At 49.0% G+C, this 65,742-nt stretch overlaps 4 protein-coding genes across 4 annotated transcripts; all 4 read right to left on the bottom strand.

Moving 5' to 3' along the window:
* Nucleotides 1-11,007: 11,007 nt before the first annotated feature.
* On the bottom strand, nt 11,008-24,826 carry phf2 (PHD finger protein 2). Its single transcript, XM_068742283.1, has 22 exons — nt 24,729-24,826; nt 20,087-20,172; nt 19,811-19,925; nt 19,223-19,383; nt 18,792-18,933; nt 18,513-18,699; nt 18,276-18,438; nt 18,097-18,184; nt 17,742-17,848; nt 16,688-16,779; nt 16,502-16,591; nt 15,797-16,141; nt 15,577-15,690; nt 15,307-15,422; nt 14,950-15,128; nt 14,681-14,748; nt 13,875-14,041; nt 12,993-13,285; nt 12,159-12,254; nt 11,973-12,082; nt 11,630-11,891; nt 11,008-11,309 (listed from the first exon to the last, which is right to left on the bottom strand). Exons 1-22 carry the CDS (start codon nt 24,824-24,826, stop codon nt 11,221-11,223), a joined length of 3,168 nt encoding a protein of 1,055 aa, XP_068598384.1. The 3' UTR covers nt 11,008-11,220.
* A 1,357-nt stretch (nt 24,827-26,183) lies between these two features.
* Nucleotides 26,184-36,675, bottom strand: LOC137898533 (constitutive coactivator of PPAR-gamma-like protein 1). The gene is made up of 17 exons (XM_068742577.1): nt 36,202-36,675; nt 35,194-35,440; nt 35,041-35,123; nt 34,689-34,817; nt 34,516-34,594; nt 34,137-34,225; nt 33,859-34,055; nt 32,486-32,582; nt 32,184-32,405; nt 31,806-31,977; nt 30,368-30,617; nt 30,118-30,232; nt 29,387-29,596; nt 29,013-29,205; nt 28,733-28,874; nt 28,548-28,644; nt 26,184-27,397 (listed from the first exon to the last, which is right to left on the bottom strand). Exons 1-17 carry the CDS (start codon nt 36,673-36,675, stop codon nt 27,095-27,097), a joined length of 3,099 nt encoding a protein of 1,032 aa, XP_068598678.1. The 3' UTR covers nt 26,184-27,094.
* A 1,769-nt stretch (nt 36,676-38,444) lies between these two features.
* On the bottom strand, nt 38,445-42,158 carry cass4 (Cas scaffold protein family member 4). The gene is made up of 7 exons (XM_068742119.1): nt 42,138-42,158; nt 41,690-42,091; nt 41,020-41,103; nt 40,803-40,919; nt 39,244-40,554; nt 39,038-39,113; nt 38,445-38,863 (listed from the first exon to the last, which is right to left on the bottom strand). Exons 1-7 carry the CDS (start codon nt 42,156-42,158, stop codon nt 38,445-38,447), a joined length of 2,430 nt encoding a protein of 809 aa, XP_068598220.1.
* A 6,200-nt stretch (nt 42,159-48,358) lies between these two features.
* Nucleotides 48,359-52,590, bottom strand: cstf1 (cleavage stimulation factor, 3' pre-RNA, subunit 1). The gene is made up of 6 exons (XM_068742764.1): nt 52,542-52,590; nt 51,996-52,216; nt 50,122-50,399; nt 49,837-50,034; nt 49,356-49,746; nt 48,359-48,925 (listed from the first exon to the last, which is right to left on the bottom strand). The coding sequence occupies exons 2-6, from the start codon at nt 52,162-52,164 to the stop codon at nt 48,666-48,668; spliced, it is 1,296 nt and encodes a 431-aa protein (XP_068598865.1). The 5' UTR covers nt 52,165-52,216; nt 52,542-52,590; the 3' UTR covers nt 48,359-48,665.
* Between the last annotated feature and the right edge of the window lie 13,152 nt (nt 52,591-65,742).

The following is a 65,742-nucleotide window of genomic DNA, read 5'->3' as shown; positions in this document are numbered from 1 at the left end:
GAGAGAGAGCATAGTGAGAGCCACAAGCACTAACCCAGCAACCTCCACTAACTCAGAGATCTGTGTGCGGGGTTGACTCTCTAAACGAGTTTTAATAGGTGCTGGAGTGGTGGATCTGGCATGCGTGAAACCTCCACCTAAGAACGGGGCAGCCATCCCGGACCCAACAATGGCGACATAAGCCCCCAGATCACCCCAAGCAGCCACAGCAACCCAAGAACGACCACCATGGCCCCACCAGAGCCACACGCAGAAGAACCAGTCCAGGGCCCGGGGGCGACTTACACCAACACAGCCGACGAAACCTAGGCCAGCGCAGCGGCACGGGGCACAGCGGGCCGGCCCGGCGCCCCACCAGCACCCAACACCACGCCCCCCCCAACCACCCGCCCCCCTCCCAGCACCCTCCACCCATCCCACACACCCCCCAGTCCCCCAGCCCCCCCCACGGCCCAGCCCCCGCATTCAAGCGTAGAAGTTGAATAGAAGTTGAAGCCTGGTGCCAAATGAAGCCGTTTTGCAGCAATTTCACTTCCTTGGGCGAATCTCTCGGGCGCTTTGTGAGAAAGGACAGACTCTTTACCGACTGATTGCTGCGCTGAGGCCGCGCACGCGCATTAGAAGTGACGCGGGGGGGGGTATTTTCTGTCCGATTTGCCTCCAGGTGCTTTCTTTTGATGATTAACGCCCGCATAAGTAATTAATCCCAGTTGCACAGCAGAATATTTGTGAAGTCGGTCAACAAGGCCTCTTTTTCCAATTTGGCTAAAGTATTTATGTTGGGATTAAAGCGGCTGCTGGAATACTGGCCCAGTGTGCTCCAGAACCGGGTCCCAGCAGAGGGTCTCCTTACACCACCCGCCCGTTGCTTGATCAGGCCCAGGCCTCAGTGCGTTCATTCATCCCCGTGGCCCCCCCGAGCATGTGTGTGTGTGCGTGTGCGTGCGTGTCTGTGGGTCAGCGTGTGAGAGCTCACCTCGGCGGTAATGACAGCCCACTGAAAGCGGACCTGCGGTGAGCCAGAGCCAGCCAGATCTTTTCAATATGGCTGCAATCAGGCGCTCAGGAGCGTGTCATTGCGCTGCCACTCGCGCACGCGCACTCGCTCAGGTTCCGATGAGCCTCCGTGGCGTGTGTGGCCTGGATGACGCGGATTCAAAGTGAACGCGTTCTTATCCCCCCCTCCTGTTTGATTTCTGACAGCAGAACGTTTTGCGTAATGTTCGCGTTCATCTTCAGCAGGAGGAACTTGTTGTTGTTGTTGTTGTTGTTGTTGTTGTTGTAAACATTAAATCTACTTTAGACGTCATCGCCCGTGCACGTTTATTCAGCGCACATCGTTTACGGTTGAGTTTTCCCCCAACAAGTCATTAAAATCTCTATAAAAAGGACAAAACTGCAAATGTTTGTGCCACAAGCTGTAAGAACAGCGTTCAGTCAACGCGCGTTCATTTGAATCGCGCGCGTGTTTCTCCCGCAGTTTGGTGCCCGCGCTTTGAAACCAAAGAAACAGAAAATAAACACGGCGCTCCTGTAAAGAAAACACGGAGGGTTCGACCCGCTTTGTCTTTCTGTCCGGGTTCCTCTCGCGTTAAATTAAAACATTTCCTCCGCTTCCACGCGACGCACGCGCCCGTGGACGCACGCGCGTCAGGAATCAAGATTTTCCAGAAATGAAAATACATTTGTCCAAAAAAACAGAAATTCTTATTTTCACTTGTAAATCTATTCTGGTCAAATTCATGTTAATAATATGCGCTGCGAGGTGTCGCTGCGCGCTCCGGCGGTGCGTGGACACTGCGCGGGGCGGTCTGCGGCCCCTCGCTCTATTATTACAGCTGTAAATGTGCCACCGTGGGGGGGCGAGCGGGTGGATCTGCGCGCAATTCACCTGAATTGGAAGCACTATAGTCCGGCTCTCCCTTTCCAAGGTTTGTTTATTTTTGAGGTTTTGCTTTTTAGAAAATTATTCCCTATCAGCCATTTGTTTATTGCCCCGTTGAGCAGCTCCACAAAGGGAGGAGGAGGAGGAGGAAGAGGAAAGTTCAACGCTGCGCAGGTGACGCGTCCGAAAGCGCAGGAACGACCTTCCCTTTGCGTCACCGCGCACTTTTGTTTATCTGCCTTCACGGTTACCGACAGAGAGACTAAACGCCGCGGTCGTTCCAAATGACAGGAAGAGTCCGCAGCTAAAAGCGGCGCTTGATTACAAAGCGTTCCGTGCGCTCATCCCGCCGCGCGCATTGTTTCAGATGCGCGACTCTGTAATCAGAGAATCGGCCTCCGCAAAATCCTCCTCACGCGCCCACATGAACGAGCCCATCGAGATGTAAATCGTCACGTGATTGCCAGTAAATCATGTCATATGGGAGGCGCGCACGCGGTCGTGGGAGTCCCACGGACGCGCCACATCTTCGCGTTTCGGGTTGAACGCGTCCTTCGGGGTTTGTTTTATTCTTACGCGCGGGGCCTAAAAGCAGGGACGACCCCCGGTGTGCGTTTCTTTTTGCGGGTTGAGGGTTTACCGTCCCTAAATCAGCCCCTTTACGCACCGCTGCCCCCCCCCCGGACGCATATCTGCTACCACTTACCCAAAAATGCAACGAATTTACTTGCAATTACTTAGAATTTCGGTCGCGCTTGTAAACAGTTGCGCTCTGACAGTTAATTATTTGTGTTTGATTGCTGCCGACTATTTATAGCAGGAATCCGGTGCGTCATCCGGATCCTGCGCAGAGAAGGAGGTGGATGTTCGGGTCGTTTATTTCCTCACTGAGGGTGAGGAGAATGTTTCTGTCACTGAAGCGCGTTCAGGCTGATCACAGCTCCACGTGTTCAACATCCGCCCTCTCAGAACGGTTCCTTCCCTCCGTTTCCGGTTCCAGTTCTGATGCATCCATCCATCCACTTCCGGTCTGCGGGTCACAGGTGTTGCTGGAGCCTATCCCAGCTTGCTATAGGCGAGAGGCGGGGCACAACTTGGACTCGCCAGCGCATCCTGGGGCCACACTCACACACTCCGGACAATTTGTAGTAATTGCTTCACTTAATTTGCGTATTTTCGGAGGCGGGAGGAAAGCGGAGAACCCGGAGAGAACCCACCCGGACACGGGGAGCGCATGCAAACTCCCAACGGAAAGGATTCGAACCCAGCACCTTGTTGCTGTGAGGCGGCAGCGCCGACCACAACGCCACCGCGGCGCCCTGTTCTGTATCATGAAGAGAGAATAAAGCAAATCCAGTCTCAAGTCAGCGGGTTCGAGGAAACCCTGAACATCATTTTCTTGTTCCATCGCCGTTGATCTGGATTCAAACGGGAGGCCGCGCTGGGAAACGCCTCTCTCGCCACGGTGGCCTTTCAACGCCGCCGTCTTGTATTAACGATCAACGCCAGCGAGATAACTGCACGCCGTTCATCGGTGTAATGGAGCCCGGCTCCCAGAAGGAGCACAACTTAGCAAAGTTAAAGGAGAGCATTACAGCCAGCAGGCATGTGACCGCATAATTCCAGCCCGGGAGGCCTCCGCTTCCTCTGCTCGCCGTCATTAGGCCCTCAGTAAGCCACATGAAGGCTCAGCCATCCTGCGGCCATCGCTGCGCTCCTCGCCGCTCCGCCTGATTGGCTATTATCCAAATGAACCGATGTTCAATATCAGGGCTTTTGACTGCGTAACTACCCTGTTAATATTCAGAGGAAGTGCTGGAGGTCAGGGAGCGCTCAGCCGCTTGACCTCCGGGTCGCAGGAACCCGAGCTGCAGAGCGGCACATGGCAGCGAATCAGCTCGAACGATTTAGGCGGTGTCCGTTACACAGCCGGGAGAAAGCCGATCTCTCTCCGGGCAATCCGGCCGTGGAGAAAAAGCAGAGGTCCCTAAATAAGCCCCGCTTGTTTCAGAGAGGGGCGCCGCCGCCCCGGTGCAGAGCGCTGAATAATGACACACAGATGGCCACACGGCCGCCGCCGCAGCCGCCGTGCGTGGAGGCGAGAGCAAGGAAACGCAGTCGGCGATTTGCGTTGTTTGTTTGTTTGTACAGCACCTTGTTGAAGTTGCCTGCGGAGGCGGAGGGGGGGGGCTCCGAGGGGGGGGCCCTCCGAGGGATCAGGCTTCACGTCGGGCCCCTTTTGTGCACGCGGCCGTTAGAAAGACTTGCTGATGCGTGGCGCTGCGTCGACGTTCCCGAGGAGACTCCGGTAAACACTGGGCTTATCCACAGCAACAAATCCACGGACTTAAAGAAAGCTTTCAAAAGCAATTTCCCGTCCCGACTACTGCATGTAAACAGAGTATAATTGTACTCGGGAGACTCCCAGCGCCGGCTGACTGTCATTTATTTCCACGTCACGGACAATGAAGTCAGAGGCGCGGTGACGGCGGCTCTGATAGGCCGCCACGCTCCTCATTACAGACACGGACACGGATATTAGCTCCACCCGGATCCTCTCTCTGGCCGGCACCGATTTGTTTTGTGCTCATTGTACAAAAGTTCTTTCCCGTGTTTGTCAGGATGCAGATAAACTACAAACAGACTCTCCCTGAATCTGGACAGGCTCATGAGTCGTGCTCCGGAATGGACCCTTTCATAGTTTCAGGCGGACCCCCCGCCCCCCCCCCTTGATCGTGTGATTCTTGCCTCTCCTGTTACCGCCGTTTCTCCTAGCGATGTCAGGACTCGGATTCAACGTCCGGGTCTCGTTGGACTCCTGCAGGACGAGCCGATTCTCATCAGCAAAAAAAAAAGTCCTCTCAAAAGAGCCGCTCCGCTGCGCTAACAGATGTTTGCATTCGTGCATCGGGGAGTCAAATCTGTTGCGTCTTTTGTTTGGCTTCCATGTTTACAGAAATCCGTCACAAAGTGCAGATCACAGCGGTTTATGTCTGGAGGCCTCGGTCGCCACACCCTCTCCCCAAAGCCGCGTTCAACCCGGAAATCATTGCCCTTATTTACCAGCGTGCAGCTGCATGTGCGCCGAGGCCGAGCCAGCGGGTTGGAGTTTGATACGGGAATGCAAATAATGTGACATGAGAACGTTGCCGGAGGCCGGCGCGCTAGGAACGGAGGCTTTGTGGAGAGACGCTAATGTGCGGCAGCCGTGAAAATACTTGTTAGAAAACAGAGGAGGGATGGAAACACTTCACGGGGCCGACGGTTTCAGGGACACGGCAACAAGCAGTTGAAGGCGTTGACTTCCGATCCACGCAGTCCAGACCTCAACCTCCTCCAGTTCCCACCAGAGGTTTTCCGTGGATTCCAGTCAGGCGACTGTGACGCCCTCTAGAAGGACCCAGGAACCAAGTCTTGGTGGACTGTGAGTCTTGATAGGGATCTTCTTCCTTTTGGTTCGTCCGTGCTTCATCTTCCTCACAGGTGGAGACCAGAAGGTCCAGTTTGGTTTCATGGCTCCTCAGAACAGCATCCCAAACCTTCTGGGTCTGACCCAGATGGTTCTGAGCTGCTGGAGACGCAGCGGTGGACGTCTTGTTGGGTCACAGAACACAACATTCAAATTGGCTGTCTTTGATGGCGGTGATTACGTGCTTGTATTTACGGGTCCGTTTGTGCCGGTTGGATAATAATCTGGGGCGTTGGATGAGGAACACATTTTAAAGCTCCACTGACTGCAATGTTGCAGAACATTTCAAACTGATCCAGAATCCAGGATCTCTTCTGGATCATCACCAAAATGTAATCACCGGTTCCTGGTAACATTCCCAACATGTCCTGGAAGTGCCATCCAGATCCGCCCAGAAGGTTTTGAGTTAGCTTGCTAACAGACGGCAGCAACAACAGAACCTCCTATTAACGGCGGTAATAACATTTAACGGCGTTAATAGTGGGTGTAACTAACGCTTTCAACATCAGGTTCAAACTGCAGAACAACGCTGTCATTCAGCGGGCGTAACTGTAATTAGGTGTGCTTTTTATTTCCATTTTATAGCCTTGCTGCGTTTGTTTTTAACGTGCATCATAAACATCTGTGTGGTTTAAAATCCGATTTGAATCAAAGGTGACCACAACCACGTATCTGAAGCTTCCAGACGTGCCAGATGTGAACATGCAGACGGTACTTTGTGGCATCGCAGGGCAGAGTCGTCTTTACAGATGTCCAAACATCTCGGGCCGGCCCTCTGAGCGGTGGAGCAAGCGACGCGACCGCAGAGGCCTCGATCACGCTCACATTAAGGATGCTCTCAGGTGGGTGGGCTCTCCTTCACTCCTGACAGTCGTTTCCCTGATGGCCGTCGATGGAGTGTTGTTTTCCAGCTCCAACGGTTCGGGCCTGCCAAAGGTTCGGGAAAGACGCCGCCATGAAACCGAGCGTCTGTGTTTGTCTTGAGACCGGCCAGCGTTTCGCTTCTCAAGCTGTCGGACGTTTGGTTGTTTCACGACGAGGCTTTTTGACACTAGCTGTTGAGTTTTGGGTTCGTCTCCCTGGATACAATGAATCAACCGCGTTATTTCCGCGGCAGGGCGTCGGGGAAGCTTAACCGGTCAAAACAAGTCTCAGGTTTGACCCAGGTGGAGCCACCTGTCCGCCTGCACTGCGATCCTTCAAAGAGTCGTTTCCCTGTTACATTTGGGAACGTTGAAACAACACAAACAGGAAACGGGCGTCTCCAGAAGCCAAATATCTTTCCCCACCAGTGAAACTCCAGCAGAGGAGTTCCTGTCGGCTGACGGAGGAGATAATCCACGTAGCGGCGACACACACAAGCTTCAAGTCTGCCAGTTTTCATCACCGCCACAAAGACAGGCCACTTCGGGCTCTTTGTGAGGCGATGGGGGCCTCGAGCAGCTTTACCGATCTGTTGGCGGAGGAATCACGGAGCATAATCACTAATGATAGACCTGAACTTGGGAGAATGGGACGAATAAAAGGTGGAGGTGCAACTTGCATCGGTGCACGGCCACACAGAGACGCAGCCTAGCCTGGCATTCCTGCGTAATTAAGACATCTCTCACACGGCACGTTTCTCCCGACCACTGGGGAATGCCTTTCAGGAGCGGAGCGAGGGCGGCCGGCTCACATCTGTAATCGCTGAGCGAGAGCAGCGTGGCCATGAAAGCAAGTTCAGAGCTAACACTCTGCAGGCACCGTCTCCGGCACACTGACGTTTAGATTGTGATCCCACTTGCCCTTTCCAGGCGACCAAGTGCACCGCTGGAGCGAGCTGCGGAATAAGGGAGGGCACGGTGTGTTCAAAGACCCGTTGTTCAAGGAGTAAATCGCAGTTGTAGTGGTTTTTTTTGTTTTTATTTTTGCCGTTTCTATGCGGCGTCACTCACGCTGTAAAATAGAAATGAAACTTTTTTAAAACAATCTCACAAGGGGGGGAAAGCTATTTTGACCTGTTAAAAATAAATAAGATTAATACTCTGAGCTTATTTTAGGTTCTGTCAAAAATGTCTTTATTCTAGAGCAGAGGACTTCACGTTTTAGAATTTCTTTTGGTGGGGGGGTAAATTATTTATTTATTATTAATTAAATAAATACAAATAAATAAAATAAATATTATTTATTTTTTACCTCAAAGACAGAAATTATTAGCTGATTTTTCATACTGATATTTTATCCAGGTAAGTTGGATATAATTGGGCCCTGAATAAAAGCATTGTTTGAAATGTACCCGAGAGCCTTTAGCTAATACAACAATATAAAAAAAATGCTAAAGGCACTCCTCCTGAGAATATAATTCATGCCGACGGTTTGATTTAATCAGGATAATGTGCTTGTCCCCCGTGACTTTATTCTATCTTTATATTATTATTACTCAGCCATTAACGACTTGGAGCTAAGAAACGTTTTACATCCAACTTTCCGTCCCGATTATTTTCTTGAGTATTTGATTTGAAGGTTTAGTCAGAAAAAAAAAGACACTTACACAATGTTTGTTATAGATTATATAAATATACCGGTAGATAAAACATGATAGTTCCACGAAAACCCTTCAAAGAATAGAACTGCATGAAGATTTGATTTCATAAACTTTTTTTTTTTACCCACCTTTGCTTCCTGAACTTTTAATTCGGCTGAATTTTTCACCCAGTAAATCCACGTCTGCCTGGTTTTGGCCCACTTTCATCCCAGTGTGAACTTTGTTTCACGTCAGCGTGAAAACGATCCTGAGAGGGCAAATTATGTGATTGTTTCATTTGCTGATGTCGAAGCCCTTCAGGTTCTTGTGTTAACAATTAGCTAACAATAACAACTCACTTTGATGCTAACCAGGGTGGAAACGGGGTCACGACCTTTAACGGCCGCCCGGCCTCAACACGCACACACACACACGCTAACAAAATCTGATTGAGGAATTAAATTAAACATCAACGTAGGGAAATGCAGATTCCCATGAAGATCAGGGCAGGTGTTTTATTTCTGTGAAACGCCCAGATGTGTCGTGAAACGAAACGTTGGGAAAGGAGCCACATGTTGTACGAAGGCTTCACGTGACTTCCCTGTTTATGTAATCAGTCTTTAATTACACAAAGTATGACTTAATTGACGTATTTTTGTTGGAGACAAAAATGTTCCTGCAGAATCTGGATGTAATTTGGAATGAAAAAAAAATACTTGGGAGGGAAAAAGATGCAGATCAAATATAAAAAAAACGATTCCTGCATTTCCTTTTGTCCTGAGTGAAAGTTGCATGGATTATATTTTAAAATCATGCAACAGTTGCCACTTTGGTGCATTTATTGACTCCATCTAGTGGTGTGGACTCACCTGTCTCCGATGGGTTCGATGCCGCCCGGGGTCCGACCACAGATCCCAGACGACTCCCATCGTGCGAAGCGGGAAGAGCAGAAGGAAGCATTTCTTCACTCAGACACGGCAGCACCTGCCCAAGGGCCTCCTCGAGGAAAAAGACCTCGACCACTCGAGCGCACTTTCACGTTAATACATTTTAAATGGTGTTGGCTTTGGCTTGGTTTTAATGAAAGACTCCAGGAGGCTGCGAGCTGAACGCTCCGGCTTCTTGAAGCTCTGAGACGCCGGATTCCAACTACAAATCATGACAATGACGAAGCAGGGGGGAAGAAAAACTTAAGATGTTTAGTCGTCGCCACAGAAGTGGGAGAGGAATACATTACAAGGGAGGCTTTCCACAGTAACTGTATTGCAAAAGTAAACAAGGCCGACAACCATATCATTCGACAACAATATGTTTGCTCCTCGGAATTTCTCTGTGCCGTTAAAGAAAAGTGAGAATCGTCTAAATACAGAAAAATATAGAGTCAGGTCAGAAAGTGTGGTGGATACTGACTAGGACTGTCCAGAGCAGTGAGGGAAGACAGCGACAACAGGCACCGTTCACTGGCCCGGCACAGCGGATGCATTTAATAGACACCCAAAAAAATAAACCACAAACAAAGCAACACAAACGTTGTACGAAGAAAAACCTGAATATACGAGAGTTTCTCTTCCTGTGCGAGAGCCGTGGCTAAAACGCTGCCGCTAAGGAGAATAGCACAATAAGGTGTGTTCAGAATGTTCCCGCCAAAAGAAAACGGTGCGATGGAGGCGCTTAAAACTTCAGCATCAACAACAAGAATAATGATAATAATAATAATAGCATGTCACGTCGGAAATGTTGAGGATGAAAGCATCGAGTGGAGACGAGATGGAGATCAAAACGGTCGCTAATGGAGATCCGAGTGTAAAAACATCTGCGATGGCCATCACCAAACACACACACACACACACACAGTCCCCCCCCCTAAATAAAATAGGAAAAGGAAAATAAATTGTCTGCTATTTTCACAAGTCGATGAAATATTCAAAAGCAAAGAGGAATTTTACAAGTATAAAAAGGCTACAAACATTAATAAATTACGTCACCGACACACAAACACGTCACAAGGTGCTAGTAAAACCCTTCAGGGTCCGAGGACTCCACGAGGCGGGTCGCAGGATCCTAGAACTCCACCACGAGGCGGGTCGCAGGAACCTGGAGTGGATTCTAGAACTCCACCACGAGGCGGGTCGCAGGAACCTGGAGTGGATCCTAGAACTCCACCACGAGGCGGGTCGCAGGAACCTGGAGTGGATCCTAGAACTCCACCACGAGGCGGGTCGCAGGAACCTGGAGTGGATCCTAGAACTCCACCACGAGGTGAGTCGCAGGAACCTGGAGTGTTGGGTTTTCTGTCTTTTTACATAATTATTCCTCAAAGCTTCGTCTCTTGTTCAAACAGAACACGATTAGCTTCGTGTACGTAAGGCCATATGACAATAAGACGTTTTACTTCTTCTGTTGTTTTCCAGGCAACACCTTTTGAATCGAATAATAATAAAAAAATTCTAATTATAGTCCGCTATCAAAAAAACAGGATTATACTGTATATCCATATATATATATATATATATTTATATTTCATTTATTCATAATTAGCAAAACCGGTAAAAATGTAGAATTAAGCCTCGAGGGGAAAGGATACAAAAAGTAGTATTTTCAAAGGCTATGTACAAGCTACATTCTAGATACTGGAGCGTGTGAGGATGTAAAAAATGCAGAGGTGTTTGTCGGTGCTGCCTGTGAAAGCAAAAGAAGACAGAAAGTATCCCCGTGTGAATGCAGACCGGACATGGATGAGGCTCATCATCAGTGTCAGAACTCCGGACCCACTGCAGCGGCCCGCCGGGATCCTTCAAGTCCTATTGGAACGCTTTGTGCTTTACATCCAACTTCCGACCGACTCCCACAAATAAATAAATACCACTGCCAATAGTGCTCTGCAAAAAGTAACATAAAGTACTGCCGAAGTACGGAGAACCGGGGCTGGGATGGAAGAGAGGAGGGGGTTGCTGTTCTTTTGAGCCCGCCAGCCGTCGCTGGCAAAGATAAGCTGCATCCACGGAAGGGAAATAGTGTGTAGAAGCCCCGGAGGCGGAGCCAAGTGCACACGCAACGGAATACCTTCAAAGGAAATCTGGGAATGACTGCAATGTACTTCTACTTCATGTTTTACACAGCTGTAGTAAAATGAGACATGTCCTCTTAAAAAATATTTATAGTAGGTTCTGTACACTTTAATATCTGAAAGTTATAAAGTATAAGTAGGAGGCAAAAACCTATTTGAGCGACGCCCTTCTTAGGAATTGAAAAATGCATGATTTTTCTTCTTCTTCCGTTGTTGGCCGTACTCGGTGAACAGAGGGTGAGGTTGGGATGGGACCCAGCTCAAGAATTCCCAGTCCTGCAGCGTTCCGCTGCGTGCTACAGAAGGAGCTTTCCATTTCGATGGATCTTTAAAATCTTTCCGAGTCTCTGTTTGGCCGTCGCCATGCCTTTCTTTAACCGCTTCGCTGCGAAGACGAGAAGAGACGGGAGGTAAGCGTTCAGCTGGAATGAATGGGTCACATTAACTCCGCCTTCTAAAGGGGGGGGGGCTCTCCCCCTCCCCGCCTACATGACCCGTTACTGCCCCCAGTGGCTGATCGGTGGCGTTAAACCACTGGCACCACCTGAGAGACCGCAGTTCCAAACACGCCACAGATTAAATGTGAAACGACCTTCATTAAAACAGCGCCCCCCCCCCCCAGTTTTACCAGTTCCTTCATCTCCTCACCTTTGGCGTCCGCCGACGCCCCCCGATCGCCCTTGGCCGTGGAGCTGCTGTTGGTGCTCGTGGAGTTGCTGCTGTTGTTGGTGCTGGGAGACGACACGGACGGTCGCTTGCGGCTGAGAAAAACGCCCGGCGCCATGGGCTGCGGCCCCCCCGCCAACTTCGCCGTGCCAGTGTTGAACTCGTGGTCTGTCAGGCTGCCGTCGTGGGAGTCCACGTTGTGCTCTGGCGAGCTACTGTCCTGAGAGATTTTCGGCGGCGCCTGGATGACCGTCGCCTTCTTTTTGGTGCTTTTCTTCTTCTTCTTGGTTTTCTGCTGCTCCTCCTGCGAACGCAGATGATGTCATCGAGCGATGTTTCCAGGAATGGCCGCCATGCGCGTGAAATGGCTGCCGGGACTCACCTGATGCGACAGCTTCGCTGCGGCGGCAGCCAGCCCCGTTTCTACGGAGGCCACCCGGGCCCCGTCTCTCGCCGGCCTCTCCTGCCGAGGAACCGAGGGTCCGACGCGGGCTGCGATGACATCACAGTTACCACTTCGTAACACTGTCAAGACGAGGGATCCTCGTCAGCACGGTGAGCGTTTTACCTGTCGGGCTGTACGGGGTGTCGTCGCTGCTTTTCCGTTTTTTCGACCTGGATTTGAAAACGGGATTATCCTCTTCGGATTCCAACGAAGGGTAAACTGAAAGTACAAAGAGGCGCCAGATTACCGACACGCCACGCACGCGAGAGGATGTCGAATATTAAGCCTCACTGGACAAGTGTTCGCCATAGAATGTAAAGTTTCCAGCTGTGGGACAGCTGCTGACCGCCGCCCGCCCCCCTCCCTTCCTGCTCGCTCCACAATCATTCCAATCGAACCAGTTTAATATCCGATAATTGGACGAGCAACACAAAAATGAGCCCGTTTACAAAAAGAGTGGAGGAATGCCAGCGTGCGAGGCCTGAAGCGCCCGGATGCAGAATGTTCACGCTAACAACTAATTAGACGCTAATTAGAAGTTCAACAAGCATCTAAAGTCATTTTTCAGACTCGTGCTAATGGCTTATTAACAAGCTGGGGCGGGTCCAAACTGCCGCGCTTGGACGGGCTTCACAAGGAAAGCGTTTTCCAAGAAAAGAAATTACAAATTGGATCAACACCAAAGGGCGGACTTGGAAAGGATGCGCGAAACAAAATAGACAAAAACTCCATCATCTGGTCCTGATGAAGCGTCCCCCGGCCGCATCTGGCAGCGAGGCCCCCGCGTGTTATTCCGCCGGACGCCGTTTGAACAGCACCTGTTAGCGGCGGCGAGGATCAGGCACGGCAGATAATGACTCTCTCATTCTTTCGTTGCTCTGGAACGCCGGCCTGACCTCGGCGAGCGCCGCCCATCTGGTTCGTAAGAGCTGAATGAAAGGCAAAGCGAGCGCTCACCGTAATCCGAGTCCTTGAAACAGGCTTCGATGTGATCCTGGTCGTCATCGTAGTCCAGACTCTCAATGCTGCTGCTTTTCCTGGGCTTCTTCGGGAGCCGTTTGGTGGGCCGCTTACCGCCGCCGCCGCCGCCGCCGCCGCCGCCGGCCTTCTTGCCGGCCTGCGTTCCGTGGGAGTTGCTCTTTAGCTGGCTATCGCTACACGGCTGCTGCAAGCTGTCTGAAGACGACAGGTTGGCCATGGACAGCATGCCCTGAATGGCCTCCTGTGTGCTGGGAGATGCAGGTGGCTGACTGTAAGTACGTCGATAAAGAATACACAACAACACAGCCATTACACAACAGTCCACACAGCGGCAGAGGAGAAGAGAGATTGAGCGGAGCAACGGCGCTCCGTGCTAACGGGAAGCTACTAAAGAGCGCCGGCATTTCACAGCCTGGAGACGCAAAGCAAAACCGCCAAAATCTAAACGTTCTCCCCCGGACCTGCGATTACCGTAAGAAGCAGCTAGCTCCCGAGCTAAGAGGCTAACAGACGCCGCCCGGCGGTCATCAAAGCGCCTGAACAACGCGAGACCTGAACCGACATGTGTTCAGGTCTCGTGTTTTCCTTCTTTCTTTCAGTACTCATTTGTCGCTTTCACTGCGGTGGAAACAGACCATCAAGAGCCGAGCGCAGCGGCAGGAGGCAGAGGAAGAGCCTGGAGCCACGCGGCGTCTGATAGATCAAGGCGGGATGGAGCAAACGTTGGTTTAACGCGAGCTGCTGACAGGATGTGTGTAAACTGTTGCTCCAGTCACTTTGAAACGCGGCTTTTTCATCCCATTACATCGTCGTTTAACAGGCCATTCGTTAAGCGAGGGGGGGGGGGGGGGGGGCTACCTGTTGGCGCTGTAGTCGATCCCGCCCACTTGCTTGCTCGCCTGCAGCAGGTCGAGGATCCCCGCAGCGCTGCCGCTCTTTTTCTTGACCTTAGAGTTGCGACATTTGACCTCAGGCTTGACCTCTGTGTCGATGTGCAGCGTCTCCTCGTCCGAGGAGTCGACTCTCTGAGTCAAAGGGGGCAGAGAGAAGGAGAGCGTGAGTCCAAGTCCGTCGGGTCAAATCCAGGTTCTGGTTTTTAAAAGGGATTTGTCAAATTTTAAGAATCTCCATTTCAGGAAACTGGAAGTCATCGCGTTGAGGCCATTAGCATTTATTTACTTATTTATTCATGAACCAAGGATTTTATTTCCCTGCTTCGATTTGTATATGTATACCAAAGATAAATATTGTTAAAAAGTTACATATATGAAAAATATTGCAAATAAAAACACCCCAATAATAATAGAATAAAAAGATCATACAGCAAATAAATTATGACAATCTTAATACTAACAGCAATAATAACAATATAATAACAACAACAACAACAATAATAAAATTTTCAATAAGTTTCAATAAAATGTTTAAATATTCATGGGGTATTTTTCATTTAGATTTTTTGTTGTTGTTCATCATGCATTTTAGGATAATAAATAAATTATTTATTCCGGAAATTAATTATTTTATAAATATATCTAGCTTGTTTGTTTGTTGATTATATTTTTGCATAATTAATTTTAAAATGTAGCTGGGTCCAGGACTCGGGCGTCAGCGTTAGCTACTTAGCATCACAACCTTTGAAAGACGTGTCATGTGACTCGTACCTTGGACACCAGCGGCTGGAACTTTGGTTTCTTGGCTGGCTGGATCGGCTCTCTGATGTCTGACGAGACTGGAATAATAAATTAATTCATCACTGAGCAGCAGCTAAAAAGCAACAAGGACTCCTGCTGAAGTCTGACCTAACTTTAACTTTGGTTATTTTACATTTTAAAAATAAAAATGCCTGAATAAGTGTTGGGGTTCGATTCGCAGCCCTCAATGATGCTTAAATAAACCGGAACGCTGCAGGAAAGTCATCCCAAACACTCACGGGCCTGATCTCGCTTCGCCGTGTTCTTTTTCCGCCTGATGGGGAACTCGTCAATCTTCAGCTCCCCCTCGTCCGAGACGTACTCGTACTCGTCTCTCACTGGCTTGGTTTTGTCCTCTTTTAGGTTTTGCAACGATCCAAAAACACTCGAGTTAGTTTGACCTTTCAACATCTTGGACCTGAAAAGGAAACCGCAGGACAATGAGGGTCACACGAGGCGCTCGCAGCGAGGAGTCCTTGAATCAGAGCTAATGGGCGCGGCCTAATACCCCACAAGAGGAGGTTAAGACGCCCCCCCTCTCCCAAAAGGCCTTCCGTGAAGCGCCTGTGTGGCGAGCGAGGCCGCTCCAGACGTACCCCAGCATTTTCTTGTGAGACATCGTGAAGCTGAATTTGTCTTTATTTCCCGACAGCGGCGTTCTGTCAAATCTGCACTCCTCCTCCATCTTCAGCAGGGAGTCTGGTTTGCTGTTCTGTCGAGTCACAAAGGAAGTCGAGTCAAATGTACGCAAGTCAAAGCAGCACATTTCACATCACATTACTCCTTTGAAGTGAAGAATGCCAACCCGTGTTTCGCCGCTCAGCTGCCGGACGGAGGCCGACTTTAAAGCCGTGGGATTTTCTCACCTTGTACTTCCACTTTGCTTCGGTCTTGTTTTTATTCTGCTCCCGGATTTCAAACTTGTCCACGTTGTTCTGCTTTATGTCCTTCTCGGACACGCTCAGGACACTCTTGACAACCTGCGTAACAGATCGTTGCTCCGGTAACTTTGACAAGCCGGGGTGAAACGGTTCAACTAGAGGATTCCACAGAATTTTAAGGACATTTTAAAACGGTGCTGCTCACCTTCATCTTTTTGGGCTGTTCCATTTTGCTCATGATGTCTTTTCTGTGGGACTCGAGAGCTGCAAAGGTGGAGGATTTCGTAGGCGGTGACGAGTCTTTTACTTTCTTCGCTTTCTTCTTCCCTCCTTCCTTGACTTTGGGCACCTTTGGCGGCTTGGGGGCCTTGGGCATCTTCGGGGGTTTGGGAGGTTTGGGGGGTTTGACGGCTTTCTTCCTGGATTTCTCCCCTCTGGGCGAGGGGACGTGGGCCGGGGAAACGGGCTCTTCGGGCTCGGAGTGGGTGGACGGGGGCTCCTCCACCGGTACCTTCATGCTGGGCTCACTCTTGACGGTTTTGGTTGCGTTCTGGAATTACAAGAGTGGAATTTTGGGGCAGCTCAACGTGATTTGATGCATAATTACACGGCAATAAAACAGCTTGTAGCTACGGATCTCGCCACTCTGGTACCGCGTGACCAACATTTCACGAGTTCATGGACACAAACCGATTAATTTTATTCTATTTTTAATCGTATAGCATCAAATCCGAACAAAAGTTAACCTGAGAAACTTCCAAAGAGGAGTAGGCGTAGAACTGTTCTTCCACAGCAATGAGGAAACAGCAGCTGCCTTTAACAGGCAGAACCCTCGAGCAGATCCCAACTCTCAACACGTTGATTTTTAGGACAAAGGATTCCTGGATATTCCCAAATCTAATCCAATCACCTCTGAAAGTCTGATCTCTTTAGCGAGATCCTTGATGAGCTGCGACGGTTTCATGTTCTCTGGGAGTTCGTCTTCGTGCTCCAGGAGGGCCTGTTTAAAAAAAGAAAACACACACATGGAGGAAGTCATTCCATACGACGATGCGTCGGATGTACGACGGACACACGAACACCGACGCCTCCATACCTGTTTTTTCGTCCAAGCTCTGAAGGCTCCGTTGATGATTTTGGCGCCGTGTACCAGGTACGGCGCCGGCTGCTTGTTTGCTTTATGTAAACCTGCAGAAAAATAGACAAATTCTGACTTTGATACAGCTGTTTAATCTACGCGTTTCTCCCTCTTCATCCATCCAACCGGTGGGATGAGTGTTCTCCACCGGCTGCGGATCCTGATGTTAGGCAGCACATCCATTTATTCATAGAATGGAATAAGAATCTCCGGGTATGTCGCTCAAGGCTTTATTAGAGCAGTTAATGCTCCTACCTGTAAGTATTTCAAATTACAAACAGGAATAATGCTTCATCACGAGATGATGATGTCACAATTTGAACTGGTTTGGCATCCTGCCATCTTTTTTTTATTCCTGATATTTGGACATTAGGAGCTACAATAGTGAACTGCGTCCCCAAATGGACTCGAATTAAAAAGTTTATGAATAAATACACATTTACCGGTGATTAATCAGAATGAATGAGTCTGTTATTGTGAATAACTTCACTAAATGAAATCACCCAAGCAGACATGGATGGAAACATGACCTCCGAATCTAACAAGCCTGTTACTCGTCTTTTGACGCGATTCCTCTTCATCGCTAGTTTAGCAGAATGTCTGACTGTAAATATTGAATTTATATCACAGGAAGCAGATTCAAAACCAAAACAGGCTATTATTAATAAAAATCAGCTCCAAACGCAGCAGCAAAGTCGCTCCTCTTGCTGCACTGGAAGGCCACACACACACACACACACACACACACACACAAGCTGGTGGAAACATAAACATGCCAGCTGAGCAGAGTTTAAACACAAGCTTGTAATGGAGCAAGTGATCATCCGTGAACTTGCAGATTCACCGATTTAATGACTGAAATAATGTCGGAGAATCCGGCGCCTCATCTGCGCAGCAGCCACGAGGCGAACGCCGGGCTCGGGACGCGGCCGCCTCTCGCCGCGCTTGCCTCCTGTCCCCGGCGACGGCGAGGATGCGACGGTGAAGTCTGTAAAGGCAAACTGACGTTTACCTTTGAATCGCTCCAGGAGGTGCCGCCCCACGTACCAGCACGCCGTCTCGAAGTTGGGGAAGGGGGTGAGCGTCTTGACCTTTAGCCGCTTCTCGATTTCATAAGCTCTGAGGGGGATCGAGACGTTTTAGAGAAAACGCCGCCGAGCATTTTCTAGAGGTTTGCAGCAGCAATTGTCCACCAGGTGGCGCTAATGAGGACGGCTTAGGAACCGATTGGTGGAATTTGGAGCTGAAAGCCCAAATGAAGACCCAGAGGAACCTGCATGTGGATTCTAACCCCCCACCCCCCCATTTAAAAATCACAGCGAGCAGACGGCACGAAAACTGAACCAGAAATGAAACGGCGTCCGAACCTCATCTGCATCTCCACACTCAGGTTGTGGACAAAGTGTCCAGAGAACGCCAGGCAGTCGACCGGAGTCAGTATCGCATTGATCCAACCTGGGGAGACGATCGGGTACCGGCGTATGGATTAGTGTGACAGCGCCTTGTCATTCTGCTCTGGCGCTAATGTTCCGTCCGCCGCTCTGACCTGATGGGATAAACAGCGTCTGTCCTTGCTTCAGGGTACATTTGTAACACTTGTCCACCTGGTCGGCGAAGAACATCTCGCTGTGATTGGACGACGACCTCCAGCGCTCGTAAAGCGACAGGTTGGCAGAGGTGGGCTTGATGAGGAAGAAGATCTTTTCTCCCTGCAAACACAGTGATTGGTTTACGAGGTCCATCCTGACTGGACACCCCCCGTCCAACAGTAAGTGGGACAGACCTTTAGGACGTGGTACCAGACGGAGGCGCCGCCGCACTCGATGTGGAAGTCCGTGTAGCTGTCTTTCACACAGATCAGACAGTATTTGGTGACTTTGGGCTTCCCGAGCAGAGCGTCATCAGGCCAGTAGTTTTCCACCCAGGACAGCCGCCGCACAATCTGTGGACTCTCCACGACTCCGTTCATCCTGACCCGGGAAAGCGAGAGTCAGAAATCAGTTTCCCAGGATCCTTCACAAACCTCGATTCAAAACCTCGCCGTCAGGTTCAGAGTACGCACCTCGAGTCGGAGAACTCCAGGCTGATGACGTTCAACACTTTCTTCCTGTTTGTGCTGTAGTAATAGTCGACGAACTCTTTGAGCTTCATCTTGCTGTCGGTCTGTCTGGTGACGTCCACGACGTCCACGCCGACGTCGGGGCCTGGCGCCGTGACGGGGAAGTAAAAAAAACTCGCTAAAGGTGCTCTTTAAACAGGAAGCTGGATTGCATGCATATGTCTGGAGCTGTATGGCGTGATGGGGAACATAAAGGAGAGGTGCGCCCCCTACTGACGAGCTGGTACTGAAGAAACTTGATGTAAAAAATATTGATCACAGTTATTATTATTATTGTTCTTTTTACAGCCAATGAAGATACTCCTGAATATTTATAGTCAGAATATTACGCGAGTACGAAATGTGTATTTATATCAGTGACTGCTGTTCCTTACCGACGCAGTTCTCCACATCGCTGATGTAGAACGTGGGGGCAGGCATGGTGATTCCCAGGCCCTCCTTCTTCTGCGCCAGGATTGGCTCATTGAAGCCGTTCTCCTCCAGGTAGTCCATGGTCAGCTGGCTGCCGCTCAGCTTGACCACCACATCATCAGCGCTGGAAACCAGTACAACCAGAGTGAACCAGTCTAACTATTGAAAATCCCGCACAAGCGCAACATCCCCGACTTTCTGTGTATTATTGCACTGCAATATCTTGTATTCTGTGTTTTTATTCCATGTCTTTATGCCTGCACTGCATCATAATTTTATTCTATGCCAGCATCTGTGATGTTAAACAGTGAATGACAGTAAAAAGGAGTCTTTAGTCTTACTAAATGAGAACTATGAATTCAGCAGCAGCTGAAGATAAAAGTAGTGAAACACTGCCCCCCAGGGGAGAAACTGAGAAGTGATGAAACATATTGGCAATTCGAATCCCTAATCAATTTGAAGCACAATATAATTTATAATGTGATAGAATTCTTTAAATTAGACAAACATTATTTTTTTATTCAGTACGGAGATGAGAAATATCTGGTTACCTGGGAAACGTCCTGCTGCGGAGCTCCTTGATGAAGACCTGACTGCCGTTCTGAACAGCTTTGATGTCTGTGCTTTGCCCCGTGTCATGTTTGCTCCAGTTCTTTTTCTTTTTCACTGAATAACAGGAAGAAACACAACGATGCTGAGAAGCCAGTTTTATTATATATTCACACGTAAGTAGAAAAAGTAAACAAGCGAAATTAAACAGAAGGTTGTTTCTTTGGTCAAGTTAAACATCATTTGGGTCAGAAGCAATCGGCACGATTAATACTCACGTGTGGATTTACCGTGGGTCTTCTCACAGTTCGGACAGTGATAGATGTCAATATCTGGAGCATCATCTTCGTCCACCTCAACACAGCTGAAAAGAGAGGAAGACTTTTTAAATTTTGACTTGAAACTTTTAAAAAGAGGAATTATTTTGAGGGATGTTCACAAGTATTATCATGAAGCTCCCAGGGCAGAATGCAGCATTTCTCTCCTTGGTTGTTCTTTATAATAATAAAACTTGAACAGCGTTCGAGTTACGCCCCAGAATATTACTACTAGTAAGTAGCAGTCGGCATGGCAACAGATCTATGGATTACACGCATTTATTACGGGTTCCCTCCTCCCATTCCAACGGTGGGAACGCTACGACTACACGCAGGGACAAATCGTGGAAACAGAGACAGTGACGTGAACATTGACTTGTAAACACACCCAGCAGTCGTAAAAAAGTCCCGTTAAGATGTTTATTTAGATTCCTGAGGGATTCTCACGGCCCGTGTCTGTTTGCTCCTGTTAGATAACTCTGCTACCAGCAAAGAGGAAATGAAGCGTTAAATAATGGAACTCCGCCCTGTGTCTCCACGCAGTCATTCATAACAAATGTCATGTCGGTGTTTACCTTCACCAGGGAGGTGTTCCGTGTGCAGGCGTGCACCCAAATCACCATCACACACACAGCAGCTTCCCTGATTCGTCTCGCGCATGTCAGATTTTATTATGTTGAGGGTTCGCATTCATCATTAAAAGAGACAACAAAAGACGCAAGCGGCAAACGCTTTGTCGACAGCAGATTGTGAACTGCTGACGACCTGCGCTGCTGCTTCGTCGCTCCCGTCATCTGGTGACGACAACATATTTATATTTGTAATATTTATTTTTATATTTTAAAATGGCGATTACTTAAAATTCTAAATAGAACATGTGCTGTTTTGTATTTTACAGTTATACTCAGAGAAATAAAAAAGAAAAGAAAAAAGAAATCGTTCTTTGATCATTTCTTTAAAAAAATTAATTAAAGCATGGTGGTGCAGTGGTTAGTTCTGTCACCTCACAGCACGAAGGCACCGGGTTCGAATCCTGTGTGTGCGGAGTTGGTATGTTCTTCCCTTGTCTGTGTTTTCTCCGGGTTCTCCGGTTTCCCTCCCACCTCCAAAAACATTCCATTTAGGTGAATTGATGACTCCAAATTATCCGTAATGTACGAGCGTGTGGCCTCGTGATGCCACACACGATCATAAAAGGTGAGGTTTATCTGTTGCCCCTCGATGTGTGAGCAGCAGTCTTACACGGGGGGGGGGTGGTCGTGCTGACCGGAGGGGAAGGGTACTGGGAAGGGCATGAAGATACACGGGGGGAGGAAGGAGAGAGACAGGAGGGATGGAACAGAAAGAACCGGAGTCTCTGGTGAGCGCTGCGCTGAGTCAGAGGCTGAGCTGAACGAACACAAACACACCCGCTGTCGCTTTACCTCGGGGTACCGTCTACCCAAATAGTCGGGTTCGGCTGGCACACCCGGACTTTACCAATAGGTGAGCAAATTTACTCTGTAGCCACCCCCCCCCCCCCCCAACCCTCCATTCAAGGGTCAAAGGGCAAAGGTCAGGCTAATGTTTTAGAGCATCTGTGATTTCAAGCCAAATGTTTTGGACCTGAGAAGATCAATACTTGAGCCTATTCAGTCCACTTTAAGATTCGTTGTGTTTTCCTGTGAGTTTTAGCAATAAAAACCTTGTCGACCAAATGACGGATATCTGTCCAATGAAACAATAGGCTTTTATTTTGAAATTCAGACAGGAAGTGCTGCTGTCCAGTAATAGCGTATTGCGGTAACGACTTGGTCAAACAGGAACTGATTGAAACAAAGCTCCTTTGTCATACATTCTGCTTAAAACCACAACGATGCTATGCTACGATGCTAATGGCAATAAAAAATAAATAAATTACGCATTCCAAGAGATAATAAGTTTACCATATTCGAGTAAATCACAGCGAGCCAATGGAAACAAGAAGATTCAGCCTGGCGACGTGAACGCAGCATTAGCGCTGAGCTAATGACAGCACAATGGCGTCATGTCCGTGGTCTTAGTGTTTGTTCAGTTAATAGCATTGTAGCTCACACAGGTGAGCAGATAGCAGGCGCGGAGATTAAAAACAAGACAACAGCAGTTTGCGTCTCCTCAGCGCCGCCCCGTGAACCAGAACGACTTCTGAATGCTGGCGAAGACGACTTGGAAGCGGTGGGACACGTTGTCTTCGGCTTTGATGGAGCTGAGAAAAAGTTCTATCGGCCCGCCTGCCTGTGTTTTATAGCTTTACAATATAATAACCGGTTATACCTCTACTCACAAGATCATTGTGCGACATGTCAGATAACGACGCACAACAAAGCGTGACTCTGCAGCACGCCTTCTAACTCACCACAGCAGTGAAAACAGCTGATCTAAGGTGCATCACAATCCCCTCTTAGGCATCCTGGTGGAGGCGGGGCCAGGCGGCGGGACGGGCCGGCCGGCGACGAGAGCGTGGCCGCCGAGGGAGGCTTGCAATGGCAAGATTCAAAAAAAAAAGCTGCTGGTAGCAGTTAGCTCAAACTCAAAGCAGAAGAATGTCAAGGGAAAATGCGAGAAACCACACAAAGCCAAGCGCCTGCCGTAAATAGCCAGCGATGTCACGCTGCTCCAACGCCATCGAGGCGACTGGCTGCCTCGTGTTTTATTTGGGGGACATCTTGATCTTGTTTTGTTCAGTGTAAAGAAATAAACAAAAAAAACATTTTATCCACTTAAATCCAGTCGACTCTGAAAACTTCATCCATCCAGGCCTTGCAGGTCATGGGTCCCCCCCCCCCCCCCCCCCCTGCTAATTGCGAGAGGCAGGGTACACCTCGGACGCGTCGCCAGCGCATCGTGGGCGAGACAACCACAATCGCTTCCTGTTTGATCCAATCCATCTCTACAAACAGGCAGAAACACCGAGACCCCTAAGGAATGCCACGGCTGAGGCGTTCCGACCGTGGCGTTCCGGCTGGGATCACACCAGCGGCGTCCGGGATGCGGCGTGCGCGAGCCTCAACCCTTCTGAAAGCCTCAGGGACAGGTTGCTACCGGTCACCACGACGACACCGGAGGCCGCCGGGCAAACCCGTGACAAGATCTGCACACGCCAAGGCAACAAGAGCGTCCGCCGATGCCGTGGGGACGGAACAGAGGCGGAGCTTCCTCAACCTAAATCCCTCCGAGGACATGTGGGGTGGGAAGCAGCGTGACCCCCCCCCCCCCCCCCCTAGACGCCGCAGGACAACCAGGCAGCTCCGACCGGAGAGAGCGAGCCGCCGCCACCCCGCAGGATGCCGTCCGGAAGCTGCGCCGGTCCATCAGGAGGAGGATTACTGCTGCAGCCGGACAAACTATCTGCACCTATAATTCACCAAAACTATAATTTTGAGATTTCTAATTTGTAAATAGCCTCATATGACGTCACTGGTAAATTATTATACTTCAGTATAAGCAGGAGAAATCCATCGTAGCACACTCAAGCCGTGACCTCATAGGCGTCCTGGCGCAAATGAGCGCGCAGCGGCGTCAGTGCGCAAACATTTGGCACATTTAACGCTTCGATTCGAGGCTTTTCTGCGGGTGAAACGAGCGCGTTTCGTTACACTGGACGGTGAGCTGATGGAGGTCATTGCTTCTCCCCGGCGAAAACGCTCCACGCAGCGGAGACAGCCGAGCCGGGGGGGAAGGGGGGGGGCATTTAACGTTCAGGCGCGTAAATGCCGCTCGGTGCTCGATCACCGAGCGGAACACCATTAACACCCCCCCCCCCCCCCCCCCCGAAAGAGTGGAACACGTCAAAGCAAGACGAACACGGGGGGGCAGAAAGAACCAACAGCGGGAGGGAGCGGGGGGGGTTCGGCCGAGACACAAGGCTCAAGTCCGGCGGGGAAAGTGATGAGCGGCGGCGGACGACATTCCTTCGCCGAGTCGCTCCGGTAGCGAAAAGCTGCGGCGTAAAAAGTGCCGCTAAAGCGGCTCCGTTCATCTATTACCCCCCCATAAAGCCTCCAGGACGGGCTATTGTCAGCCGTCGCGCCCCTGCCCGGCAAGAAGGCTCGTACGGGGCTCGAACACGGTGAAAAAGAACCGAAAACGGTGCGCCGTGGCGGGACTTCGCTAGAATATGAGCGGAATGTCGGCTACACGGCGGCGGAGCGGCGGAGAGGCGAGCCGCGGGTCCGCCGCGGGTCCGCCGCGGGTCCGCCGGGGCTCGGCTCTCCGCCTCTCCGCCGCTCCTCGCATCGCGGGCGGCTGAGTTTGGGGGCTGCGCAGCGGCGTCAAATAGCCCGCTCAGCTCGTCAAATAGACGAAGCCCGCCACCGGAACGACGAAGCCAAACCGGCGGAACTTTTTATTAACGGATTCTGCTTGGTGTTATTCGCGATAAAATGTCACAACCAGGGTCTAACATAAATATAACTCCGCCTTCTTCTTCTTCTCCAAGCGGCCTCTCTCTTCAGATGTAGACGGGCGAACCGAGAGAGCCACAAAGCTGTCAAAACGCACCGAGACCTCGCCATTTTTGTTTGTTTCCCTCCCCACCCCCCCACCCCGAAACGGGAAACACCGCGGCGAACACTTGCGAGCTTACCTGCCGTGGAACCAGTCCTTGCAGGCGTCGCACTCGATCATAAACTGGGTCACGTCGTAAGGTAATCTGCAGATGCAATACACTGGTACAGTCGCCATGTTCAATTCACACAACTACGTCGGGATAGACTCGGGGGGGGGGAGTGGGGGTGGGGGGGCTGCAGGAGGAACAACGTCCTGCAAACAATATGATCCAATATGATCTTCCCCAGGAAAAAAAAAAAAAAAAAAAAGAGAGAGCCAGGGGCAGACCGGGAGCCTAACCGCACATCCGCGTCACGCCGCGGCCGGGTGGCGGATCGGTGCGGGCGCGTCGTCGCGTTCTGTCCTCAAACGCATCATTATTATTCCCATTATTCTCCTTATTACTATGTGCGTGCCCCCTGGCGACTGTACGGCGCCGAGGCGGGCATGCTAGCAGCCTGAGCCGGGGGGGGGGGGGGAGGGGGGGGGGAGTGTTACCTCGATGGCTCGACCGGAATAAAGCTAAATGAAATAAATAAAAGTGAAAGTTACGTCAGGGGAACGGAGCAGATGAATGAACGTCCGGATCAATCAACGCCGCGGCGATCTGGGAGGGTCACTGAACGCAGCAGCTGCCTTCAAAGACCCCTCGCAGAGGAAATAAACAGGATTTATTATTACGAGGCTGTTCTTTAGCTGTTACACAATAATTAAGAACGTGTTATATTTAGTAATTAAGATACAGCAATTAAAACAACGATGTGTACACGTGGGACGAAATGAAAATATTCAATGTAAATTGTATTAGAAATAATATATATTTGTATTGTCATATTGTTTTTGACAAATTAAATTTGACATTTAAACTTGCGAAATAATACGTGATAATGTATCTCATGGATGAACGACCGTTATATAATATGTAACCAGTTTTTAAAAAACAAACAGCGCATAACAGTATAATGTGTTTGACACTGTACTGTATACAATAGTATAGATATATTATATGAAAGTTATAACTAAAGTAAAGAATAACATCTTAAAGTATTATATACTTGTGTATATACAGTACTTATATAATCGTAGACTTCAGCTCATTGATTAGTCACAGAAATCAACGACTAGCCCAAAATTCTTTCTGCTTATAGCCTTATAAAGGTAGAATCCTGGCTGATTCTTCTGTTCGTCCTTGTTCCTGCTGGTAGCATGAGGCGGCACCTGCAGACCCGAGGATCGTCTCGTAAGATGCGTTTCCATGTCCTGAAGGAAAAACCTTACAAGCCGTCGTTTCATATTTCTGTCTGTTAGAGCAGATTTTTCTCACTCTGCTTCTTTTAAAAATAAATGCGGGGGATTTAAATATGCAGAAAGCCGCAGAGAAAGAAGGAAAGACGGTGAAATATTAATGGCTCCATGCTGTCACCGCGTCACGAGGGATAAATACACAAACAACAACTTGTACTAAAAGAATATACTTTTATTAGGCGTCGTAGCCAAGTTGCCTTCAGGTACATCAGGCCACAATCTGACACTCGATCAAACCCAATAGCAGTTCATTCTTTAACAATCCATGAGTTAGGAAGAAACTGATCAACTTACAGTGAAGATAACCTATTTAGCAGGGGGGGGGGGGTACACGCCATTTCTCTGATCACTAATAAGATGAGGAGAATTAAGCTGAAACCTTAAAAGTTTATTCCGACCGATTGCTAAAACAAACATTTTTGATTAGTTGAAAGCTTTTTTTTTTTCTACACGGGATCTTTTTCAGATATCGTCTAAAGCAGAAAACAGCAACAGAGAACAGTGAAGGAAAGTGTCTAGAGAACTCATTATTATTATAATTTAAAGAATGCAACAGAGATCAATAGCACAAACAAACCCGAACAAATCTGTCACTTTAAACACCTTTTATGAGAGATCGGCGACAGTAATGTGTGAAGATGCAAGAAGAAGAACGCCATGCACAATAACTACACGCGTCTGCCCCTGCAGAGCGTGCGGAAGGTTCGTTCAGTCGGAGCGTTAGCGCTGAAGCTCAATTTGATGTTCCTCAATGGGATTAAACGGGGCTCCCCTAAATGAGCGGACACTAAAATGTGAACCGAATTCTAAAGCGGTGCCCGAGGTGAGGGCGAGTCTACCCTCCCGTCACCAGTTTGCTTTTCGCCAATAAGTGACGGCGAGAACACGAAACCGATAACCGTGGCGAGAACGTGACGCTAGCCACCAGAAGAGTGTCAACCGAGAAGAGCTTCTAGAAACGCATCGTTCACATGTAGAAATGTTGGCAGGGTGAGAGCGAACGTCTCCTTGAACTGTTTTCACTGGCAGGGACTGGAATCTCCAGCTATCCTAACCCCGTTCCGTCAGTCCTCCTTCAGCCCCTCCAGAAAAATCGGCTTACTCTTCCCTGTGTAAGGCAGCGGCCTCCGGACCTTCATCCCCACGGCAGCCGCCGCCCATGTTAAGTGCATTTAAGTGAGGATTAGCATTGCACATCTTGGAGTCACTGCGAAAGGCACTTTCGGGTTGGATAAGAGTCACGTGTTCCTCTTCATCTCCATTCAGCGCGTCTGGCGCTTTGTCCTCCACGCCGTTCTCCATGGCTGAGCCGTCGCCCGTCGCAGGAGAGGATTTCTCCTCCCTCAAATTGGACCGGTTCTGCTCCTTCATTGTGTCATGTTCACACGCAGCAGGCTTATTCTGGTAGAGATGATGGACAAAAAGGGTTTTAAAACCGATGCCAAAATCCAATGCGCTGACTGAGGATTGGTCTCAACGCCGTCCACCGCGTGGAGACAAAACAGATGCGGGCAGAACGTCATACGAATTCAGAAGCTAATTAGTGATGAAATAAAAGGGTTTTAAGCAGCACAAAGACGCACCGAGGGGCTGCTAGCTCCTACTCATCACACGCCGAAAGCTCAAACAATGACATTCTGTTATTGCGCTGTAATTAAATAGTGAAAAGAGCAACAGCTGTATTTTGATCTTTGAAGAGACGAAAGCGAACCAGAACAACGAGCAAAGGGATTATCCTGCAAAGAGGGGTTCTTTTTCCCGGTGTGGAAGAATTTACATTTCCCCTCTCGCAGGGGTCGGCAACCTGCGACACGCGAGTCACGTCTGATCCGGAGTAGCAGCAATTGGTCCGGCTCGCGTTCAGTTTGAGATGGGCCTCTGTGATTGGCTGAGGATAATGAAATCGCTGCCTAGGCTCTTGAAATTTACTTTGAATTTCAGTTTTGGTCTCATGCCGTCGGGGAACTGTTGTCCATTCCTCCCGCTAGCGCCGCCATTAAGTTGTTGAAACCAGCGACCGTGTTCGCGTTTCCCAGAGGGTGGATCCGTTCCATTTGTGACACGTTCATGGGCTTTTCACGCGTAAACCTGGAGCATCTCTGAGCAGTGAGATTTAAGAAAGTGAAATATCTAATGAGCTCTGAATCAGTGATTTCTGTCAAAATCACTGATTATTATTTTATCCATGCAGGTGTGATGAGTTTTGTTTAAAGTGGAACAAAATTAAATATGCACTTGATATAAAACAGTAAGGTTAAAGATCTAATTATTGTTTCGATTTCTTTTTATGTCAATCTGTAAAACATCTGCTGGTTCCAAGGACGTCAACGGAACGATTTACCGCTTTTCTTTGTAATTTCTGTAAAAAGTATTTCGTCGAAACCAAAACCAAGTGACTCACCGAGAATATACCCGGCACGTTAATGGATAATAAGTCCGTAATAGATTTCTGCAGCCTACATTTTCACTCCTAATCTGTGTGTGATTAACTCCAACTGCGCGTATTGATCGTTACAGCCGCATCCTGAAGCACGATTCTTCATCGACTCACCAGGTACGCTGCCTGACTCTTGGGGGTTCGCGTGAAGCATCGGCCTCCTCGCCCAAACGTCCTGAAGACGGGTGTTGAAATGACATCCCTGGTATAACTGCAAAAGACAGAAGACGACATTGTTCACACACTGATAGAACCAAATAGATGACGAAGAGTATAAGACACCTTCTCTGGGGACCCACCCTCTGTTTGGACCCCCGGCAGACCCCGCCTGCAGAGGGAAGCCTCCTTTTCCTCGGCCTCGGCGTGCCCCGGCCCACTGACCCACCACGGTGCCAGCTATCTCCAGCTTCCCGCCCTGCGACGCGACCCCAGGAAGTCCTCCTGGAGACGGGAAAAGCAAACGATGCTAACCTGTGATGTCGTAAATGCGACGGATTAACATCTTGGTTACAGACGCTGAAATTACTTTTAGTATTAGGACAAAAGAGAAGTTTAAGAAACCTAAATGGCTGTTATCACCGGTCATCTCTCTGCCCCACCCAGAAGGAGGCCTCGCGGGGGGGGGAGAGTAGAAGGAGCCGATGGGGGGGTAGAAAGGCATCCCGTGACACATCGGGAGTGGCGGCGGGAATATAGGAGGAGGAGGCCGAGTGAAGTTGAGGCCTTCGAGGATGCTCCGACGCATCTTCTCCGCCTTGGCGACCAGCTCGACCTGATCAGAAGAGAGAGAGAAGCAGCGCCTCGTTTGTTTGCTGCTTTTTTCAAACGTTCACAAACATTTATTTAAGATCTAAAGTCAAAATAAATAGTTTTAAGTTATTCAGAGGAAAGTAGGAAGGATCTAAAAGTTGGATCCCGCTTTGTTGTGGCGTGAGCGGCGTGGATGAAGCTACCTGACCGTCACAGAGGTCAATGAGCTGGGCGTTCTCCCTGTTGGCCCTGATGAGTTTACTCTGCAGCAGCTTCCCATCGAAGTACATCCAGGGACAGCAGTGCTCCCAGGGGACGGGCTGCCCGCATGCGTCATTGGCAAACAGAGCCATGTCCACGCCGCTCATGAACAGAGCGGCCAGCTGGACTCCTCGCGGGTCCAAGTTGTCGATCTGTTGAGGGGGAAACACCCAGACTTGTGTTGGAAAGACAAAGTAGGTCAGCGCGAACCTTTAACATCCAAACTGTGCATTCAGAAGTGCGAAGCAAAGCGCATGGCAAGCGTAAGCGTCCCATTCACCCCTCGCTCGCCGTGCACCACCTGGTCCAGGCAACACAAAAAGCCAACGGACAGAACCGAGAGGTTCTGACACAGCAGAGAGCAGACGAGCCGGCAGAGCTGCACACATGCAGATCACAGTGCACGGCTGGCGTGCGTGATTTACAGAGGCGCCAGCGTTTTTCCACCGCTGGAGCCTCAATTAACCATCCGCACGAGACACGAGAACCCACTGAAGCTACTTGCTCATATAGAACAGAACTTTGTCGGGCGGGCTGCTTTATGAGGAGTGTCTGGAGAAGCAGAGATCGAAGAGCCAAACATGTTTCGAGCGGGTAAATATTGACCACATTGAAAGTCTTGGGCGAGTTTGTCCTCGTGACACTCCTCATAACGTAAGCGCTACAAAATCACCTTCAGTTCCTGCAGCTGGTCAGGCTCATAAAGTTTAGGAGAAAGTGCTTGGGCTAGGAAAGCGTCAAGTTCGTTACGACGCAAAATTCTTAGTCCTGGCCAATGAAACATAAACCTGAAGCAAAAAACAGAAGGTCAGCAGTGTTACAGACACCAGGAGCTGCTAGAATGAATGCCTCGCTCCCTCAATTCTCAATTCACTTCACTAAACGGTGAGATACTCGCTCCGTGACGTCGGCAGGCGACTCACCGCAGCACGCAGCAGAACACCAGGAGGGGCACCGGGATGTTGGCGGCGTTCAGCATGGCCGGCGTGTCGGAGCGCATGCAGGCCAGGAACGCCCTCATCCTGCGGTTCTTGTCCTCCGCGGCCTTCCCCAGCCACAACCGCTTCAGGTCGGGGCAGGTCCACTCCCAGAAGGGCCGGGCCTCCACCAGCTCCGGAGTGTGGGGGGACTTGCCTTTATAGGCGGCCCACTCTTTGACCATCACATGCGTGTCTGGGGAGCGTTAAGAGAGAGGTCAGGACTCGCCTTCCATTGAGCGACTTGGGTTCTCTCCAAGAACACCCAAGTACTTCTACCACAGAGTGGGACGTCTGTGCTGCGGGACATTTATTGCATTCATTCATTAGAAGGCAGTGATGGCGGTCTAGTATTTCAGACCGAGTCGTGGTTTGGGGGGGATTAAACAACGCTCAAAGACAATCGGGGGCATTTCATTAGCAAAGTCTCTCTGACTAAGCTGTATTGATGGTATGCTAATCAATATTATGAGAGTATAGCGATGCCAAATGTTACACGTATTGATGAATAACTCAGGCAGCACTAAGATATCACCTCTAATGTGAAGTGGTAAAAGTAACACATCTCGACCAGTGATACAACGGGAATCGTGCAATGAAGGGACGTAAATGATTATCCGATATCCGGGAAGCTGGACCAGAAATCAAATAACAGTGAAGAAACAAACTTTGTTCATGAACATTGTTAAAATTTGTCATGTTTTGTTTTGTATAATTTTTATTTCTACAGCGCCAGATTATAACAAAGTTATCTCAAGGCACTTTACAGGCGTGGCAGGGAGAGACAGAACTCAACTTGTCCCACGAGAGCAAGCAATTCGGCGATGGAGGCAAGGAAAAACGTCCCTTTAACAGGCAGAAACCTTGATCAGAACCTAAGACTCGTAGTGGGCGGCCATCTGTTTGGACCGGTTGGGTTGAGAAGGAGAGAGAGGTAGAAAGATCACCCAGTGCTTTGGACCGGGGCTCCCGTGATCCTAATATTTTCTTTCATTGACATTTTTTCTCGACGGTCATCCATCATTTTGTCAGATTAGATTCTTCACCCACTGCAGGGGAAGCAGGAGACACAATTCAATGCGGCTTCACAAGAGAGGGCTTTTGAGAATTAAATGCTATCGAGTGGGGTGTATCTCATTATCGTTAAACAAATGAGCATTAAGAAGATGGATAATAATCCCTCATGATGGACTTTTTATAGCCCGACAGATAAAATGGTGGAAATAGAGAACGTCTGCCACCCCCTCTGGGTAGAACACGTCTGTCGCTGTTCCACATACGAGCAGAGGGATGGCAGATATCCTGAGAACGCTGATAGAGCACTTTTACTCCTCCCACAAGATGTGATTGTGACATACGGGAGGTTTCTGACCACGGGACTTACACTCGGGGGGGCGGTTCTTTCTCATGGCGAGCCGCTCAGCCCTCTTCCTGTCCTCGGCCAGGCTGAAGAGAACGCCGTAAACAAACTGGCGGACCGGCCGAAACAGCTGCACCGCTGAAGGCAGGTCTTTGTTTGCTTCGTCTTCGATAGTGACGGATAACTTAATCTCTCCCTACAAAGACACACTGTTATCTGAATGCTGCACAATGCCACACACACAAGTCGCTGTAGATTCTTCAGATTCCACACATGAATGCCGTGCCTGTGTGCGTGTCGGGCATCACTTTTGACCAAACATGAACTCAATGCAATAAAAGACGCTGACTTTGGTAGCAGACGCTATAAGCCACCGGGTCTGTGCGAGTCCAACCGTCTGACCTTGGTGAGGACATGGTAGATGTAGGGATACATTAGGCCCTTCCTGTGTCTGTGTTCGGCCACCCGCAGGACTTCGGGCGCCACGGCAGGGAGAGGCGGGATGCTGATGTCCATGTGGTTCCTGATTGGCATGTTGAGCAGGGAGGGGATCTGGGCATTCAGGCCGTGGAGACCTCCGGTCTGTGACCCCGGACTCTCGGTAGAGTTCAGGCAGAGTCCAGCCTGAGGACAGACGGTCCATTAACTTGAGTAACTAGGAGATTGCTCAACAGGCAATAAACTTTTCTCACGGTTTCGCTCACTTTCATTTTGTCCACCAGGACTCCTCCCCCCGGGCCATTTTCAGAATGTGGCGTGTGCCCGTTTCTCTCCCATCCAACCGTATGGTCACCGATATGACTGAAAATAAAAGCAGCAAACGTGATTGCTTTAGGACCTCCTGGGGCAACAACGGCTCCCCCGACAACATATTGAGAAACACGTTCACACTGCAGTGTGCATGCCGGGCCAGAAGGTGGCAATGCAGTTTTTCAGAACAGTCATCACAGAATAAAAATACAGTACAAATCTACATCAAGAGAGCGTTAAATAAATAATAAATATTACACCCTGGAAATCAAGCGTCCACCTCTTAAATTAAATCAAAACCCCATCGGTACAGGGACAAACGCTCTACCTATTAGGTAGATGAGGGGTCGCCACAGCAACCCAACGTCCTCCACTTCACCCTGTCCTTTGCATCGTCCTCCCCAACACCAGCCACTCTCATGTCCTCCCTCACTACGTCCATGTATCTTCTCCTGGGTCCGACCTCTAGCCCTGTTCCCTGGCAGTTCCATCCTCAGCATCCTTCTACTGATGTAGTCCCTGTCTCTCCTCTGGAAATGTCCAACCCATTGAAGTCTGTCCTCTCTGACCTTGTCTCCAAAACGTCTGACCTTCACTGTCCCTCTTATTGCCTCATCCAACCTCGGATAGGATCGGCTTGACTGAGATTGAGACATTTTCGTCTTCTTTCTCGAAAAAAGCAGCAAAAACAAAAACAAGGAAAGAATGCCGACACGTGAGGGAAAACTGCCTTTCAAAAGGCAGAAACCTTGAGTGGACCCACCTGGACTAGTGCGATATGTAATATCACACCGTATATTCACGGATCTTTGATTACAAGCATCAGTGCAATGCTACTAGGAGCGCCCCACTTCTGCTGTTCGACCGGATTCAACCGAAAGGAGGGCCGATGCCTCACAAGAGACAGAAACATCTGAGCAGTAACTAATAGCCGAGCTGCCGTCAGAGACTCGGCGCAGCGTTGCAGTAGTTATTGCATGCTATAAAACATTTATACCAAGCATGTTAAAGACGGCCCCTATAACACGAGCACTTCAAAACCTATTTAAGAGCTTTAATAGCTGTTATTAAAGCATCAATGCTTCTGAGCACAATGTCAGGACAAAGTACAGGGAGGAAGTTGTACTTGCAAGCGCGTACAGTTAACGTGTAGTAATCTCCTGACACACTTTAACCACAAGCTGAGAGTAACAAGGATAATATCGTGACTGTCCAGGGAGGCACTGCAGTCGTAAAATCTCATTAGATGGACTGGAATATTCGCCGTCGACTAAATTTCTCCCGCCGGTTGAGGAGCGGAGACGCTAGCAGGTGGCGGTGAACTCACTTGGCAGTTGCGGCCGAGCTCTCGTCGTTCTCCGAGGAGGAAGACGTGGAGGCGGCGCGGAACAAAACGGCATCCGCATGGCTGATGGGAGAGGACCTCTCGCACGGCGGCGTGTGCTTCCCTTGGTGAGGAATGTCGCTGAAGCTGTTCTGCGCCGAGCGGCGCCCCGCCAGAGGCTCGGCGTACGGGTGCCGGGCCTGGAGACGGAAGCAAGGGGGAAGCAAGTGTCATCCATCATGGAGCTCGCTTTCATGGAGCACCGAGATTCCCAGTCTCACCCCGGGTTTTCCAGGCAGAGGAACCGGTGGAATGTTGAGCAGGTTTGGAGACGGCACCGCGGCCGGGACGTTCGGGTGTTTTAGTCTGACTGTAAAATAGAAACACAACAATCAGAACAAGTACAAGGAAAGCATTGGAAATATAATATTGATGATTGACATCCAAAATATTGATGATATTTCAGCCTGGCCAATCACGGCGCAGCTGCAACTCACGGCAAATTAAAGGAATGATGGAATTAAAGCAAATTTTTTTTTACCTGATGTTCATTTATGAAGGTAAAAAGACGGGCGTTCCTGAACGCGTCTTGGTTTCCAGTCTCTAACATTTTAAACTGATCCTGTAAAGACCAGCCAGTGAGATTAAACAGAAACCCACCGGAGTACGGAGGCTTGCTGGCCATCGAATAGAACTCCACCGCCTTTTTGAAGCGGATGACTTTGTCATCGGTGCACGACTGACGAAGAAACGAAAGACGGGATCAATACCACGAATGCAGTGAAGACTCGGAGCGCTGCCTCGACACGTGGGCGGCGCCGAACGTTCCATACCTGCGAGCTCTTGAAAATGTCCTTGATGATAGCTTCCAGGTCGGCGATGTCTGGGATGCCGCGGACGTAATCGGACACGACCTTGATTACGACATCACAGGGCGGGAGCACCAGCTGGTGGGCACGCACCTGAGGAACGGCGGCGAACACGCGAGCGTTAAGCGGCGTCACGCGACTCGGTTCTTTCTTCCCTTTGGTTACTTTTGAGTATCTTTATCACAGAACCTCCTTTGCAAAATCTTTTCCTGGTAAGATTCCAAACATTTTCCTGAAAATGTCCCCAAGACACGTCCAGAACTTTTTGAGTCACGTTGCCAACAGTCGGACAGAAAGACGCGAGTCAAGTCCTCACCTTCAACGACGCCAACGGATGCTCCGGGCCAAGCAAGCTCCAGTGAAAGGCGGCCAGGTCTTCGTCCGGCAGTATGTGGTTTCCTTAAAAACACAAGACAGCGTCGAAACCGTCCTTTTTACGTCCCGCCCCCCCGCCCGTTTCACCACCAACCCAAAAGCGATGCAAAGACGGCGAAGCGGTCGGGGCTGAGACTCAGCTGCCGCGCCACCTCGTACATCAGGTACTGGCTGGTGGTGAGGCTCTTGCCGTTGCGGCTCAGTTTGAGGGCGTGAGCGCTGAAGTAGTGCGGGAGGTTGGACAGGGCGTAGTCCGAGTCCTGGGCCAGCAGGCCGTGGAAGCCGCCCTCCCTGCATAAGGCTATGACCTCCAGGTGGTGGTCCTCCACGCTCTGGACGACCTGGGGAGAAGCAGCGGAGAAGAATCGGGATCAGAAAGATAAAGCTCTTAAATCAACACGGCGTGTCCGGAGAGAACCGGATTGCAGACACGCTGCCGTTTGTTTGCGCTGCTCTAAGGTGATGAGCATCTCGCAGCCGATTCTCCGGCGCCCGTACGGCGAGTCGGTGAGTCGTTGATCAGGACGGGTTTCACGAGGTCAGGCTTAGCCGTGGATTAGAGGTCATGGGTCGAGTTTGAACATCCAACCTGTGCACACACGTGAACCTTACAGCAGTTTGCATGCACGCCTCCGGCTGAACGCACAAACACGCCTGCCGGGGTTCGAACCCTTTGACTTTTGACCTGCAGAGCTTCTGCGTTCACTTTCCTGCATGACGGACATTTAAGGGCCCGACTACCTCTTTGCTGTATTTATTCGACAGATTTCATTTCATGCGTGTTTTAATTTATTACTACGTAAACCTCGCTTCCTTATCAGTTCCTTTGTTTTATTCTGAGCTTCTATATTGTAATCAAGCCTATTTTCAAAACCCATTTCTCTCCTCTGTTGCACATTTTCTTGATAATCCCGATATTCCCTTCATCTTTTCTTTCCTCCTTCAGATGCAGGAACTTGCTAAACAATCTGGATCATTCAATTGCATCCCATTCCTTCCACCGATGACCCAATGACCCGGCCAGGTGAAGCTAGCAGGCTAACCGGGCAGCCTGCAGGTCGTCCGGGCTCAACAGGCTGCGGAAGGCCGAGGTTCCACTCACCCCGACGCGGAACCTGAGCAGCGCCAGCCGGATGCAGTGCGCCATGCACACGGGAGGAAGGAACCACACTTTCGGCGGCGGGGTTCCCTTGTTCTGGACGTGGCTGACGATCTGCTGGGCGGTCTGCCTCTCGTTCACCTGCCGCTTGACCCACTCGTGAAGGCGGCCTTTCTCCAGGGCGCCATTGAAGCACACCAGGAGCTCGATGTTGCCGTTGAAGCAGGCCTCGGAGAGGGCGGCCAGGTAGCCCAGCAGGTGGTTCCACTGGCCCCCGCTCACCCAGTCCGTGTAGAAGCCCCCGTACAGCCGGTGGAGGCAGTTCTCGGCGTCCAGCAGCAGTCTCAGCCGACTCTGGGGGGGTCTCTCGCGGCCACCCCCGACCATGCTCCCCCGGGCCAGCTTCTGGAGCTCCACCGGCACCACGGCGCTTTGGCAGTGATTTTCAATGTACTCGAGGAAACCGTGGACCCCCATGTCGAGACGGAAACTTAAAAACTGAATATTTAAAACAACGGAGCAGCGATATGCTGGAGGAAATTAAACCGGAGCGGGTTGCAGCGCTCCTCTTCCTCCTCCGAACGGGACCGACGACCGGGAGCTGCGGTCACAGCAGGGATTAAAATAAAGCCCGGAGAAATGGAAATAAATACCGACTTTCAGGCATCGTCAGTGGGTTTTGTGTGTTTTTTGTTTTATTTCATTATTCGACATGGTTCCGAGCAGCCATGTGTCCGGTCACGGAACCATGTCTGAGGAAGGATGAGTGCGCCGGAGTGACAGGGAGGGACACCGGGAGCACGTGACGACAACACGCAAAGGCACGTCGGGAAAACAAAATAATTTCCTGCCACGTACTTCCGCATTGGGTTGACAACAGCCCCGCTGAGGAAAAAGTCAAATTGACGAGCGATAAGTCGTAATTTTACGCGGAAAATAAAAACATTGTGAGACAACACAATAAGAATAAAGTAGTAGTTTTACTCATAATAACGGTATTTATATTGGAGTTCTGTATTATGTGGTATGAAGAAAGGGAAGAAGTAATAATAGTAAAAAGAAATCTTCATAAAAATGTTTAATTTTGCGTAATATATAACAAAAACAACTTGTGCGACTTTAGCTGCTCCTGCGGATGTTTAGTTGTTGAATAAGTAACTGGGTGACTTCCTGTACGTTATAAAAACACATTTATAGCCTGTTCAAGATTCTATTTACGAAGGAAAAAGGCACCGGACGAGAACTATCTTGATAGCGTTGACTCTTGTGTTTGAGGGTTTTCTTTCCTCATTGGAGGAGGGCTCATTATCTAAGAAGTCCAAACAGCCAATCAGCAACGGGTCACAAGATATTTTTGATGTTTTCTCAAATATGAAGAAGAGCCGAACACAATTCCAAAAGAAGAAAGTAAATACAAAGCTTTCAAGAGCAGTTTCATATAAAGTTTTTATTTAAATATTTATTTGAAATATAAACCCATCTATATCAGGTGATGACGATTACTCTTGAAGTATAGCAAATGCACCGAGTGATGGATAATCTGAAAACTCCCTCGATTGGACGTTGCCATAATGATGACGTCATGTCCCAACTGCGCCACTAGAGGGCAGCATTCAATTATGTTTATGTGTGTATATCACCATAAACAAAACAGTGTTTGTGTTTTGTTTATGGTATAGACTCGTGCTTTGATTTGTCTCACCCCATTGTGGACATTTCTACTTCTGATGGAGAGATGCAAAACGACAGCAAGTTTTCAATTTCTAATTTTCATTTCAATAACAATCCAACATGTGTCTTATTCAATCTTTTATCCAGAAAAGTTTGGGAATGAATAACACATTTTAATTTAGAATATTTACATAGATATTCACAATAATTGGACTGGATCAAACGACTACCCTGTAGAATATATATTTTACACAAAAAATAATGAAACACACAACAAATTATATTTTGGCATTGTAAATTATACAAAACAAATTATATTTAACATTTTATACTTAGAATTGCATTTTTAAAAATTGGTGCGATATCCTAGATGTGCATTTTATTTTGAAGTCTTCATTTTTTTTTGAGTATATATACATCCATATTTAAATTATTCTGCTCATCCTGGCGGCTTTAATTAAAATTATTTCAACCAATACCTGCATTTGTTGTAAAAACTGGCGGCAAACAGAAATAACCTTCTTTTTTTTTTTGGCCTGAATGTAGACGCATTCAGCATTCATGGATCTGTGATCTTAGAAGTCAAGCGATGTCCGAAAGTGCTGTGCTCTTTGGGCGAGTTCTTTTGCAAACTCCTGAGCCTCAGAGAGAGCTTGCCGGTCGGGGAAGCGCAGCGCCGCCTTCTTGGTGGCCACAGCCAGCTGCTTGAGGAGGGCACACAGATGGTTGCTCTTACACAGAAGGTTCTGGGTGGACCGTCCACGTTGGGCCTCCCTGCAAAGGGTGTCCACCAGTCTCTGACCCACCATGATCACCAGCTTACTTTGGGAGATGAATTTTTCTGGTGGCTGTTCGTCTTGAAGGCTGCCCACGAAACCCCCAATGGCCTTCTGGAGAGCCCCGAAGTACAGTCGGCAATGCTCCGTTAGGGAGGCGGGTCGATCTTCTGTGTCGGGCCCAGATTCAGAGGTGCGGCGCTTATTATCAACCTGAGCAGAGACAGGATGGAATAAATAAAAAATAAAAAAAGTGACGACAACCACATTTGACCACCGAATGACAGCGATTCCTGCCTTGTTCGGGCTGCAGAGAGACCTTTGAATCCTGGTTAGCTACGCTGTAGATGGGTAGATGGTCTGCAGGACCAAATCTCACCAATGGGAGATGCTCACCTGTGCCTTGTTTGAAACGGGTGCGACATTTTCTTTAGTTTCCTTCTGCTGCTTTTCAAAGTCATTCTTTGTCTGAGGGGGGGGGGGGGGGGGGAAACTGTGTTAGAATTCTAACGAGACTAAAAACCCTTTGGATTTCCAGCAGCTACAAGCTAATCACAGCAACCTGCATTATTTGTCAGAGAAGATCAAAAGCTTTCACCTGTAGCTCTACGTAGTCGTTGTCATCTTCCACCAAGTCCCTTCCTTGCTCACTTCCATCAGGACTTCTCTTGGTCTCTGGCCGACCTGAGGTGTCGATAGGGTCTGGGTCTTTTGGAGGGGCTTTGAAGAGGAGCTTCCCATTGGCGTTGATGATGGACACCAGGCGCTTGATGTCCTCGGGAACGGTGCGTGCCACCATCACAAAGCGCTCCAGTTGGTCAGGTGTCTGAGTTTGCCCTGGGTCCTGACAGAGTGTGTTGAGGGGCCATCCAGACATGTTCAGAGCGCTGACTGTTTGTTGTAGGATCACACCCGAGTCTTCTACAATGGAAAGCTGCTTATAGAGCCTCGTTTGAAGGTTGGAATCGGTCAAACGGCGGGCATTGCCTTTAACGTCGAGAGCAAAGTTCAGAAAGCATGTCAGAGAAAAAGAAATACCCTCCGCCGCCTCTTTTATCGCCTTCAGGTGTTTCTCCAGATGTTCTTTGCTCCTCCAGTTACTGCTGACAAATTCCATCAGACAGGGCACCGCCCTGCAAATCGACTCCTGCAGGTCCAGAAGTCTCCGGCTGGCCTCGTCCTGGCTGAGCGTCACTTCTCTCAGTGGCTCGGGAGAGGAGGAGCTCAGAGCCAGGGAGTCACAGGAACTGGTGGAGGAGCTGGAGGAGGTGCTGATCCGTTGACTGTCTGCTGCAGAGAGACGTAAGGTCCTGCCTCGCTCGTTCTCCTCCTGTGCCGGCGACTCCCCATTTCCTGGAAGGTCACGGAAAGACGTGCAAGCCAAGAACTTTCTCATTCGCTGAAGACTCAACTTTTTCAGTTCGTGAGCATTGCTCGAGTCGCCCCTGCATTCTAGGGGTATATGATCACTGAGCGGGTCGGTGGCAACTCGGGTGACGGGCTCCTCCTGGGGCAGGACTGCATAAACTAACTCCTCTGTGGTCTTCTGAGACGGGGGCTTGTCATACATCGGGATCCTGGGCAGCAATTTGGGTGGACTCGAGAGGTCGAGAGAACCGGGCTTCGGTATGTCATAAAGAGTCGGACCTCCCCTGTGAACGGGCCAAGCAAGCCCCGGTAGAGTGTCATAAAGTTGCCTGCAAACGACTCTGGAGGACACGCCGTCATGTGAGCCTTGGTGTGGACTTTGTTTCTCCGGACTCACTGGAACATCGTAAATCCACTCAGGGTTGCGGAGGTTGGGAAGGGTGCTGCATCCGCCGATCACTTTCTGCTGGGCATCTGTGGCCGAGGGAACTGGGAAGTCATAGTTCGGGTCCAGAGTCAAAGGTGGTGGAACTGCATACACCTGCATATAAGAAGGACGTTTATTATTGCAGCTATGTCTACAGAAAAGGCCAATAAGTACTGTCATGCGCTTCCGTATCCGTGACCCATATCCTTCTTCAGCAGTGAATCACATCCTTTACGCGCATAGCCGACGTTTAGCAGAAGATGACAAATGTGCCAGAAAAGTGAAAGATTGTTGCATCTTTAAGCCAGGAAGACATGACAGATTCCTTGCGTCATAAATCCTTCCGAATGTTTGAAACTTACATAAGAGTCTCCCGGACCACCACATCCCATCGTCTCTAGAGACTCAAATTGTTTCTCCAGCTCTGAAATTGGCAGCAGGGAGTGTTTTCTTGAGATGTGCCTTGGCGTTGTTGATGCCTGCAAAAGAAGAGCATTCCGGTAGAAGGTAAAGACATCAGGCGTTCGAACGATGGTGACTATTGGTGCATTTTGTTGTGCTTATTTGCGGGAACCCTACAGTGAAAAGAGACGCTCTTCTTGCTTGGCTCGGGATGTCGTAGACCTCTCTTTTTGGACTGGGTGCCGTGCTGAAGAATGAAGGCTGTGGACAGGACAAATAGGCTGTGAGGTCGGTGCTGACGGGCTATTGTCCACGCACTCGGCCGAGTAGCGCAGTGCCGTAACAGAAACCATGTTGCTCTATGAATATTAGGCAGCTACTGCTGAAGGGAACAGCGCCCCCCCTCCCAGAGCAGGACAGGAAATTATGAACATGTGGGTACATTTCTCCCAAACTTCTGCTGCAACAGCACCCCTTCTGTCTTTCTGCGGTCCCTGCCGGCATGTGCTGCTGTTTGCAGTTAAAATTGTCAGATGTCTGAGTCTTTCGGTCTTTTACAGGCCCATAAAGACCCTGGTGCTGCATGCTTGTCCTCACGGAGAGCCCCCCCCTGCCCTCCCCCCGCCCTCAGGCCCCATCTGTAAGCTCTTTTGTCAGCAGGGGTCTCACAGCATTGCATTTCTAAAGTCTCTAATCATGAGAGTGAATACTTCCCTAGGAAAAGGACTAACTTTGACCTCAGACCAGTGCTAGGGCGAACACCTACTAAATGTTGGCCTGTACGTTTGCTTTTCTTGAAATAAACTCAATCGAACTTGTACAAAAGTCTTCTTTAAAGTATGTTTACCTCGGGTCTGTCCGCGCTGTGCTTAACTGCCGATGGGGCTGGATTTTTTGAAGCCGATAACGGTGTCAGAGGGACCTTGTAGATCATGTCCATGCATTCATATGCCAGGTTGCTGGAGGGTCGGGGGACGCTGGGGATCTGGTAGATGTCGTCTGTTTTAGCATCAACTGATTTGTTTTTTTCTGCGGCGTGCCTCAGGGAGCCTGCAGCACTTCCAGTTTGCGGTAACAGCTGCAGCCTGTTTGCCGGGGCCAGGCCACGACGTCCGTAGAGAGAACACATCCACCACCCGCTGGTGCCAGCCACGGTTTGATCCATCACCGTGACGATGTCCCCTTTCCTGAAGGCCAGCTCATCAGCACACTCGGCAGTGTTGTCGTACAGAGCCTTCGCAAGTTTGTTCTAGAAGAGGAAAGAAAATGGAGATCACTGTAGGGATGGGGCGTACCTGCACCGCCCGGATTCTCATTTCTGGAGGTGGTTGAATCCTGTTTTGACATATACCATCCACACGTCTTGCACGTAATTCATCCGTTTTTTGTTTTCCTCTTGCAAAACTTTGCCACACGTCATTGAATTTCAGAAGTTACTTGATGATTAATAAATAAATTCTCTGGGAAACAGGAACTTGATCCATTTTTTTTAAAGACTACAATTGGTGCATCTTTTTTTTTTGTGAATGACTATCTATCTATTCATCGCTCTTTGCTCGGTATTTTCACTTCCTGTTTGTTCATCTTACAGAGAAGCAAATAGAATATTTTCTTCAACGTTTCCTCAAGACTTCCTCTTGGAGGCTCGCAACAGCCCTGTCTCATCATCATCATCTAAAAATACATCCAGCTTTGCAAACGAAACCTCATTTCCGCCTGCATGTGTTGACTCCAGCTGGAATTGTGTGATACATTTGATTCTTTTACATTTTATATTTCCATGAGACAAAGTTGTGCATCTTTTCTTCAGGCTATTTGAGTGTTGTTCTGCTGCCGCAGCTTATGCAGACATATATCTTTTTTACTTTATAGATGGTGATGCTGGAAAAATAGAAGCTTCTTCTTCTTGGTCTACGTTTGTATTTTTTGTACATAATACACTTTGGATATGTAAAGCTGGATCATGCAGCTCATAAACTAAACACGCTCTTTGAAATAAATGATGAATTCAGGCGGAACGGGTTGCGCACCATGACCACAAAATCGTGAGACGAGTATAATGAAATAATTGCATCTGAAACCACAACTGTGAGGCAGAGTTGCCATTTTGGACGCTGGTGGTTTGAGTCACGGCGAGTGACAAAACAATTTGTCACTCTGAACTTCACAACAAACACCATTCTGAATTTGGACCGACAGACGTGACTCAAAGGTCGTCCATCATGCTGTTTGTTAGTTACCTCCACCAAGGAGGTTCTGTTTGTTAGCAGGACTACAGAAAAACTGCTGGATGGATCTTGATGTCTTGGTCTAATTTAGATCCCATTAAAGTTTGAGAATAATCCGGGTACCAATCTGGATACAAAGAAATCTGTGTTTTCTCTTTTACTGATAATGGAGTTGTTGATTTTTTAAGAAATCATATCTTGTAAAATATGCATTAAATTCACTCACCAAAAATCACAAGGGGTCCAATATGAACCATCATGCCTTCTGGTTCTGATCCAGAATGAGGTCAGGAAAAAATATTACATTAACATTAAAAACCCATTTATGGATTCAAGAATACACATCAGCTCTGATTCACTTTGACTTTTCCTGGTTGGTGTATAAAGACACCAAGAACAATCTAGAACCTTTTGGTGCTGATCCAGATCACCATGTGGACGGTGTAGATCCAGTTAGGAGGAGAACGAGCTGCTTGGGGGAGTTCTGCTCTCTCTGAGTGTATTCATGAGTACAATCTAACAGCTCCCGTCTCGACATGGAAATACTTGAGTTTTTTCAATTACCTTCGTGGGAAGTAACTTGTTGTAGAGTAACTAGTTATAATAACTAGTTACTTTAATAGTTACTCCTTACACACAAAAAGAAGATACAAGCCAGAAACACGAGGAATAAAGTCACAGACAGGCCTCAACAAAATAAACACACGGTTGTACACCCCCATCAGATGATAAGTGTGTGTGTGTGTGTGTGTGTGTGTGTGGGGGGGGGGGGGGGGGGGATCATATGCAACAAAGAGCCCATTGACCCTGGAAGCCCAACACGATCAGCACCTGTTGAGATGCAGGCCTGTGGCTGCAGCACACACGCACTCACACAAACACACACACACGCACACACACACAGACACACAGACACACAGACACACGCACACACACACCAGGCATCACTCCCTAATCCTCTGGGTCATGCTACAGACACAGGCGGGGTCAGGTGACAGCAGGCGGACTGATGCCGCCCTACTTTTGACCCTCGGCGTGATGAGCTTCGTTTTATTCATCGTGATCATCAAACAGAGTTTCACTTCCTGTTCCTGCACGCCGAGACGAGTTCCATTAAACCCGCAGCGTATCATGTGACCAGGTGGTTGGTTTCAACCTGACTACACGCCCGCCGTCTTCAACCCACAACACAAACCCTCAGGCGAGAATGTGTGCCGATGACACAGGAAGCCCCGCCCCCCGCTGGGCCTCCCGCAGGGCCTCCTGGCATCACTCATCGTTTGTGTGCGTGTTGACCACCGGTCCGGAGCAGGGTCGGACTCAGCTGTGGCTCTTTTGGATTCTAGCACACGCCTGCTCGTGCAGATTAGAACCTCTGACAGCCGGTCCTCAGCACACTTCTACCACACAGCTGTCGCTGCCTCGCCCTCGCCCTCCGTCCCTCTGCCCCGTCCGTCTGCCCGGTCCCGGCGCTAGCGTTTAAGCACACGCCACCCGATTCATCCAGAGCTGCAGCCGATCAATCAAAATTGAAGGAAGAAAAATCACAAGTTTTTAAAGCGCAACGCTGTGGAGAAACTGCAAATTATTTTCCCACATATCAGAAAGCACCCTTAGAGACGCACCGCTGAGTCAACATCATAAAGACGTCCAATCCCACAAAGCCACTGGAACAGGAACCGACCCAGGAAGTGGTTCCCAGTGTGGGAATGACCGCTTCACGTTCCCCCCTGACCCTTTTGTCTCCGGAGAGCCCAGGCATGCCCCCCCCCAGGGGTCAGGTCAGGGCCTCATCCATAATGCATCCAGAGGCAACGCAGACGGCGGCGGTGAACGGACCCGTCGCACATCATTACAATTTAGTAAAAAAAAAAAAACGCTCACTTTCCAGACAGAGCGGCAGTTCAATGAGCCGATACTTAAGATAAAGTCATTTTGAGAATCTGGACAGGAAGTCAGCCTGAAAGCACAACGTTTGAGACTTTCCCACAGTATCTTAGACGTGAAATTGAGGGGCGGGGAGACGACTCATATTTTGTGTCCCAGTAAATTTTCCTCTGAATTCCTTAAATTCATTTCTGGGTGATAAACTTTCCCATCTTAGATAAGCTCCATGGAAAAGTCACCTTCGTCAACCCTCTCTCCAACCCAAACAAACCCAAGAGGAGGCTGCGGGGACGATTCCGGGCTCCGCGGTAGTGACACGGGCTCGTTTAGTGCTGTGCTGGCATTTCCTGTGTGGGAACTGGTGAGAACCGCTCACACAAAAGCACACACACCGATGAAAACTTCCTCTAAACGTTTGGAGGCCCGTTGCTCTTCATCGCAGACGGCTAATCTCCCGTCTGACGTCGTCTCCATGGCAGGTGGAAGTAAACAGATAAGCGAACAACAAATTACAGACTTTAATGCTCAATTGTGCAGGATGCACATTTGGAAACGCTTACGACGCACCATCGTGGGAGTCCTCCCTCCTCTAGAGGTCAGCGTCTGGACTCCCAGATGTGCAGCGGTGGATGACAGACGGAACAATGTGAGAAGCAGCCGATAATCGGGCCGCAGGCTGTGGCAGGAACTGATCTCCCTCCTCGCCTTTTTATTTATACTCGCGTTTCCTCCGTCTCCTCCTGTCTTTCGTCACAGCGGATATAGTCACTCAAAGTTATTTTGATGCTTTCATCGCAGCTGGATGAGATTATGTCAAGTAATGTCAAACACAAATGTTTAATGGTGCAATTCAATTCAAATTGTCGCATTTTCTTTGGGGGGGGGGGGTCCCCGTTGACGCCGTGTGTCAACGTTTTCAGGAGTAGCAAAGTTAGCGAAGACGACAACTCATCCGAAACAGGAAGCTCAATATATGTAAAAAGTTGAGTTTCTAAAGATGAAATAAGGAACATAATAATACCATATATTCATCTGCCACTCCTCCCGCTCCTGGAGGCCCTCATGACCTTCTACTCAGATGACAAAAACACACAGCAACAGAGCACAAGACGTTTCCCCAAAATAGCTCCCTGCGGACAAAAGAAGAAACTAATTCCGATACGAAGCATCCTTACAGAACGGAAACGAGATAGTTGACACCGAACAGAACGATGCATTCTTTGCCCCCAACCGTGAGAAACAGATCGGACCTGGGAAGAATCTGTTTTTCTTTTACATTAATCAAAGACTCCGAACCCGAAGGCCCCTGAAAACCAAACAATGTCCAGGCTGGGGGGGGGGGCAATCAGAGAGATGAACTCACAAAAGTGTGTCTGATCAGTGATTTAAGGCTGCGGAAGAAGGGTCGGAATTTCTACACTCTCAATCTTACACAGTCTTATTCAAACACCCTGGGTGGGGGTGGGGGACTTTTGCAACCTAAACAAACCAAACAGACCTCCCCTCTTCCCAGAAACACTGGGGGGGGGATCCTGAAGCATTCCCAGGATAGGATGAGACACGCAATAAGTCCAATGATTTCTAGGTCTATTATAGGATCTTCCACCGTTTGGACGACCCGGAAACCACGGTGGCATCTTATGAAGATGCCAAAACACCGCAACCGACTGCTTTTGACACGTAGGAGAAGCAGTACCGAGCTACCTCCTGATGGAGCGTTTTCAACGGACGGTACCGGCTCAGTTCCACGAGGTGGTGCCTACATTTTTGGTTTGACCTCCACCAAGCCACGCTGAAGCCAACTAACAAGGTGCAGACAGTGTTTCCGATGTAGGGGATCAGGATTAGACCTGACCTGAACGGCTATCTTTGGGGTCGGTTGAATGCACACCAGGAGGCGGGGGGAGAGATCAGACCTGGGAGTTCTAGGGATCCGACACTAACAAACCAGCAGAAACACAATGGTGGAAATGCATCCATTATGAATTGAACGTAACCAAACTTCAGATTCAACGCCGGTCTTTCCTTATTTATTTATTTTTTTACCTTGTCTGCATTCGTGCTCCACAGTGACGGACATAACGTCAGTCACTGCTGGAGTTTTATGCAATTTTTATTCTTACGCCGGTCTTTCCAACATCCAGGAAGATGAGTGAGCTGATATTAAACCGGGATCAGACCCAAAGCTTGTAGCCCCACAGCAACAAACAGGCACCAAGCGAGAGTTTAAGAACTATACATCAATCAGGAACATCTCCCAAACATCCCAGTTCTGTTCCTGACGGCTGATCAGGACTTCCGAAGACTTCTGCGTTAACGAGGGTCATAAAGTGTCACTCCCGGGTCGGTGACAGGATGGACCCCTCTCAGGTTTCCTCCTACAGTAGAGATCAGGTCAGGAGGGGGGGGGGGGCTGAGTGTAGAAATAGGAGGTAGCTGGCACAAGTTAAAGTGAAATCCAACAGGGACATTCCTCCGGACGGGTGCCTCACAACAAAAGTTGCACGACTGGGATCGGAAGTCAAAGGACAAGACGATTCGAGGACGACAGAGTCGTTGATGCCAGCAGCGGCACTCACCATGTTTGCTCAGCAGTGTTCAGCGTCCACAGTGGGTCAGCGATCAGAGAACCATCTGAAGCCTGGGGAGGAAACTCTGGGGGGGGTGGGGGGTTAGTCCTCCTGTGTGTCCTACAAGCATATTGTCTGAGCTGTCAGTGGAAGCCAGACTGTTTTACACCCTGGGCGGGGAAACACAGTCCGGCGTTAGCGGCAAAGCTGCTTTCCTGCAGCCCCATTGGTCAGAGAGACACCCCCCCCCCTCTCTTCACCCCACCCACCCCACTATTGTCAGGAGAACTTCATGCCATTCTGCTCTCCTTCCCTTCCATCTTTCAAAGCAGAAGTACATCATTCATCACTTAATTTTTCCAACCAGGGGATTTTTATTTCACTTTACTTCCTCGTATCAATTTGACAAAAATGACACTTCCCCTCCCAGGTGTGACAGATCTACGTGCCGGTTTAATTCATGTACAATTCTTGTGGCTCTACTTGTTGTCGCCTGGGGCAACGGAGACGGTAGTGTCTGGGAAAGCTGGGTGGGGGTGTGGGGAGTGCCGAGGAGTGATGGGACGGGGTGACCTTTCGTTCAGAGGGTGCAAAGAAGACATGCTTCTAACGGATTTAGGTATTTGGCCACAGACAAAAGCAAACTCGGCTCTCCTGCACCGTGTGTCGTGGTACGCAACCCAACATTTGTGCTCCTTGCAGGTCGCTCATGTTTTGCAGCAACAACTGCGGGCTTAAAATATCCACCGGATGTTGCGATAGCTACGGTCTTGATTTTCGAGAAGCTTGTTTTCACAGAAGCGCACAGAGGTTTTGTTTCCTGTTATTCGTTTAATAAAAAAAAAAAAAAAAAATCTGAATTACAAATGACAAAATACAAAAGACAACAAGCTGCCTCTGCTGCCGCCTGACGAAAAGAAAAATGTGAGAAGTTAAGATTCTGAAGCAGAGGAATAAGTTCTAAAGGAGAACCAAAGATATCTGGAGGAACAGCGCCCTCAAGCTTCACATATGATTCATCACAACTTCTGTTCTCAAGACAACACATCCAAGATGGGGGGGGGGGTACGGAGGTCACAGAGACAGCAGAGTCCAGCATCCATCATGATTGGTCCAGGAACACGGGGGCGGCCCTGTCTCAGTCTGTGGTGGTGCGGCGGTACCAGAAACGGGCCCTGAAGTCGTCGCTGCAGGTCATGAAGCCGGGGTTGGTGGGCGAGTGGACGATGCAGCGCACGATGTTGTTGTGTCCCAGAGACAGCAGGTTTTTCCTCTCCGCCGTGCGCGAGTCCCAGCAGCAGAGGCTGATGGTGCGCTCGTCCGGCAGCAGCACGTAGTCCTCGGTGTGGTTGAACACGCCCTGCGTGCGATGCATCTGGCGGCCGCTCAGTCCCGCCCCTGCAACCCGCGGGAAGGTTGAAATGAAGGCGCAAACAAAGGGTCCTTTAAGCTTTCAAAACCGACTTGGACCTGGAAATCCTACATCTTTCCTGGACATAATCTTTAGAACTTTATTTCACTCCTTTCCATGAACACGGATGGTTTCAGGGACACCAGTAGAGACGAACCTCCCAGCCGAGGGACCAAAAGGTCTCGATTTAGCCTTCCGATGGAAGGAATATCGAACATGATCGGTTTTTGTAAGAAGGCCAAAAACACGTTTTCCTTTTCGTAGATAAAGGACGGATTCATCCCTCGGATCGCTCCCTTTCTAAACCAACCCACCAAAGACGTCCTGCGACTTTAACAAGCTGCCTCCCGCTGCACACAATCCGTTCACGTCCTTTCTGACACCCCGAAATATAAACACACTCCTCCTCCTCCTCACCTGTGTACTTGACCAGCGTCCGGCCGGTGGAGATCTCCCACAGTTTGACCACAGAGTCTTTGCCGCTGGACAGGATGTACTTTGAGTTCTTGGAAAAGATGGCGGAGCAGACCTCGGCCCCGTCGTGGGCCTTATCGAAGGAGGTCACGCAGCGGTTGGAGACGCCGTCCCACAGCTTGATGCTGCCGTCCTTGCTGCAGGAGACATAGCTGTTGGCGCTGGGGTTGTAGCTGACGCCGCTAATGGTGTCCGTGTGCTGGTCCAGCGGGTTGCAGGACACGAAGCACTGGAAGGTGTTGATGTCGTAGAGGCGGAGGGTGGGGTGCTGGGTCCCCACCAACAGGAAGTCCCCAGAAGGGTGGAAGGAGATCGAGCGAAGCATTTCAGCTTCCTGGAAGGAAACGGATGGAGGAAGGACAGGATTTAAAGAGGTGCGGGTGATTCCTCTCCAACTTGGCACCACTCACTTCCCGAAGCCCACCTGTATGTATTTAAAGGCCCTTTTCGCCGACGGCTTCGAGTAGTCAAAAAGCTTGAGGGTGTAATCTCTGGAGCCCGACGCCAGGATCTGTTCGCTCGGATGGAAGGCGAGGCAGGTGACCTCGTCTACGTGATCGTACAGCGTCCGGATCACGGGGTGGTTCTCCATGTTCTGCTGCGCCGTCTCGTTCATCATCACCTGGCGAATGGGGAAACGCCGGGAACATCAAAGGCGCTGTGAAAGGGAAACGAGCAGCAGCATCCTGCGGTCCCGCTTGCCCCTCACCTCAATGGGCATGGCGCTCTTGGCCAGCATGCGCTCCGTATCCAGGATCTTTATGGAAGCATCGGCAGAGCCGGTGGCGATCAGCTGGCCGTCGCGACTGTACGAGGCGACGCGGCACGGCCCCTTGTGAGACGTCACGTAGCAGGTCTCGTATTCAGACGTCTCCGGAGACATGGTCTGGACATCAGCATCGAACTCCAGGTCAATGCCCACGCCAGGCGCCACCGTGTCCGAGCGTCCGATGGCGTACTGGACGGCGCTGTCGTCATTCTCCATCCCTGGGAAAATGTTAGAAATGGCAGAACTTAGGGCTTGAACCCCCCAAACATACATCCGCACGCAATTATAATACATTTGTGGGAATTATCAACTTTTTCAACAATTAAATCAAATTTTAAATTGCTCAGTAATATCGACTGAAGCGTTGACCAAAAAATGAGGCATCTCTTTTGCCTCCTAGACGCCCTTTAAGCCGCAGACATGATGAACCTGCTTCCTGAGGAATCTTAGCCCATTCCTCATGGATTCCTCCAGTTCTGGAATATTCCTGGTTTACCTACTGAACCGCCTTCTTCAGGTTCCAACAGAGGCTTTCTATTGATTGTGAAGCCTCTAGAACACAAAAGTCAAAGTCAAGGCCCGGGGGGGGTGCCACATCAGACCCAAGAGAAGGTTTTCTCGCGGGCAAACACGCGGACAAAAACAAGAATATGGACACGGAACAAAGGCTACAGAAGGTTGAGAATTAAAACGAGGCCTCAAATCTCAACAGGCTCTGTTCTCAAGGCCAGTTTTATTTTGGCACAAGGGATCGCTAAATCAGCCCGGCCATTGACAGAGGGGGATTTCATCAAAAATTGTATGCTTAAAGATTGTTACGAAGTTTGCCCAGAAAGAAAGCAACTCTTTTTAAACGTGAGCCTGAGCAGGAACACCGTTCAGAGCAAATAGACCAGTCGTCCATCAATCTAAAGGAGCAGCTTGACTATATGCGGGCATTTTAACATCCATCAATGAGCATTCGATCAGTCCGGCCCTCGGCTTGGAGCTACACTTTGTATTTGGCCCTCCGTCCATTTCACTTTGACACCACTGCTCTAGAATGATCCAAGACTTCTTCCGGAACCTGGTCTTGGTGATGATGAATATATTTATTAGATAGAATGTGAGAGTACAAGTACAGTCACACAGTAGCACGTATTACAGTACAAATAAAGTCAAACATCCTGTCTAAGAGGAGCATTTCAGAAAAGCCCTTGCGGTCTTGTTTCCGTTGAAAGTCCTTCGTACATAAATCATCCACAATTAACAATACAAATTTAACAATACAAATAAAAATAAAACCAATATTCAATTACTCAATTGATTCAACGTAACATTAGAAAAACAAAAATAAAATGATTTTACTCCGCCAGTGCAAACTAACAATTAATCTGAAATAAATTACACCACTGATGCAAAATGACAATGAATGCCAATAAATAACTTGCATAAATTACAATAAATTAGTAAAGCAATTAATATCTGCAACGTAGGTGGACAAAAAAAAGGAGGGGGGGTTTGATCCGGAGAGAGTCGTGATGACTATCTCCGTTTCTGTCCCCCTAAAAGGTGTATTTTTAGGGCCTTTTTGAAGGAGGCCAAAGAGGTGCATGTTTTGAGGGCGGGAGTCAAACCGTAAAAAGATGATTTACCCGTGTTAGTCCTGTAGGAGGGGGTAATTGGTGGACTTGGGAAGGCTGAATAACCTTTGAGACTGCAGTTGCATTTTGTATTAGACGGAACATCTGATGCACTGAGCAATTTAAAATGTTCTCGTTTGATGGGGGGGGAGAGAGAGAGAGAGAGAGAGAGAGAGAGAGAGAGACTCCTACCGGTCTTCGCCAGCTGCATCAGCTGCTCGGAGGGCGACACCACACTCTCCGGTTTCACCTCGTTCATGAGATTGTTGGCGATCATGGTGTATCCGTCGTACAGCAGCTGGCTGATGATGAGCCGGTAAAGGTGCTGCCGGTCCTTTAGCGTCGGTTTGGGTCGGTACATGATGGATCCGGTCGGACAGGAGGAGGCCTTCAACAGAGAACAACTTCTCCGGCTGCAACACAAGAGCTAGCATCAACAAACGCGTTCACGGCTACGTTAGCCGCGACGCTAAGTGCGTTTCATTAAAAACAACACGTCATTTATTACATTACATGTTTGTATTAAACTAAATTTTCCTCCCGCGTCTGACAGAAGCCTCAAACACACCGTTAGCTCGGACTGTAGCATCTTGATACTCGGCTACAACGAACGCGTGAATGAATGGAACTTGTGATTGGCTGTGATGCTAATAACGTTAGCTCGCTGCACAATAACAATATTTAATGCCAAAATGCGACTAATATTATTCGTTATTTTAAATAACAAACATATCTAACCCTCTTCAAAATGTCCAATGGCGCTTCTGTCCCCAAAAGCACGTTCGCTTGGCTTCTTAATGTTTTTTTTTTTTTGCAGCTTACGTCACAGTTTCTTCTTCGTGTCTTTTTTAACGGGAGGGAGCGTTGCTGCCCCCTACAGGTCACTTCGAGGTGACGCGGTTAACTCCAGCAAAGAGTGGCGAGACAAGAATTACCGTTTTTATTTTATTGTAATTTAACTACAGTTTCATCAGATATTTTGTTGTATTTTTCAAAATCATAAAGTCATAAAGTCTATAGTTGTTGTTTGATATAATTTGGAGTTCATAACAGTGGAGCTTATTATGTTGATATATTATGAGAAATAGGGGTGTGATTAAATACATTTTCTTCTTCCCACTCCCTTTCAGGCAGAATTTGCATATTATTTATTTGTTTAAATGTGGCTAGTGCAATGTGGCACGGGTTGTTTTGTTTGCTTTTTTTTGTCATCGCCTGAAATAAATAAATAACTAACGCACAAATTCCGTGACTAGTATTGAGTCCACTTTCCAGTGAATGATCTGTAACTCCAGTTTCTCACGGAGAGAGTTGGCGCTTTCCATCATAGCATGATTCACAGTTTCTTCCTACAGAATGACCCAATCTGAATTATTACCACATTGTTCCTCCTGCTTGTTCTTGTTTATTGTAAATGTTCCAGTTCTGATCTGTGTTGAAAAATGAAACGTGTCCTTCTTTCCCTCCGTCTTTTGCCTTTCTGTGCAATGGAACCTTTCATTTGCTGGAATTCTTTCCTGTTTTTTTTTTTTTTTTGCAGATTCTTCATTCTAACGTGGGCTCATTATTTGAGGACCATCCCTCTCCCTGCCGTCTGATTTGGACCCAGGAGGTACCATCACGTCCTGGCGGACCTTTATATTGAGAATATCCCGTTTTGATTGAGCGTCTCTCTCTATCGATACAATCTGTGCAGTCTGGTGAGCATAGTGACTCAGATTAGTAGGTGACAAACACTGGAGAAATGAGAGAGCAAGAGAACATTTCTCACAGCATGGCTCTAAAAAGAGACAGAGCTTTAAATCAAAAGTGGAAAACGCTCACGTTCATCAGAAAACCAGCATGCTTTTTTAAGAGTTCCGGAACAGAGCATCCTTTGAGAAATCTTCCTCTACCCACCTAAAAGCCCACAGGATTCCAACCAGGTCGATTTTAAAGACAGACGCATGACTTCCATGCATCTGCAGAATGCTTATTCACATTACGGGTCTTCAGTCGTTCAGTGCACCTCTGTGTGTGATCTGCCCATTTTTCTTTAAGATAATCAATGATCAGGTCCAGAGGATCATTCCTACACCAGTAAAGACAAGTAGTTATTTTTAATGTGATTTTCACCTTCTCAACTAAAAGAACATTAATGGTTAGAGATTATAAGATTTCTGCATCCACCTCCTTCAGAACAGCAGGAGCCGAGGATTTCATTTCCTTCACAGCGGCAGCAGAATTATGAACTGCTGTGTAAACCAGAGGAAAAGCTCCCAAAGGATCCATTCTAACACGGCTGACATTAAAACTGATTTTTAAAAAAACAAATTATTTATTTGATCTTGAGGATGAAATGGTGACTTTTTGGAGATGCAAAGTTGGGATCTGAGCACCTGAAATGGGACTTTGTGTCTTGTGCATAATAACAATTACTATATTCATTAACTAACAATGATCCTAACGCTCATGCAGACGGTACAGCATCTCAAAGGGTTATTGAAATAGAACCCAATCGCTTCTGCGCAGGTCTTTAAACTCAAACATACATTTCGCAGAGCTGCATCCTCAACACAGCCGCCAAAGCCGGACCGCGCAGACAGACGTGGTCCGGAAGACTGCAAGCATCTCTAGATGCTCCAAAGGCATCGGAGAAAATGTAAGCAGATGCAGGCCGGCAGCGATGCAACACCTTCCCACACAGTCTCTCTGCGGCCGCCTCCTGCAGCGAGGCGTTCATAAGATGACCAATAAGTAATGCGACACCCGCAGACAAACGCACAGCCCGTCAGAGCGATCACTCGTTGTTTGCTACTTCAAAACTCAAATTCTCGTTATGTGAATGGGGGGGTCATTTAAAAGTGCTTGCTTGCAGAAGCAGAGCACAACTTCCACCAGTTCTTCTAACAAGGCGGCGTGTGGGGAAACCAGGACGACGGGTCTGCAGTCACTGGTGAAAAGCTGTGACTGTAAAAACGTGACACAACTTTGTATCCTAGCAGCAAAACACGAGCAAAATATCCTCCATCAGCAGCGCCGAGCATCTGCTGTCCGTTAAGGAGGCCGCATCTGCATGAGTCACAGGAGACTGAACGCACACTGTGATAGAAAAGCATGCAAACATGCCCCCCCCCCCCCCCCCCCGCCCCCCTACACACACACACACAGGCCGGTGAGCTGTATGGAGACGGCAGAAAACATGCGTGGTAGCTGGTTGCCATGTCAACACAAAGCATGCTCTCAGTGGAGAAGCCTGCAGTTGCCTTGGAGACCAGCTGGAGTCTGCAGCAGAGCAATGATAAAAAAAAAAAAAAACTACTTGTTTTCTTTCTGGTGATGTCAGTTGACAATTGCGTGGTTGATCCCACACGGAAGCGTGTTATTGACAAAAATCCGAGCCGCACTATCATTCGTATATTTCCTTCAGTACACGAATCAATGTTTAATATTTATTTGTATTTTAGAAAGGTCTGATTAAAGTTGTTATAGTTGAGCTATGAGACATAATGTCTGATATGAACGTGACAGCGCCTGGATCTGCAGTTTGCTTCACCTCTGCGGTGATATTTGGCTTCTTTTAGCTCCTTGTTTTGGTCTTGCAGCCTTCAGCTTGAGCATTCTGGTTCAGTCCAGCTCCTAAGAGGAGTGTGAATCCAGACCTCAAACACATGCTAATGCAATCCTGCACAAGCTGGCCAAAAGATGCTGCAGAGCTACGTTTACCGAGGTTTTAAAAATCGAATCCAGAGCAGTCTAGAAGCGGCCATGATGGGTGGATATTCAGTCAACTTTATAATTCGATAGCATTCTCACGAAAACAACTGTGAGCTTTTTAAACCAGCTTCAGGACACGTTTATAGGGTCTCTCATTGTTTCCTGAACACTCGACTGTGCCGGTCCCGTTTGCACAGAGAGCTGGTGCACCTGCAAGACGATGCACGTTCTAATGGAAACAGACCAGAGCGCACTTCAGCTTGTCTATGTGGGCGTATGAAATACAGCGTGTGGGAGGAAGTATAGGTGGATGGGGGGGGGGGGGGGGCATGCAAGTGAGGCAGAAGTCAGATGCTGCTTCAAACTGTTGATGTTGAAGTCGCTCAGCCGTCCAGCGTGACATTCCAAGCTCAACCTGCTTCTGCCACTCGGACTTCCTCTGCTCAGCGGCTGCACTTTAAACTACTTCCCTCTGACCTCCCCCCCCCCCCCCCACTTCTCTCGTCTTCCTGCTGTTCACTCTTTTGAATCTGTGTTTTCAACTTGTCCTCCGGAAGTCTTTGTTTGACAGCCTCACACCCACCCACCCAGCTTTTCCTCCTTTGCCTCGCTCTCCGCTCCTCCTCGCTGCCTCGCCACTTTCATCGTGCATCTCCTCTCTCTCGTTTGCATTTGTTCCGCTTCCTCGTGACAAGAAGCAGTTCATGTCAGATCATGTGGGAGAAAATCCGATCGGAGTTGAGGGGGGGTGAGGGGGGGGGGGGGGGAGACGAATGGCCTGGATGTCAGCACGGATTGAAAGGAGCAGGTAATCTGAGGATGGGGCTCTTCTGTGTGAAGGGGTTTCTGGATTACTGTTGCTGATCTAGAAGGTAAGTAACCTCCGCTGTCCCCCCCCCCCCCCATAACTGTTGGGTCAGACCTTTGGCTCTAGTTACGACACCTTCTAGTATCTCGTCGTCATATTCTATGATGTAACACAACTGATATCTCACATTTGAGAACAATATTCTATTTCATTTAATGAAGACTGCATGAAAGAAGAAATCCAAAAACCCTGTAAAAGCTGTGTTTATGTTAACATCTCCATGCTGCTCATTTTGGCTGACACTTCTTACAATAAACAGAAGAAGATTTCCAGCAGAGCCTGACCTCTTTTGGGACATAATCCACCCCCGGACACAAAAAACAACGAGAAGCTGCGGCGTACAGAAATCTGACATATTTACGCAGCTATAAGGAAGTGAAAGCACACGGAGTTCCCAACGCAACAGTGTTTGACGTGAAAGATTTGTTCTGATACCCGCTGCCACTCGATGTCGCTCTAGACTAGAGCATCAGCATCCCAGATGGCTGGGACTGGAATCCACGCGGTCCACCTCACCAGTCATCACTGGTGGATCGACGCTTCATGTTGGGAATGTTACCAGGAATTAAATTGTGGTGATTATTGCAGAGATTCAAATACCCCTCTTTTTTCTCTGCGCTTAGGGGGTAATAACCTTGGGCATTATTCTTCCTCCGTACTCATCACGTCAGTGGGACAGAAGCAGATCTCCCCAGACATTAAAAACCAAACAAAATCCAACAATATCATCCCTCTGTCCTCCGGGGAGCTGCGTATCTGCCATCCAGTGATTCATTAGGAGCTCGAAAACCTTCTCGAAGACGAGACGTGGAAATGTCCTCCACAAAGCAGATCTGTTGCAAAACAAAGGTCTAACGGAAACTGTTCTTATTTTACAGGACCCGGGCGCTGGCATCACGACAGCAGCTGTGTTACCATGGAGACTAGCAAGCCAGGTTTGCCGAGTGCTCCGGCGCTCGTCAGCTCCTCTGCGGCGGAGACAGAGAGGAGGATGGACATCCAGGCCCCATTGATGGCTGTTTACATCCCGACAGTTCCCGCTCTGCCTCCCACACCTGCCGGGGAGCCTGGAACGCTCCATCTGGCCATGCCGCCGCTTTACTCCATGGAAACGCTTCCCTTCCTGACACTCCATATTGCTGGTGGGCTGCAGTCTCCGGCAGGATTGAGTCTGGCAGCTGTTTCCCCTTCAGCTAGGATGAAGTCTGCAGGAAAGCACGTGTGTCCTCACTGTGGAAGAGACTGCCTGAAGCCCAGTGTTCTGGAGAAGCATCTCCGCTGCCACACGGGGGAGCGGCCTTACCCCTGCGCTACTTGCGGAATCTCTTTCAAGACTCAGAGCAATCTCTACAAGCACAAACGTACCCAGGCTCATGCCCGCCTCTCGTCTGAGACGGACCAGAGCTGCCTGGGTAGTCTGGACAGCAGCTCCAGTTCCAGAGAGACCTCTAGTTTGTCTGTGGAGGAGTCAGGCAGCATGGACAATGATACGTTGACACCGCTTGTTCTTGAGACCGCCTCTGCAACAAACACGGCAAAGGTCTTCTTTGTGCAGAAGCATGGTTCTGAGCTGAACCCTGCAGATCACAAGAGCAAAGGGCCGAATGAAAGCGTCGAGGCAACAATGCAGGGAGAGAAACAGAGGATGGACAAAAAAAAAATGCTGGTGAACACTGGACGGAACCTTCCTCTTCGGAGACAGGAAGCCACTCTCTTCTCCAAACAGTGGCAAAGCTCGGCATCCCGAGGAAAGTCCCAGAGCCACGAGAGCACCGACTCAGGCTTCAGTGAGAGCAGCGACCACCACCCGAGCCCGGGGAGCCTTTTACTTGATCACAGCATGGATTCCCTCACCGAATCCACCAAAGAGCGTCTCGAAGAAACCGGCGACACACAAACATCGTCGGATCGAGTTCCGGGCGGTCAGGAACCCCGGCAGATTGCAAAGGAGCAGGAGACCCTGGAGGAGCGAATATCGAAGCTGATTTCAGAGAACACAGCTGTTGTGGAGGACAAACAGCTGGAGAACGTGAGGCCGCGGAAGACCGTCCTCTCAAAGCAAGGTAGCATCGACCTTCCCATGCCATACACGTACAAGGATTCCTTTCACTTTGACATGAGGAGCAGCCGGGCTCAAAATGTTGGGCTGCAACGAACCAGGATGGCTGGCTTCTACAGCTCTGTGCCCACTCAGCACTCGACCAGCGTAGACCACGCCCCCCTAATCCGCAGCAACTCCCTCCCCTTCAGCACCCAGACCTCCTCCCATCAGAACGACTACTTCACGCTCATCCGGAGGAGAAGCTCCGGCCACATAAACCCAACAAGTTTCACAAGCGAGTCGGTGAACCGACAGTCGTCCGCACACCGCCCGCTGGTCCGGCAGATCGCCGTCGACTGCAACCACGCAGCAGACAGTCTTTACAGTCCCTCTGTGGAGGAGTCCTGCGCCGCCGGTCTCGGCTGCGGTCGGGATAACAGAGAGAGCGGCGGCGAGCCGAGCAACCGGAAGTTCCGCCGGAAGAAGGCACAGAAGTTTGCCTACAGCAAGTGGTACATGTACGGGGACGGGACTTTTAAAAAGCTCTACGGGGAGAAAGGCGGCAACGACAGTGTCGCCAAAGGAAAGAAATGCGTGAGGAACCCGGATCAGGAGGTTGTTCAGGGCGTTCATAAGGAGGCGGTGGCAGCAGCAGCGAGCTCAGGAGCAAACTTCACAAACAGCAACGGAAGAGTGTCTCATCCGGAATGCCCTCCCGCCAAAGTGTCCCCTGTCCCTGCTGGGGACAATCCGAACGCCGGCCGTCTGTCCACATCATTTAGCTCTCTCCCTCCACTGTCTTTATCGGCCCTGCCATTCCCTCGACTTGGATCACTGGTTGAGCAGAAGACAGGCGGCCTGAGCAGAGCAGAGGACGGCAGATTGATCCAGGACAAACACACCGAGTCCAGCTCGCAGCTTTGCAGACCAAATATCCCCTCAGACAGGAAAAAGCAGAAAACTGAAGCTAAGATCGTTCTGCCGCTGGAGAGCGACTCAAACACTCGCCCCCCTCCCTCGGTAACTCATGGCGGATCGCAGCAGACTTCTAATCCCAGTTACGGCAACCTTCGAGACAATCGAAAGCATCCTCCGCTCACAGGTGTCGTCTTTTCACCGTCTGTTATCAATGCAAATACGACCCCCGTCAGCACCTCGCCAGCCGCTCCCGCCCCCCCGTCTGCCAAGGCAAGTTTCCTACCCAAATACCAGCTCAAGTTACCCAACGCTTCTGAACAGGCCCAAAACTCTGCGCCACAATTTGGGGCTAAATCCGAGGCGACTGACCGCGGCTCCGCTCCGTCGTCTTCTGGCGCTGTACGAAGCTCGGTTTCATCACTGTTGCAAAGTTGTGATTGTAGAAAGACAAACGTTTCCAGCTCCACACAAAGTCAGCTCCCCTCGCCGTGCACAACGGCTGCCCCGTGTCAGCCTCAGTCGTCCGGTCTGGGCAGTGACGCGAAAGGAAGTCAGGCAACAACCAGGGCCTGCCTGCAAGACTATGATGCGGGATTAGGCAGCTCTTCGGTGCAACCATCACAATCAACAGGTGGCTCAGAAGCTACGCAGCTAGCCCGACCTCCTGCGCCCGTGGCTGGTGACCTGACCTCTTCCCCAACTATAACCACAGCAAATGATCAAACGCCTGCTGTCGCCATTAGACTCTCCTCTCAAGGGCAACAGAACCATCCTTTGCCACAACTCCTGCCAGCATTGGCTCAGTCCTGCCCTGATAACGAACCGCGCGGTTCCCCAAACACCCCCATTGTACCTTGCCAAATTGTACCGTTTGACCAGATGCAGCCAGCTGCCCCAAATGTGTTTCACGTCCACACGGCAGATCTCCAGATCTGCCTCCAGATCATATCCGATGAGCAGCTGGCTCTCATCGAACCCCAGATCGAGAGGCAAGCATTGGCGGAGCAGGATATCCAGAAGCATGCCGGAAGCCTGGTCACCACGGGAACGCACAGCGCGGTAAAGGATCTCCAACGTTCAGCGCATCAAAAGGAGTCCGAGCAGAACGAGTCTTTAGTCGCATTTAACAAGGAGCGAGTAAAATCTCAACTGTCTGAACAATGTGGGACGTCGAATCTCCAGCTGACGAATCAGAACAGTTGCACTTCTGCGGATTCGAAGCCCACTGAAACGCAAGGATTTCCGCAACACGCACTCAAATATTTAAATGTAAACACCAAGCGCAGCGCCGTGACCCGGAATAGCGTGAGAGGAGGAACAATGGAAAATGAAAACAAAGACAAATGGCAATGCCAGGAACGGACAAATACAGCAGCGGGTGCCCCAACTCCACACAGCAGGAGCGGGTCGGAAACCCACCCCTCCCCACTGGAGCCGCCCGGTCAGAACCCCGGTGTTCCAGATGGACTCTCCGGTTTGGTGCCTTCGCACGCTTTCCGAAACTACAACGCTCCGGGACAGATGAACCCACAAGCACCCATCTACTGCAGGAATGCAGTGGACTATGCATCATCGAAACAAATGACCTTTGACCCGGCCCGACCCGTGAGCAATCCTGCTGCGCCTTCGCAGGAAATGACTCCAGGTGAACCAGAGGACAAATTCGGCTCCGCCCCTTCGGGAACACAACTGGGTCGGTTGCCTTCAGTGCCTTCCAGCATCCAGAGGGAAAGACGAGCTGCGCTTACAGACACGCAGCGCCCAACGGCAGGTACGCACAACTATTGGTCTTCTTTCATCTGATCTGTGACCAGCCCCGCCCCAGGTGCACTTTTTCTAGGCCGGTGATCGCCTTGGGAACTCACCTGTGAAAAAATGGTTTGTAATGATTTGAACCTGAATTTATGACATCACGCATCAATGACGCACGCATACAGATGATCAGCATGTGATGATGATGACCTTTCTGGATTTAAATATTCCAAGAAAAAAGGGCAACAACTGGAATGTAAAAATCTTCTGATTAACCTTTTCCTTTCAGTCCTGAGGTGGAACAGAATTTGATTTACAGTTAGTATTTGGCTACACAGAGAACCTTGAGCCATTTTGACCACCAGATGGCAGCACGTGGTCACAGAAGCATCCAGAGTCCAAACATGGAGTTTTTATGGAAGGTAAAACTCCAAGTGTTAACATTGTGGTTCCCTCTTTTAGGATGTGCAGTCCAGAAGGAGCCACAGAAAAGGGGGGATGGAGGGGCCGTCGGGCCACCAGACAACAGAGGCCGGAGTCCGGTGCAGCACCACGAGGCCGGAGAGGCAGATCACCAGTGCACGGAGAGCAGAGGTGATGGAGGGATGGCAGGAGAGGATAAGAACAGAGAAGAGAAAACAAATGAGGAGCCGGGACAGTGGAGCAAGGCGGAGTCCGGCTGCAGATATTCATGTTTACAAGATGAGACAAAGCCCCAGGTGAGACTGAATTCCTTCAGCAGTCACAGGTCAAATGCAGTGGTCCAGAAATCTTTCTAAAATGCTTTTCTATCATTTTAAAATTGTAATCATCCCACAAACCATTCAAAAATGTCCAGGCTGTTCTGGCCCGGCGATCATGTGGAGATTTACATAAAGAAAAAGAAACACTCAATGTTTCCCACATTAAATATTCACCGCAGGGAGAAATGTGGTTTAAAAAAGATGAACACAACATCATAAATATGCTCAACAAAAATGCTTATTACAGCTTATTATTTTTGTTTATGAGGGTAAGGTAATGTAATTCAGTTTTTCTAATAACATCATTAAACTGATCTCAATTAAACGTATTTACCGGTAATTAACATGACCAGTGAAAGGACAACGGCGCTCATATTCTTCTTCTGTTTCTAAAAAAAGGCCGAAGAGATTCTGGTCGAAATGGATTCCTTGAAAACCCCGTGGCTATTGCAGCAGCGTCCCTCCACCGCACGCGGCGTAATGCGCAAACGGCCACAACAGAGCCTCCAACGAGCTCCGAGCACGGCAAATGGCCTTAATGCGTCGGCCCCCAGCAGTCGGATGAGCCTTTCCAGTGCTCCACGGCCCTCACAGGAAGCAAACAACTCCTCAGAACACTGGGAAAGCAGCGCCGGCCCTGACAAACAACCGCAGAGGATGTGTGAGTCAAATTTGAGCCGACAGATCAGCACACAGGCCCATCTGGCTGAAATGAAAAACATCTCCAGGCTCCAACAAACATCTTCAACCCAGCAGCATTCAAGGCTCACAAGTCATGCACAAACCTCCCCTGAAGCCGAATCGACTTCCTCCTCAAACCCCGGCCGGGTTCCTTCCCCTCACGGGAGCGGAGACACCTCCGGACTGATTTGGCACCGCCGAGCACCGAGCAGAGCTACGCTGGACAGTGACGCTCTGCTGCCCCCGAGACCGTTCACATACCCAGAGATGGCTGGTTGCCATGACACCCAGGATGACTCGCCAAACGAATGCAACTTTGGGAGAACCGATATCGCCGACCAATATCAGTCGTTTCTCTTTTCTGGCTTCCCGCCGGCTGAGTGTCTCACCGGCGGACTGAGGCCCGTTGAAAGCTGCCAGGACTACAGGGAGGAGACGAGCAGCAGCGACGATGAGGGGAAACTCATCATCGAGCTGTAGGTGAACCGGGAGTTTCATCTGCAGGAGATAGTTACGGATCCATCCGAGGATGAGGGGCTCCGGCGCAATCTGTTTAACAATAATTTCAGTTCTGACAGGAAATATTATTTTCTTTTGTATACTTAAGACATGCAGGGGCTCCCAGAGGGGGGGGGGCACTCATGTTGGGGTTGGGATATGATTTCCAGAAGTCAAATTGAATAAACAAATATATAGTAATTGCTGGTGTCGGATCTTGATAAAATGTTCAGGGAATGTTGGGAATGTTTCCAGGAACAGATGATTGAACTTTGGTGATGATCCAGAAGAGATCCTGGAATGTTCGGTAACATTGCAGTCACCGGAGCTTCAAAATGCTATCTCGGTTGATTATTGACCAATGCTTATGGGATTTGACACAGTCATGTGTGTGTGTGTGGGGGGGGGGGGGGGGGCTCTATTTAACCACCGAATTTCATCCGGATCGGAACCAGAATGGAGTCAGTAAAAAATATTTAATTTAATTTTAACATTGAAAACCCATTTACGATGATCCAGATCACCATGTGGACGGTTTGAATCCAACTAGGAGGGGAACGAGCAAATTACATTTACTCTCATTCTGAAACGCGCCGCATTCACCCTCTCCGTCTCACCCATTGTGTAAACAGACACCACCTGCTCATGTGAATCATTCACACTGACTGCCAAATACCCATCAAGGTGATTTAATAAGGATGCCCGGGGGGGCGTCCCAAGATGTCAACGAGGTTTGAGGTTAAGCCTGCTTCCTCTGAGGCGAGCTGCATGTCTTCATTTAGTTATAAGTATTTGCATTTCTCCTACAAATTATAAACTTCCATTGAAATTTGTGGTTCAAATGAGATTGAGATTCGGTCACGACAAAAAAACCAAAATACAAATCACATATAAAGTGTACAAAAAGGCTGGAGCAAATTGTAGAAAAGTGCAATCATTACTGCCTATCCTGTAATTTCTTCTGTTTCAGGTCCTGAGTGGGAACACATGCGCACGTCGCCTGAAGGAAAACAGAAACGGTCTTTGCGTGTCAGAAACTTATGAATCTGCTGAAAGTCGGCTCAACATTCCGCCGCTCTGAAGCGGTTTCTTTACTAAACAAATACGCTGTTTAGATCAAAAGTATCAACCGGGAGTGGATGGAGTCCTGCAGCACATGTGGTTCAGCCTTTAAGCTCACTATTACACTGTAAAGATAAACGGTTGCTGTTTGAATAGATTAAACCTGCTTTGAAAGGGGCCACTGCCAGTTCACACTGTCCCCCATCAACCACAGCGATAAAAAGCAACGCATACGATTCACGCGTGTGGATTAATCAAAGCAAATTCCTTAAGAATAGTTTTCATGTCCCCATGACAGAGAATCGTGTCTTGATAATTCCTTCATTAAATTGTCAGTCTGATGGGACCGAAGCCGCTGTAGCTCCAGAACCAAACGACTCAAGCTGAACTAAATCCCTGCAAAATCGAATCATTAATTTAACATTAATCTAAGTCAAAATTATGCAGATTAGCAGAGCTCCTGTTCAGTCCTGAAGGGCCCTGCAAATGGACGACTGCAAGGAAAAACTTTTTCATTGAACTAAGTTAACGAAGGTATTTACTACTGCTGTGCTTTCTTCTTGTCCCGTCAGGGGTCGCCACAGCAAATCAATCTTCTCCACTTCACCTTGTCCTTTGCATCGTCCTCCCCAAGTAAATATTGAAATGTTTAATTGAATGGCAGCACAGTCGCCCAGCGGTTGTGAGCGCTGTTGTTTCACAGCAAGAAGGTCGCAGGTTCGAATCTTTCTGTGAGGAGTTTGTACGTTCTCCCCGTGTCTGCGTGGGTTCTCAGGCATGGTTGCGTGAGTTTAAAACAGTGTTAAAATCCACAGGGTAAGTAGACTGTAAAAGTAACCCTCCTGAACTCAATTAAATAAATCATAGCTATGTTGCATTTTGATTTGGGCGTGCAGTTCGCTCACAATCATGACAGATAAATGGAGCAGAGACAGCATTTATGATATTAAGTTCTTTTCCTGCCATGGCAAGTCACAATGTCTGCTGGAGGCCTTATTGCAAACCCAGCAGGTGTGTCAGAACACTTGGAGATCATTATAAATGATGACTTCCATTTGTTGACCTGTCAGGCAGTTCTGTGAAATACCGATGCAGATTGAGATACAAACAATTCTTCAAAAGTAAAGCCCACATTTTTCTGATCCTGTAACTCCCAGGGTATATTCCTGTTGAAAGACAATTTAATTTTACCTGCAGCCAAATATTTGCTCATGTTTAAATTATTGGATTGCCCTATAAAATGAAAAATAAGCAGTCCAGACCTGCTCTTTTAAAAAGTATCATGACATAAACTTAGTGAGGCCTTGACATGGTTTGAAAGAAGGAATTGGGATCGGATGCTATCATGAAAATAATTACATTTGCCATTTACTGTACATCTTGGAAAACTGAACTGAATTGAGTCATTAAAGTATTCGCTCCAACACATCATAGGTTTATTAAGTCATTTTTCGCCCAGACTATGAACTCTGAGAAGCAAGTTCGACATGAATGAAGAAATGAATTTAAAGATCTCGTTATGTTTCAGAGCCAGAAAGTGTCGAGTCTCATTGTTCGTTCACTGTTTCCTTGCAGCCTGGAGTTAACCAGGAAATGCTTCCCAAGACACTTGAGCACAGTCATAATTAAAATAATTTTAAGCAAGTTTCTGAAAGGCTTAAGTTTGGACACCTATTTCAG

Source organism: Brachionichthys hirsutus, chromosome 8, assembly GCF_040956055.1.
Source record: "Brachionichthys hirsutus isolate HB-005 chromosome 8, CSIRO-AGI_Bhir_v1, whole genome shotgun sequence".
NCBI classification, from domain to species: Eukaryota; Metazoa; Chordata; class Actinopteri; order Lophiiformes; family Brachionichthyidae; genus Brachionichthys; species Brachionichthys hirsutus.
The sequence above is the reverse complement of the archived record's forward strand: the minus strand, read 5'-3'. Positions and strand labels throughout refer to the sequence as shown.

Bases quoted from the DNA above. Each gene is read 5' to 3' on its own strand.
- LOC137898533 (XM_068742577.1), bottom strand. From the start codon at position 36,675: ATGGGGGTCCACGGTTTCCTCGAGTACATTGAAAATCACTGCCAAAGC. The intron at 35,441-36,201 runs GTGAGTGGAACC...GCTTCTCCCCAG, and splicing joins TGCTCAGGTTCCGCGTCGGG to GTCGTCCAGAGCGTGGAGGA. The intron at 34,056-34,136 runs GTGAGACTGGGA...TTCCGTCTCCAG, and splicing joins CTCTGCCTGGAAAACCCGGG to GCCCGGCACCCGTACGCCGA.
- cass4 (XM_068742119.1), bottom strand. From the start codon at position 42,158: ATGAGAATCCGGGCGGTGCAG. The intron at 41,104-41,689 runs GTAAACATACTT...TCCTGTCCACAG, and splicing joins ACAGCGCGGACAGACCCGAG to CCTTCATTCTTCAGCACGGC. The intron at 39,114-39,243 runs GTGAAAGCTTTT...CCCCCCCCTCAG, and splicing joins ACGACTACGTAGAGCTACAG to ACAAAGAATGACTTTGAAAA.
- cstf1 (XM_068742764.1), bottom strand. From the start codon at position 52,164: ATGTACCGACCCAAACCGACGCTAAAGGACCGGCAGCACCTTTACCGG. The intron at 50,400-51,995 runs GTAGGAGTCTCT...ACATTTTCCCAG, and splicing joins GATGCAGCTGGCGAAGACCG to GGATGGAGAATGACGACAGC. The intron at 48,926-49,355 runs GTGAGGAGGAGG...CGCGGGTTGCAG, and splicing joins GACGCTGGTCAAGTACACAG to GGGCGGGACTGAGCGGCCGC.
- phf2 (XM_068742283.1), bottom strand. From the start codon at position 24,826: ATGGCGACTGTACCAGTGTATTGCATCTGCAGATTACCTTACGACGTG. The intron at 20,173-24,728 runs GTAAGCTCGCAA...CTCTCTTTTCAG, and splicing joins AAGGACTGGTTCCACGGCAG to CTGTGTTGAGGTGGACGAAG. The intron at 15,423-15,576 runs GTGAGAAAATCC...GTGACTCGACAG, and splicing joins AAGCAAAGTGGAAGTACAAG to AACAGCAAACCAGACTCCCT.